The sequence below is a fragment of the Coffea arabica genome, chromosome 10c (genome assembly GCF_036785885.1).
Source record: "Coffea arabica cultivar ET-39 chromosome 10c, Coffea Arabica ET-39 HiFi, whole genome shotgun sequence".
NCBI classification, from domain to species: domain Eukaryota; kingdom Viridiplantae; phylum Streptophyta; class Magnoliopsida; order Gentianales; family Rubiaceae; genus Coffea; species Coffea arabica.
Window position 1 is genome coordinate 14968579 of NC_092329.1, and position 72089 is coordinate 15040667.

At 36.4% G+C, this 72089-nt stretch overlaps 3 protein-coding genes across 3 annotated transcripts; all 3 read right to left on the bottom strand.

The window, feature by feature from the left end:
- Positions 1-24034: 24034 nt before the first annotated feature.
- On the bottom strand, positions 24035-24517 carry LOC113713941 (protein FAR1-RELATED SEQUENCE 5-like). The gene has a single exon (XM_027237744.2). It carries the CDS (start codon positions 24515-24517, stop codon positions 24035-24037), a length of 483 nt encoding a protein of 160 aa, XP_027093545.2.
- Positions 24518-33560: 9043 nt separating this feature from the next.
- Positions 33561-35878, bottom strand: LOC113713942 (putative late blight resistance protein homolog R1A-10). Its single transcript, XM_027237746.1, has 3 exons — positions 35074-35878; positions 34830-34974; positions 33561-34677 (listed from the first exon to the last, which is right to left on the bottom strand). The coding sequence occupies exons 1-3, from the start codon at positions 35876-35878 to the stop codon at positions 33561-33563; spliced, it is 2067 nt and encodes a 688-aa protein (XP_027093547.1).
- An 11950-nt stretch (positions 35879-47828) lies between these two features.
- LOC113713943 (uncharacterized) lies at positions 47829-50804 on the bottom strand. Its single transcript, XM_027237747.2, has one exon. It carries the CDS (start codon positions 50802-50804, stop codon positions 47829-47831), a length of 2976 nt encoding a protein of 991 aa, XP_027093548.2.
- Positions 50805-72089: the final 21285 nt, after the last annotated feature.

Here is a 72089-nt window from a genome sequence, read left to right on the forward strand (position 1 = left end):
TCACATTTGTTCGCAACATAGGCCTATAAGTCATCCCAACAAAAGAGGCCAGCCGAATACGTTTGGAATACCACTAAAAACCGTCACTGGCCTAGTTACGCTACTGCCAAAACAAGCCATAACAATCCTCCACTAGGAAAGTATTGTTCACCCATACACACTCAAACTGCTGTAACTATTTTATATACATAAATGTCCCTTCCTTCCCCTACATTGATGTAAAAGTTGAGCAAAACGTAGGTTTTCATATTGGTGGTTCCGGAATTCCCACACGGAGAAGATGATCAAAACTTGGCATGCCGTGCAGCACCACAGCCCGCATTTCTCTGTTGCATTCGGACAGGAACAAGTTAATAGCAATCTTGAACCGCTCGTGGGTGGACATGAACTGCAGTCAGTAAAAATAGCCATTTAATATTTGTTATTGCAGGTGAGTTGAAAGTTAAATTAGGTGCGGTTGTTGTTGTACCCAACCTCAAGATTCAACCCAGGGCGAAGCTCGTTGATGCGCTCCATGAACTTCATCACGTAAAGTCCGCAATCAAACCTACAATGAAGGTAGTTCTGGGTTAGGCAGGTTGGCCCCCGCGACCATATGAAAAATAAGGTTCAGGAGCTAACGTATTTGGCTAGCACAGGCACTACGATGGCCTTTCAATTAGAAATTTGCATATGTTGTGCTTGTACCCTGCTCCAATACCGAACAGTAGAGCTGCGTGAATTCTACGCAGCTGCATGGAGTAAAGCAAGCACAAGCGATTATGTAAGAGCTTGTACTGCCTTATAAGTGAATACAAAAACACACAAAATTTGTTTGGGTGACGGGGGCCAAAGTGTTAAATGGTAGTTGTGATGATGTCAGACAGCAACAAGTTATCCATATTGGCGAGCTTTACCAGTAAACAGCCACATTGTAATGGGAAACTATAATATTTTGCAACAGTGCACTGAAGTTGTGGTCAGAAACTCACCACCAATATTGTTATTGCCTCATGGCTAGCATTCTGTTGGTCATAAGGCAAGCTATCATAGATTACTACTTTCTCCTCAGTGAAGTCTATGACAAACAGGAACCGGTACTCACAACGATGGTTCATTGGGACACAAATATGCATACATACAAGACAATAAATAAAATGTGTTATCGTAACAATATTACCAGCAAACAAGTACCCACTCATAACGAAGTTACAATCATGCTACCATCCAACATAAACAGAAGAAATGGGGAATAATTTGTACTGCATACCTTGCTGCAGGAATAAACAGGGCCTCCAAAAGATGCCTCAGTGATGTAGTCAGTATACAAGGTCTCTGCAGCCACATTGGTCGATAACACGAGGTGCTATTTACATTGACAAAATCTTTGTGAATCAGCAATACGAATCAAATACACATCTAATTGGTATCCAGTTTTCTATGGACACCTAAGCCATATAAAAAATTTGCTAGACATTGATGTTATGGCCGAACTTAATCAGTTGAGTAATGCCTGGCGGTTGAATGTGCAAATGACGATGACACGTGCTGAGTACACAAACATTAACTCTGACAACTTCAACACGACCTTCAGCTACAATGTACCGACCTCCAAAACATGTGCACGTATAGGTTAAACAATTGACACTTTACTCTAAATCAGAAAAGCGTTATATATAGTTTGTGAAAGTATAGAAGCACTATATGGCAAAATACTAAATCATACAAATGGTAAAACTGTAATTTACCATATTTGGTATCATGTAATACAGGTTGGATTGGTCTATCCAAATTAGGACACCTTCTATTTGAAGCTAAACCTAAACAAAATGGAAGTCTACATCATAATCATACTTATACACATACTTAAATAGCAAAAGTAAATTAATCTCCCTTTTGTTGTGAATTTTATCACCTTTTTGCTCTCAAACGTATGATTATGTTTGTTGTTATAGAAACTTTTCAGTACGATGGGCGAAGTATACAGAAGTGTTATCTTTTTCAGACAAATTAAAAAAAAAAAAGATAGCCTTTTGGTCACCTGTAGATGACAAATCATTGGGGACAAGTTTTCATATAGTACCCACAACCAACCTTGTCATGAAAATTGTGTTGAACTTCATAATATACTATCGCCGACATACAACTATTGACCAGGTGCAGGGGATATTTTGGAAGTTGGAATTTTCACGCTTACTAATGTAAATCCTTTCATATTCACTCAAACTCTGACAATAACCACAGTAACGTACATATTTTGTATCAATCATTTCAATTGACAACAAAATGTTATAGGAGAATAGCATGCAGAACCAGTTATGTTATCAGTTATGGAGACTAATTAATTGTTACATGCTCAACCCCTGTTGGAGCTTCAATTCGATGTTCATATAAACACAATATGTATAGCATATATTGTACAAACAGAACCCAAAAAAATGGAATGAGTACCTAAACAACCACAGGGAGAAACCATGTGGCTGCCGTGGCAAATGGGTTCAGTCGCCTAAATGTAGAGGTTAGCCATGCTGCAAAACAGTTGATGACCTGCTGCAAACCATAAATGAATTTATTCATATGCATGTAACTGTCTGGAAAAAAAATTTTAGTGTCCATAAACGTTAAATTATACTACTAACACATTATACCTCAGAACTAATCCAAATTCCATGACAAACAGTCATTAGATGCTCTTGACATGCAATCTAACCCAACATGAGGAGCAAAGTTTCACTACATGTTTCAAAATCAACAGGTCAGCATGTGTAAATATCCAAGCAGCGGTACATACATTAACATTAGTACCTTTGCATATGGCGATTGTGGAAGATGAAGTCGACAACCTGGGCAAATGTGTACAGTGGTAAGTATCCGCAATCGAAACCGTTGTTTTCCTGCAATTGGAGCAGCATAGGATGGCATTTGGGATACAAAATAACAAACAGGTTAGCGTCACCTTTATCCCATAGAGAAGGATACAAATTTGATTTAGTAATGCTTACTCCAGCCTTGAAAATATTGTTCAACTCTCATGGTTGTTGGTGCGACGGTGGAGTCACTCCACGAAATTTAGCCTATAAATTACTTAACATTACCACAACTTACAACAAGTGTAACTCGCACGAGTGCATGAACATCATCGTTAATGCTTACACCAACGGGCATAGGGGTTTAGGAAATTGTATACACCACACCAAGCACAAACACAGACAAAATGACAATAACCTTATGACGACGCCGCGATGAAGTCTATAGCTTGCCTTTCAGCTTGCAAGTTACAGACCTTTTCAAACCTTTAGCCTTCTTGATTCCAACAGGACGAAGATTCTTGGACCCTATCGACGACATTTGCGAGTTCTCTCTAGACAAAATGGGGAGAACGCGATTTGAATCAATTGGGGCAGGAGGTAAGGGTCAGAGTGCTCTCAGGCATCCTAGTTTCGTACCGTTGTTGCTGTTCTTATTAATATCCTTCACAGGAGATATTATATCATTTGATTGGCCACTGTCAGAGTCATGAACATTCAAAGGGTTTAGCCTATGTTCAGACTCCTGCACATCCGCATATTGAGGTTGGTAACCACCACCGGACGACGAAAGCTGAACAACGGAACTGGCCTTCAGCTTCGCCATGTTGGCAGCACGATTGGCACAGTTGTGACTTGCATCACCAACCTTGGGGGGAAGGAGCTGGCCATCATCTCTGTGTCGGGATATATATATAGTGTCCCCCTCAGCTGCAGAAGCCCTTTCATCCCCTCTGTTAGGCAGTGCTTCCCTGATCAACTCCAACGTCCGAGCCATAGAGGTTATTGTTTCCCTTACAGCTATTAGGTGATGTTTCATCTCTTGGTTGTTGTTCTCCAGAACATTAAGCGTACACTCAATCGAGGGGTGAGGTTGAAGGGAAGGTGAACATTGTTGGAGTTCCATGTGTATCTTTAAGGTAATTTTCACCTGTCATGGAAGGATTTAATCAAGCAACACTAACTCTACAAAAAAAAAGGTTAGTGGCCTACTAAAGCTGCACTTTACAAAGTGATAACAAAACCCAACGATACGTAGGCTATGCTTATAGGGCAATTCATGTGTCCGTCAAACACACCAGCAGACTTCAACCTCGCCATGCCTAAATCTATGTCGTCCTACCTCCACTGGCCAATCCAAGGGATTTTAGGCATCCCTTTGAACTGCAACAAATCATCTCCAAAACCAAACTGCTCAAAGTACATCACCTACAAATAATCAAGCCATCAGTTGTAATCATTACTTGAGTCAAACTTGTGGTGCAGTGTAGTTAAGTGGGGCGATTTAAGGGACATCGAGCTCACCAGAAGAAGCGCCACATAGCCAGACATCTCTCTAAGTGCTAAGGCTTGTGCTGCCTTTATCCCGAATACAAGTTTATCCAATACAAGTTTGCTCCAATCGTACTCTGCTAAAGGTTCTGGCCCCGCAACAAAGGACACAACCTCCCTATAAAAACCACCACTTTCCCCCGGGCACAGCAGGTTGTACATCAAAAGTAACATGAATTTAACCCTAAATTCTGTCCCCGAAGTTTGTAGATTTTGAAGGCTTCACTGCACTTCGTTGTACAAAATACATCCGTCTTTCAGGGGAATGTTGAGCTCATCTTCAAGTGCAGAACTAATGTGGGTGCACAGTAAGTAGTTGGATAAGTCCCTGCCGTCTTGGGGAATTCCAAAACATGCCACAACATCTACTGTGGTGACTGGCACACACTGGCCACTCACAGTGACACACGCGGTTTCGGTGTTGAAACTGCTAACAAGCCATGACAACATTTCTAGGTCCAACTTGAAAGGCACCAGTGTAAGAATCCCACTAAATGCACTCCCGTTTACAACCTCTCTTTGGTCCATTGTTAGCAAATCTATGATTTCCTTCACATTCATCAAATTCGTTGAACTGGTGAACCTACACCCCTGCACTCCACCATAGTTGGGGGAAGTTACTTTTTGCAATGTAGCGGAGGAATGGTTAAAGCAACCATTAATTGCTATTCGTACACTGATGATTTTAAACCTAAACTACGTACCTGCAGTAAAAATGCTAAACTACCTTCGGTTTGTGAACATAGAGTGTTATGCTGGTTACATATTCCTGGCATCGGACTACATCTCAACAAGTACGTAAGATCTGTTGTCCCCGCACCGCCACCCTCCATATTCCTTACAATCGTCTACCCTTCTGTGTATGGAACTGCGGTTGTGGATGAACTGGAGCAGAGAGATAACAAGAGCTTCCAGTTCATACGTCCATCTTCGCCGTTCCTGCGTATAACGGATGCACCGGCAGACAACATCCATGAGATGCAAGCAGCAATTGGAAAAATATGATGCAATGCCCATAGCGCCTCTAAATGCACAAGCATTTCACAAATCTATACAGTAACCCCCAATACATGAACCCTACCAACTAACATCCATCTATGGCGAGTAAGTAATGTGGACTTAAGCCTGTAAGACAAACCTTTCAGTGAAGTTTATGGTCTATCACTCCAACTATTCGTTTCCACCCATATATATATACATATATACCTGTAGCCTTAGGTTGGCGTGGAATGTATGCAACATTAAAATGTTGCTTTTCAATACCTACTAGCCCAATAACAATTTACAATTGCTGGGTGGGCCACAACTGGGCCTGTGTTTCCAACAAACTGCAAACTGTCTACCTCCTAACTTTCCACCCTATTAAAATTTAGCATGTTTGTTTCTCAGCAGACACAAACTAATAAAAACCCCTCCTAAAGAGCAGTAAATAGTTTCACCTGCAAGTTCAATGCATGTCGTTATTGTTCTCAATGACATAGTATAGGTCACACAGTAAATTCCCTGCTATTTTGGTTTTCAACATTCACAACGGTAAGCATAGCATATTCCCAAACAAATTGGTTCATCAACCGATAATATTAACTCTCCTTCAAAATATTTCAATACTTACATCATTGCAAAGGCCAATCTACCAGTGAGTCGTGCACGTCGAGTAGGAGCGGCAGCACAAATCTGCGGCAGAATTCCCACAGATTCGGTGATTAAATGAAGATAATGGTGTAAATGCACTGCCCCCTGCAAGGCCTCCCCTACGGACGCAACTTTTTCTTACTTTGCTGTGCCTTTTTCTTCTTGAAGTCATAGAGGTCCTCAATCAAATGCTTTTTGTCATATGCGAAGTGGGCCGTACGCATTACTGCTCCGTTTGGCGCCATTCTGTGAGGACTCGCAAATTTCTTATATTTTTCTCAAAAATGTCTTTTTATTTAGAAATTATTCCTTTATTATAGCCCTACTACCCAATCATTCTCCAATAAGTGCAAATGAACCTAGAAAGTAGGGTTTCACTCTTCGTTTTCAAAATTGGAGCAAATTAGGGTTTTCGCGATTTTCGCCGGATGATTTTTCGGTACGGAGCAAGGATCAAATTTGGTGATTAAAAGTGACTTTTAAGTGAGAAATAATATGTGATTAGGAGCAATGATATAAGGTTAGTGAATAGGAAGTAAAAACCCTAGTACGGGTGTTTTAAAGAAAAACGGTGTGAACCGACGTGTACCGCACACTACCGATTGAACACACCACTGGACCACCACTTTCTTACCACATGAGCTCATTGATATTTGAGCAAAATATCCCTTCATTTCCAGCTGCCTTTGACCGAAATTTGTGGCCAAAAATGTAAGGGAGAGAGAGAAAAATTTGCATGGCTTTGGTGGCGCCAAGCGTCACCACCTCATGGCTCCTTAATTAATTTTTTTTTCTTGCCTTTTAATCCTTCACTTCAGCCATCTTTCTTCTTCATTTTTTTTGGTCTTGGCCAAGCAAGAGAGAGAGAAAGGGAGAGCAAGAGAAAACAAATTCCTTCTTGATTTACACCAACCAAGTGCTAAAATCGAATTCTAAACCGATTGATTGTAAGTTTGGAAGCTTGGGAAGCTAAGGGAACCAAAAACTTCAAGAAATAGTGGAGGATCACTCTTGCAATCCTTCTTTTTGAGGTATAAAATCTGATCTATGGCTTTGATTCTTTTATTCTTGTTTAAGATGTTAAATAGTTCATGTTTTGGGTTTGATTACAAGTGATGCAAGTTGTTGTGGTGATTTTTGGATGAAATATGTAAGTTAGAGTTTGATTAATTTCTGCCTAAACTTGTTGTATAGTTAGTATATGTTGTATATAAGGTTATATAGGGGGTTTAGGTAGCAAGTGTAGCAAGAAATTAAGAAAACTATCATTGAAACCAAAAGATTTCAGATTTCTGGAAATTTTCATCCTATTCTGCCCGTTTTTATTGCCCTATGTTAGAGGCCGAATTGGCCTTAGCTTAAAACATGAAAGTTGTAGGGAATGACATTCTAGAGGTATCTGAAAAATTTCAGCTCAATCGGAGCAACGTAGCCCGTGAAAAGACCAAAATACCCTCACTATTTTAGGAAATTTCCAGTGTTCCGTTTTCGTCAGTTCATCCAGTTTATCATGTTTGTTCACTAGGATCCATGCTGATTTAGCTTTTTCCCAAAACATGAAAGTTTTATTACTCTGTTTAAGCTTTCCAACGCATACAAGAACACCCTAAATGGACCGTGGTAGCCGGAGATATGACCATTCCAGTGCAGTGTGGTTAGATAGCCGACTAGTTGGATTTTGGTTCTATAAATTGAGGATTTGACTAGGTTTCATTGGAAACTGGACTAAGTGATCTTCATGAACATTGTAGCCCTGTGTCTGAGCTTCGAAACAACATAAGTTATGCCTCAATCCGATAAGCGTAGCCTCGGATGTGTTATTTCCGCAACCACGCGTCAAATCTGTCTTTTGCTAGATTGTATTTCCGCACTTGTTATTACTTTGATTCTTGTTCTTATGATGTTACGAGCCTATGGAATGGCTATTGACTTGAATTTATGATATGTATGACTTTGGGATTGGCTGAGGAAAAATAATGAAGCCAAAATGGCTGGAAAATTAGGTAAACACAAAGGGCGTGCTGCCCAAATTTTCGCTCGAGGGCTAGATTTCTATTTGGCCAATACCATGACCGGTTTTCCATTTTAAAAAAATGATTTTTCATCCTTGAGTTCAAACAACCCTCTTCTTACTTGAGAGTCATCTTTACACGTTTTACTCCTAATTAGTCGGGTTTCTTTGTTTCCCTTAAATGTTTTGCTCGATAAACTGTAATATGTTCTCTTGTTCAACCTTAGGTTTGATTGGTGACTAAGGGTAATATCCAGAAGGATATTTTGCACGTTATTTTGCATAACTAGGTGAGTGTTCCTTGTTTGTTATATTCTCCCTGACTTCATGACTTGTTGTTGTTGTTTGATAATGTGTTAAGTGCTTTCAAGGATTTCTAAAACGAGTTTTCTAGGCGAGCGTGTACTTTATCGCGCTCGACCTTAATGAAACGTGAAATTTCCAATGATTTAATGATGGAAACATTAGTTGCGCATGATGTAAGCCTTTTGGCTGAATTGGGCCCTACCCTTTGTTACCGATCGACTCGAGCCAGAAGCGGACTCGGTCGGGCGATATGGTGACCCTGGGTAAATTTCGTATACTCGAGTATTACCTTGTAGTCCGGCTACGTCCGGATGGGTGGAGTCCGGTCAATGTCCGGAAAGGGATGAATGAACGAACAAAGGCACGAGGGTTTTATTTCTCAAAAAGGAAATTTTCAAATAATTGGAGGAATAAGGGGAAATGTCAGGGGAACGAACGAAAGAACGAATAGGTCCATGTGAGCCTGTATCCTTTTAATGAATGTAACTATTGCTTTCCATTGTAAATGTTTCTTGAATTATTAAGACTCCATGTTTAATGTATTGAATTGATTGTTGATTATCTGTTCGGAACCTCACTGAGCTTTTAGCTCACCCCTTTAGTTTTGTTTTCCTTAACAGGGGACGGCGAGCAGGATGAGAGCATAGACTAGGCTAGTCTAGGTATTTTGTTTCTTTTGTAATGGTTCTCGCCCTAGTGCTTGGCACGGGTTGGTTGTATGGTGAAGTGAGAACCTTTGTACATTTGATGGCTGTACTTCCTTTTGAGATAACAATATATATAAGTTCCGCTTTAAGTTTGGATTGCTGCCCTATTTATTCTTGTGATTTATTCTGGATTTGATTAAGGAACGACTGAGTCCCGGCGAGAGCCGGGTAGGCGGTCCGCTAAACCCTTTGGTTCGCCTTCGGGGAAGGTAGGGCCGTCACAGGTGGTATCAGAGTTTAGGCTTTAGATTCCTGTAGTGTATCCTAGGCTTGAAGTTTAGGATGCCGGACTGTGGGATTTGATTTGATTCGATTTGACTTGAGAGTTAAGCGATTGAGGGATAAAACCTATAGCTGCCTCGCGTGGTCTCGGCGCGGAGTGACCCTGGACTAAGTGGTGAATAAGTATGAGGGACTAAGTGAAGCTATGAATTGCGAATGTTATAGGCCTTAAATCTTTCTCATGGTATCTGAGGATCATAGATTGGTATGTCAGGTAGGAATTCCGATTGTAGATAGTTTACTCTTGGGACTGCAGCTCGAGATGTGGATTATCTTATTTCGGATTCTTGTGCCTGAGTATTCCAGAGTTGAGGCGCTGCTAAGAACTTGAGACTTGCATTTTGGGAACATGAACAGGCTTTGTCTGACTAGAATGAGCACAAGACGTTAGTAAGTGATGTGAAGGACTGGACGGGCTGATACTGGGACGACTTCGCCTTTTCCTTTTGATTTACCTGTATATTGTTACTACATGACGTTAGTATACATGTGTGTACATGGTTATCTGTCCAACTTGATATGTATTGTGTATTTGCTTATCCGTCTTCTTGATATGGCATGTTATGTGCGTATATGTTTATTGGTGTATTTGGAATGCTAGAATTTGTTACTGTAGTCAATTTACTGTGTTTATTTACTAAATTACCTTTTTGGGGAAAAGAAAAGAAAAGAGAGAGGGAAAACATATATATGGACGGGAGACGTAGTCGTGGACGTGGAACTAGTCGTGGCCATAGAGCTAGGCAAGCTCAAGAACCGAGAGAAGAAAGAGAAATAGTGGCCGAGCAAGAACAGGGACCGAGGGTTGAGCCTGGAGATCCAATGGCAACGGCGATGCAACAAATGACAAATATCCTGGCACGACTGGTAGATCAACAGGGTCAAATGCCAGTGAATCAACCCCGAAATCCTGAGATCGGAGAGGATAAAGCTCTTGAGAGATTCCAAAAGTTTCTACCTCCGAAATTTCAAGGAGGGTCTGATCCGGATATAGCTGAGCAGTGGTTGGAGGCAATGATTAATATCTTCGCGGCTTTGAATTACACGGAGCAAAGACAAGAAAATTTTGCTGTATTTCAATTCGAAGGACCAGCCCGCGCGTGGTGGAATGTAATTAAAGCCAAGTGGGAAAGAGAACAGACGGTATGGACATGGGCGAACTTTGTAAGGGAATTTAACGAAAAGTATCTCCCACCTTTAGTCCAAGAAAGGAGAGAGGACGAATTTATTGGGTTGCGTCAGGAAACCCTAAGTGTGGCCGAATATGAGACCAAATTTACTAGACTGTCTAAATTCGCTTCCGAATTGGTGGTTACGGAGCGACGGAGAATAAGACGATTTATACAAGGACTAAATTTGGAAATCCAGGAGGCATTAGCGGCAGTTCAAGTTAATACGTTTACAGAGGCTCTTGAGAAGGCCCAAAGAATTGAGGATGTGAAAGCCCAAGTAAAAGCCTGTCAAACGCGAAAAAGAGATACATCCAACAGCACACCTGAGGAATCCAGAGAAAAGACAATGCTCTCCAAAGTGCAAAAAGTGAACCATTCACCTCGCCCACCTTGGACATTAAGAGTATTAGATGAAAGGTCTATGAAAGGAAGTCAGATCGGATCAAAAGACATTTCTCGAGAAGATCCAACAGTAGCTCCTCGATTGGCCTGTGGATACTGTGGAAAGGTAAATCACACTGAGAATGATTGCTGGCGGAAAAGGGAAAAATGTTTGATTTGTGGGAGTAGCAATCATCAACTTAGCAATTGCCCGAAGAAACAGCCACGAGAGGGTAGTACTCAACAAGTGGAAGGAACCAAACTGAAACAACCTCATGAAAGAGGAAATCGAACAAAAGTATCGACACAAGTTTATGCCGTAGATCAGCAACAAGTTCTGGGGTCCTCCGAGGCGACGGAAGGTATGAATTTCGAGGTCGAAATTCTTTTAAGGGGGAGAGAGTGTGAGGACTCGCAAATTTCTTATATTTTTCTCAAAAATACCTTTTTATTTAGAAATTATTCCTTTATTATAGCCCTACTACCCAATCATTCTCCAATAAGTGCAAATGAACCTAGAAAGTAGGGTTTCACTCTTCGTTTTCAAAATTGGAGCAAATTAGGGTTTTCGCGATTTTCGCCGGATGATTTTTTGGTACGGAGCAAGGATCAAATTTGGTGATTAAAAGTGACTTTTAAGTGAGAAATAATATGTGATTAGGAGCAATGATATAAGGTTAGTGAATAGGAAGTAAAAACCCTAGTACAGGTGTTTTAAAGAAAAATGGTGTGAACCGACGTGTACCGCACACTACCGATTGAACACACCACTGGACCACCACTTTCTTACCACATGAGCTCATTGATATTTGAGCAAAATATCCCTTCATTTCCAGCTGCCTTTGACCGAAATTTGTGGCCAAAAATGTAAGGGAGAGAGAGAAAAATTTGCATGGCTTTGGTGGCGCCAAGTGTCACCACCTCATGGCTCCTTAATTAATTTTTTTTCTTGCCTTTTAATCCTTCACTTCAACCATCTTTCTTCTTCATTTTTTCTGGTCTTGGCCAAGCAAGAGAGAGAGAAAGGGAGAGCAAGAGAAAACAAATTCCTTCTTGATTTACACCAACCAAGTGCTAAAATCGAATTCTAAACCGATTGATTGTAAGTTTGGAAGCTTGGGAAGCTAAGGGAACCAAAAACTTCAAGAAATAGTGGAGGATCACTCTTGCAATCCTTCTTTTTGAGGTATAAAATCTTATCTATGGCTTTGATCCTTTTATTCTTGTTTAAGATGTTAAATAGTTCATGTTTTGGGTTTGATTACAAGTGATGCAAGTTGTTGTGGTGATTTTTGGATGAAATATGTAAGTTAGAGTTTGATTAATTTCTGCCTAAACTTGTTGTATAGTTAGTATATGTTGTATATAAGGTTATATAGGGGGTTTAGGTAGCAAGTGTAGCAAGAAATTAAGAAAACTATCATTGAAACCAAAAGATTTCAGATTTCTGGAAATTTTCATCCTATTCTGCCCGTTTTTATTGCCCTATGTTAGAGGCTGAATTGGCCTTAGCTTAAAACATGAAAGTTGTAGGGAATGACATTCTAGAGGTATCTGAAAAATTTCAGCTCAATCGGAGCAACGTAGCCCGTGAAAAGACCAAAATACCCTCACTATTTTAGGAAATTTCCAGTGTTCTGTTTTCGTCAGTTCATCCAGTTTATCATGTTTGTTCACTAGGATCCATGCTGATTTAGCTTTTTCCCAAAACATGAAAGTTTTAGTACTCTGTTTAGGCTTTCCAACGCATACAAGAACACCCTAAATGGACCGTGGTAGCCGGAGATATGACCATTCCAGTGCAGTGCGGTTAGATAGCCGACTAGTTGGATTTTGGTTCTATAAATTGAGGATTTGACTAGGTTTCATTGGAAACTGGACTAAGTGATCTTCATGAACATTGTAGCCCTGTGTCTTAGTTTCGAAACAACATAAGTTACGCCTCAATCCGATAAGCGTAGCCTCGGATGTGTTATTTCCGCAACCACGCGTCAAATCTGTCTTTTGCTAGATTGTATTTCCGCACTTGTTATTACTTTGATTCTTGTTCTTATGATGTTATGAGCCTATGGAATGGCTATTGACTTAAATTTATGATATGTATGACTTTGGGATTGGCTGAGGAAAAATAATGAAGCCAAAATGGCTGAAAAATTAGGTAAACACAAAGGGCGTGCTGCCCAAATTTTCGCTCGAGGGCTAGATTTCTATTTGGCCAATACCATGACCGGTTTTCCATTTGAAAACATGATTTTTCATCCTTGAGTTCAAACAACCCTCTTCTTACTCGAGAGTCATCTTTACACGTTTTACTCCTAATTAGTCGGGTTTCTTTGTTTCCCTTAAATGTTTTGCTCGATAAACTGTAATATGTTCTCTTGTTCAACCTTAGGTTTGATTGGTGACTAAGGGTAATATCCAGAAGGATATTTTGCACGTTATTTTGCATAACTAGGTGAGTGTTCCTTGTTTGTTATATTCTCCCTGACTTCATGACTTGTTGTTGTTGTTTGATAATGTGTTAAGTGCTTTCAAGGATTTCTAAAACGAGTTTTCTAGGCGAGCGTGTACTTTATCGCGCTCGACCTTAATGAAACGTGAAATTTTCAATGATTTAATGATGGAAACATTAGTTGCGCATGATGTAAGCCTTTTGGCTGAATTGGGCCCTGCCCTTTGTTACCGATCGACTCGAGCCAGAAGCGGATTCGGTCGGGCGATATGGTGACCCTGGGTGAATTTGGTATACTCGAGTATTACCTTGTAGTCCGACTACGTCCGGATGGGTGGAGTCCGGTCAACGTCCGGATGGGTGGAGTCTGGTCAATGTCCGGAAAGGGATGAATGAACGAACAAAGGCACGAGGGTTTTATTTCTCAAAAAGGAAATTTTCAAATAATTGGAGGAATAAGGGGAAATGTCAGGGGAATGAACGAAAGAACGAATAGCTCCATGTGAGCCTGTATCCTTTTAATGAATGTAACTATTGCTTTCCATTGTAAATGTTTCTTGAATTATTAAGACTCCATGTTTAATGTATTGAATTGATTGTTGATTATCTGTTCGGAACCTCACTGAGCTTTTAGCTCACCCCTTTAGTTTTGTTTTCCTTAACAGGGGACGGCGAGCAGGATGAGAGCATAGACTAGCCTAGTCTAGGTATTTTGTTTCTTTTGTAATGGTTCTCGCCCTAGTGCTTGGCACGGGCTGGTTGTATGGTGAAGTGAGAACCTTTGTACATTTGATGGCTGTACTTCCTTTTGAGATAGCAATATATATAAGTTCCGCTTTAAGTTTGGATTGCTGCCCTATTTATTCTTGTGATTTATTCTGGATTTGATTAAGGAACGACTGAGTCCCGGCGAGAGCCGGGTAGGCGGTCCGCTAAACCCTTTGGTTCGCCTTCGGGGAAGGTAGAGCCGTCACACATTCACTGTGCATATTTTTTCCCTCCAATTACTCTCCACGTTTCCCTCCATTCATTGTGCACCTCCAAAATTTCTGGCCTTTTCAGAGTAACTTCCCAAAGAGGGGCGCCCATTTTTTAGTCTCTTCCCAAAAGGGTTACAAAAGGGCGTCTATTCCATTTAAAGTGAAATTCAAAAAGTGTTACATTACTATTGTTATGAAAGCAAAACTAGTAGGTTTTGTATGTAACATAAATTAAATACGTCAAAGTAATAAAAGAAACTACCCACTTTTTACTAACTCTTTACGGGTTTATTCTATTATATGAATAGAGTACTAGCTATTTATACTCATTTTACTCTGAATCATATAATTTATGTTAAATACATATATGTTTGTAAGTAAAATTTAAAAATTGATATACGAATTTTTTTATGAAATGAAATCTAGTGGGTTTTGTATATAACATAAATTAAATACGTGAAAGTAAACAAAAAAAGAAACCAAATTCCCCATAACATATCAGTTCTTTATGGGTTTCCTCTACCACATGCACAAAGTAATAGCCATTTATGAGCATTATATTCTGAATCATTTAATTTATATTAAATAGACACATGGTTGTAAGTAAAATTCAAAAAGCATTACAGTCATATTTTCACAAAAAAGAAAGTTCAGAACTTCTGGTCCTCATTAGGAAAAAATGCGACTTCAGAACCACTGGCAGATGCTCTGAGGATGACATGTTCAAAGTAATTTAACCACCTACCAGTGGTTCTGAAGTCTCATTTTCGCCTAATGACGAGCAGAAGTTCTGAAGTTTCCCTTTCATAAAAATATGAGTGTAATACTTTTTAAATTTTACTTATAGCCATTTGTCTATTTAATATAAATTAAATGATTTAGAGTATAATGCTCATAAATGCCTATTACTTTGTTTGTGTAGTAGAGGAAACCCATAAAGAGCTGATATGTTATAGGAAATTTGGTTTCTTTTTTTGTTTACTTTCACGTATTTAATTTAGGGATAATTTCAAAAACCACCCTTGAGGTTTTTGAAAATTTCACTCGGCTCCCCTCAGGTTTAAAAATTGCACTTACCTCTCTTGACATAGTAAAATACCAATAATGCCCTTCACTTCATAGACAATTTTAAATTTAAGGCAATAAATTAACAAAACTAAAAAAAAAACTATTTTTCTGTCTCTTATCTATTTTCACTTTTCTCTTCTCTAATTAATATAACCTCTTTTTGTTATCTTCAATTTTGTGAATATTAGCACATTAAAATAACAAAATCAACACAGAAAGCAAATTCTGTGTCAAATTAAAAGGAAATAAAGAGACTCGCATTGATACAAAAATAAATAATGCAATTGATGAAATTGGAAGAACTAAAGATGTAGAATTTCTCATATTTTTTTGTTGTCAAGAAAATCTTTTATAAAATGTCAATAATTAGATAAGCATTTCTTTCATTGGATTAGAAATTTTTTTATTATGATTTTTCATGGAGGTACAATTTATTCTCTACTTTTGAGATATTAATATTTTTAAAACCATAGGAGAGTTACAATGGCGGTTCTAGGTCGGACTTGGTTGTACTGAAAAGGTATTTGACCATTGAAATTTAATTTGGGGTACAATTGGTTGTCATTGGGGCTTGTGTGTGTGTCCCTTTTTTTTTTTTTTTTTTGCTTGCCAAGCATTAATACTGTATATATATGCAATTTGAAAATTTTGTAGATGGCTATTTGGTTTTAAAACTTATGATTGAATGATTGTTAGAAATTAGACTTGTTGATTTATGCAAAGTGTGAAATTAAATGATTGAGTATGCTATAATCTTCTTTATTAGTTTTGTACAAAGAGGCAATTTAGGATTTTTGTGAGAAAATCTATTTTGTTTGGCCTACATTGTTACTAAACATGAAAAGTAGAGGTGATATATGTAATTTTTAAAACCTGAAGGGAGCTCTTTGTAATTGTTAAAAACCTCAACGGAGGTTTGTGAAATTATCCCTTTAATTTATGTTAAATACAAAACCCACTAGTTTTCCTTTCATAAAAATATTAGTATATCACTTTTAAAATTTTACATACAAACATTTATGTATTTAACATAAATTATATGACTCAGACTAAAATGCCTATAAATAGCTAGTACTTTATTCATATAATAGTACAAACCCATAAAGATTTAGTAAAAAGTGGGTAGTTTCTTTTTTTACTTTCACGTATTAAATTTATGTTCAATACAAAACCTACTAGTTTCCCTTTCGTAATAATAGTACTATAACACTTTTTCCAATTCACTTATAAACATTTATGTATTTAATATAAATTAAATGATTCAAAATAGAATGCTCATTAATAGCTAGTATTTTATTCATATCAAGTACTAGCCATTCGTAAAGAACTGGTATGTTATGGACAATTTCTGTTTTACCTGTTTCAAATACTTCCCCTTTATATTAAATACAAAACATACAACTTTTCCTTTCGTAAAAATATGGATTTACCAGCTTTGAATTTTATTTCCAAGTATTTATGTATTTAACATAAATTAAATTATTCAAAATAAAATGCTCATATAAGCTTGGTACTTGATTCATGGAATACAGAAAAGCCATAAAGAGTTGGTACTTTATGGCAAATTTCTTTTACAAAATTTTTTTATCAAATTAATGTAACACTTTTTGAATTTTACTTAATAACACATTCCTTGGATGCGTTTTTCACCCTTTGAGAAGACACTCAAAAATCGCCACACTTTGGGAAGTTAGTTTGAAAACTCCCTCTTTTTTTTAGAATTTACTCCCTTCCCTTCCCAGCAATTAATATAGCATTGTTTCCGCAATGCTATGTTAATAACAATAAATACCCATGACGTAAATACACTTAGCAATCATAAAAATTATTACAGTTATATAGTTACTGTAGAAGTTGGTCACAAACAACGTGCAACCTACATTCCATCCAATCTATCGATAGTAGGCCAAAATAAACTAATTAGTGAAAAGACGATCTCGGAAAATTTTTAAATTCACAGTCACAATACGTGAGTTCGTCATAAATACAAAAAAGCTGGTTCCATAATTTTTTCCCCGAAAGCATATCATTTACACTCTCCTTAATTTCATGTTCACACTATTAGCTTGTTCATTTTTGTAAATGTAATCCAATTGCAACTAAAATATATTCAATATTTTTAATATTTATAAAAATATATAATATATAATATACATTATATAATTATAACGTCTTACAGTAATGAATATTTCTATATAGTTATATTAATATACTATATTTTACAATTTTCTTTTATCATATATAATATGAAATTTGATTAGTTACAAACTTAGAATATTGATATTATTGGGTATGTGTAACATATAATGTTGACGGGTGTAGGTAATTTAATCACTACTATGAATTGTACTATTAAGTATACATGCTTATAAATAAAATTTATGAATTAGTTATACTAAATTTAGTAATACATTTATATTAATACATTAAGTGATACAGTTATACTAGTACTACAAATCCCATATGGTTTTATATATTATATAATACACGTAGCTAATAAATGCTATTTTATTAGAATTTAACTTTTGTATAATTAAGAAATGTTTATCTCTTAACTAATCGTATAACCGCTCCTACAATCCCTATAATCATGCTCACGTTTTCCCCACATTTCCCTCACATTTTCCCCACTAACCCATAAAATTAAAACTCCTAAATTTTACCTAACACATAATAACCACCCATGTAAAATGATATCTACAAATTCCAATTAATGTCTGACATTTACTGCTAACTTTACTGATACTAATAACTAACTGTTATTACTAACATTCACGTCTCGCACTTACCACATTACTTATTCTTAAATTAACTAATTGTTAATATAAGAAATTCGCAACTACGAATGTCACATATTCAAAATTTAGGAGGATGTTTAAATTACAATTTTCACAATTCAACGTATCTTATTGTCATAATATACTTTACTCTCATAATCATTCCCAAAACTGATTATCACTAATCCAATTTACCATTTCATTTGTCATCCTATAAATTAAATACAGTGAAAAAAATATGAATCATACTTTCACCATGGATAAATCTCAGTTAATAGCATTTCCATCAGTGACAAAGCCAAGATTTTTGTTCTAGAGGGGCTAAAATTTTTGCTAACATAATTATTTTCCTATGTTATGTTTAAAATAATTTTCATCTATTTAAATATATGGCATCTACAAATATCAATTATTAATTTTAATTATAAAGGGATGTCAAAACTAAATAACTTTTTTAATAAAAAATTAATTCAAAGGTGGTTAATTCACACACACACACACACACACATATATACATATATGTTTTGTCATAATATAAACTAAAATTGTAAAAACTTAGGAAGGCTAACTTCGTTTTATACAAATATTTACACAATATGAAATATAATTTTCAACACTTGGGGGAGAGAGGAGCTTTGCCTCCATTAGTCCCTATTGGTTCCGTCATTGATTTCAATGCCGTCTTAATTCCAAATCTTCACCATTACAAAGGACGAAACAACTAATCACAAAAAGGATTTTATACTATAGTGATCCCACTCAAATATTTTAAGAAGGTTCAACAAGTTCACTTCTAAGAAATACAGGTCTTACTGATTACTTTTTGTACTATCACGAAATTATTTGTATGGGATATGTTCAAAATAATTTTCATCTATTTAAATATATGACATTTTAAAAAATCAAATATTAATTTTAATTATAAGGAGATGTAAAAAATTAATAACTTTTTCAGATTAAATTAATTCAAAAGTAGTTAATTCACACACACGCATACATATATGCATATATATATATATGTATATTCTTATAATATAAACTAGAATCATACAAATTACGACAGTTAACTTCACTTTACACAATATGTATTAAAATTTTTAAAACTTGGGGGAGGGGGGAGCTATGGCCCCATTAGCCCCTATTGGATCCATCATTGATTTCAATACCATCTTAAATCCAAACCTGCAACATTACAAAGCAAAATATAATTGATCAGAAAACGAATTTTACATTATGGTGCTTCCACTGAAATATTTTAAAATGGTTCAGTAAGTTCACTTCTAAAAAATACAGGTATCACTGAACATTTTTTTATAGTATCAACTACACAAAAAATCCATATTTCTATTCATATATCATTCATTTTATAATATAAATTTTATTATTATTTTTTCAGATCCATCTTCTGCAGAAACGCAATTCTTAAATAATCTATAAATTTTGTCATACTTTCAACTATTTTTATAAAAATCTTGTATTTTAATTATACTGGTATACTTTGTTTTGACATTATTTCCAAATTATGTTCGTATAATTTTTTAATTTATTTCAATAACGTAAGCACCGTGTGTAGCACGGATTTTCACACTACTGTTATATGTGCGCGGGAAAAGAGTAAATTCCTAAAAAGAGGGATTATGCACAGTTAGCGAAGGAAAGCATAGACATTAATCGGGGGTGGAATATGGCAGGAAACCCAACACTGAAGCATGGAGCCCACTACGTACATGTCAACAGCGACCATACACCAACAGCATATGCCATCAATGTTCGTTGCTTCCTTCTCCACACGCGTTCTGACTGCAACATAACAGTCCATTTGCTCCTCATTAGCCAAATACATGTGTCAATCACTGAGGAGGTTCCTACGGTACGAATGGCCAAAGGGGTATGCACCATAAAGTTTTCGTCAGTCACTACCTTATTTGCGGATACGGGACAGGAGCGGTCGTCAGGCTGACCGCTCCTGAACGGTCTCCTCCTAAGACCCACATGTGAGGCGAGAAATATTCCACGTCAGGAAGCCTTCAGTTGAGGAGAAACGGAATAAACAAAAAGAAAAAGAGTTGACGGACCGTTTCATGAAGCGCTGGTCCGTTACCGCCCAAATGAATCCTCAAAACGAAAAGTTAAGTCACACTCCCTCCAAAATAATTGCCCATATTCATTAACGCAAAATTCTACAAAACAGAGCAAGAAAGAAACGCAAAAGGAAAAGAACATTGCAGAATTATACAAGGAATAGCAAGAAGTAGTAGAAATAGAGTGGCTGCGAAGGAAAATCACGGCGAGGAGAAGCAATAAGTAGTGGCAGAAGGAGAGAGTTTAGGATTGGCACTCAAATATCAAAAAACTTGAGAAGGTGAACGGCAATTGTGGAGTACAAGGTTGGGAGATCCGAAGAAGAGATAAAGCAGAAGAAACACAGGTAAGAAAACATCAATGGTATCAGATAAATTGTGGATCAATTTGACTTGTAGTTATCTTTTGCTATATACATCATTGTGAACAAATGGGCTGATTATACTTGTTGTAGTTTTGGTTGAAGAAATTGTTTAATACAGTGGAAAATAGCTAATACACTGGAACCTTCGGTTGCACATAATAGATATTATAATTACCAACACGGGGAAAGAAAGGTATTGAAAATTTTGCACACCAAGTGCTTGCAAAATTGCGTGCATGGGTTAGGGATTGTTATGGTTATTGTGCATGAAGTTGGTGTAGGTTTTATTACATAACAGTGGCTGAGTGGAGATTAAATAAGATATGGATTTCTAAGATGGTACATACTGTTGAGAGAGACATACAAAGTGAAGTGATTGGGAGTGCAACCACCTTTCAAAGGCAAATGTCACAACCTGTCGAAGAAAGTCAATCTACGGTGCAACCGTCTTTGATTGGGAGTGCATCGATGTCACAGATGCATGACTCAGAAACACCACATAGATTGCGGTCATATGGTCGAAAGAGGAAAGGTTGGTACTGCTGTATTATTCATAATGTTGTAATTCAAGTAACATGACTGTAAAAGGTAGACACATATGTTAACTGTGTTTATACCATAATGATGATACCTATATAGAATATAATTTCATTTCTTAGTCATGATAAAAAACTTGTAGGGGGGGATGTCATAACACACCAATTTGCCTGCTGTATAAAGTACAAACTAGACAAACTTCATTTAAATCGATAATAATCACATGTGATTTCATTTAAAACTGTTTGAATAATAGCAGTTACAGTGTGTATGAAGATAGTTACAAATTAGTGCTCATTTTTTTACAGTGTGTTTGAAGAGTGTTACAAAATAGTTATTGGAAAGTTACAATGTTTGAAAATTAATACAAAACTGTTTAAAGACTGTTAGTTGTAGTGTGTTTGAAATTATGTTATAAAATAGTTATTGAAAAGTTACACTGTATTTGAAGAGTGTTACAAAACTGTTTGAAGACTGTTAGTTATAGTGCATTTGAAGAGTATTACAAAATAGTTATTGGAAAGTTACGATGTGTTTGAAGAGTGTTACAAAATAGTTATTGTAGTGTTACAGTATTTGAAAATTAATACAAAACTATTATTATAGCTGTTAGTTACAGTGTGTTTAAAGAATGTTACAAAATAGTTATTGGTAAGTTACAGTGTATTTGAAGACAATTACAAAATAGTTAATGGAATGTTAAAGTGTGTTCGAAAATTAATATAGTGGTATTTGAAAACTGTTAGTTACAATGTGTTTGAAAACTATTACAAATTGATTTACAATTTGTTATACAACGATAGATATGAAATCATATGCAATGCATGTTCTTCGCTTTTTAGGAGGCCTTGACGTTGAGATAAAGTAAGTCTACACGTGCAACAAATAAGAGCACCGTTCTGCGATCAGCCGAGTACATTCTACCAGCACATGTGACAGTAAGCCTGTATGATAAAAATGTAGCTGCATATGAGATTGTAACATCGGAGCCTTGTAACATAATCACCTTGCTACTTCCAAATATTATGTTTATTAAGTTTAACGAGATTGTATGGTTACCTTAATACACGAACTTCATATTTCATAGTGGAACAACAACAACTCACTATGATGGTCAACACCAAAGTGCATATCTAGTTACAATTCGTGCGTTCTTACTTACAGCTTTGTTCGTTCTTAGTTACAACAATGAAAATTAATTAAGTGTTTGAGACAACCCTAACTGCAAATTACTAGAGCATTTAATAAAATGTCTAAGAAATTTAATGTGTCGGGGGGGAGGGAAGGAAATTATTATTTGTGCTAAGAGCAATTGCACAAACAAGAGAAAAGGAAAGGTTCATCGGACGTTAACTAATTATACTATCACTCGTTGTAACATCGTGGAATATCATTAGTTGTAAAATTACTAGTTGTAATATCACTAGTTTTAACTAGAGAAGACAAAAAGCTGCCGATTGCTAATTTATTAGTTGTAATGAATTGTAACATACACCTAACTCGTTGTAACTCAATCTGTACATCTCGTTATGATTATTTGTTGTATTTTAAATATTAGTTACCCCACTTTCAAATTAGTTGTTTCAACGAAATATCATGTTCTTTTGCGAAACGGTTACTTGGCATGTGGTCGTGTGGAACCAATCCGAAACGCCAATTATAACTTCATTTCCGTACTAAAGGAGTAATACCCATTGAAGTGCCTGTAATACTATCTATAATATTCATCGTTAATACAATTGTAAACCACATGTCTAAGTTTTAACATAGACGAACATAACAAGGTGCTTGTACAAGCACTCAATTGTTTGGAACAATCAATTATTTTGTATTCATAAAAATTATAGATATATATCATTCATCAACCTGCAACTGAGAGGAATTGACGTCAACAGTTAGTCGCAATCCCTGGGTGTTATTTCTTTCTTATAATGCGTAACGATGGCAAATCAGCCAATACAGTTAATGAAACATACGGTTAATGATATACGCTGTCGAAGTATCCAATTAACAAAACACCATAAATATGTGGGGTAATGATAAAAGCTTGTCACTTGGGGTGATGGTGAAAATACATGATATGCATCATTATCGCAGTGTTCTAAAATTGCTGCACGCTCCGCATACATTATATAATATAACTATTCAACTGTCAACAACACATTAGCAATGCCTATATTGCTCAGTTACAAAGCTAAATTGGACTAGACATTATAACAAAAATGATATTTCAGACCATTAAGATATCTCTGACGGAGTTATGGTTAGAAAATATAGAAAATTTGGGGTGCATCCATTCTATAGGGATACTTCCATGAGGCTCCTGATTAGCCAATCTGTGGACTTTCGGATAATACAAAATAATATGTCATTAAAGCATTATATGTTAACTACAAAATATGCATGCTTCGACAGCGTTCGGGTGCCCACCATTACAATTAAAGAAAAAATAGCTCTACGACACGAAAAAAGAATCAAATTTTATCTACTAAATGTATATATACCGTTGAACTTTCCTTGATTTCGGGAGCAACAACGTTTGGAGGGTCATTCACTGACTGGGTCATTGAATGCTTCTACGAGTTTTGTATGGACCAAATAATTGTATAAAACAGACAAAAAGAGTATATCAGGAGGGATGTCAGCTGTAACAAAATCATCACACAATGTAACATCATCATAACTAATTGTGCTATAAGAAACATCTAATAAAAGTTAAAGTCATGCCCATTTTATACTAACCGAAACTGAGTCAGTTGATGAACGGCATCCCATAAACATATGTTCATAAAATGAAATCGATGTCGGCTCCGATTCTGAAACCTGTATTATTGACACGACAATAATGTTATTTTATAGTGAATGGTACTTATGGATTAGTTAACTGTATAACGATAACATTGTTGTAGCATAAATATTTACCATCCCGTGTATATCCCACATTACTCATCCAAAATTTGTCTCATTTCCCATAAGCTCATGGCTCTGTTTCAATGAAAATCCAGCATCCTTGCTTATTTCACGTTGGAATCCTTGAACCTCACTCACTTTTCTTTGTGATGGCATCATGTGCGAACATTGAGTAATGTGCAACTCAAGGTTATGTTCTAAGACAAGGTCATGCACACGGTACTTCATTGTCCCTCTAAGTAATACGATAATCATTTTAGCTCCACACCCCGTTTTCGTCGGTGCTCGTATCCTCTTTGGCATCGCATCACCTTCGTATTTGCGCTTCACACCTTTCTTGCAGCAACTATATCTCCTAGACGTGATCACGCCATCTTTGTCTTTATTCAGATAGTCTTTGCGTACACTAAAACTCATTTTAAAGGCATATTTGTTGTAAAACTTGTACGCATCCTCTTCACTGTTGAATTCCATTCCTAACTCAGGGATTTTATTTTCTGTCAATTTGCTGCAATCCATTACTTCTGCTTCTATCAATTATGCATTAAACACCATAATTTGCAACATTTCATGAATTGTATATACATAAACGACAAGATGAATGTATATTACCATTCAGAATGTGTCATGAATCACATATTACTCATATACCAAATCCTATTATTATGCTTATCAATACGATTAATGAATCGCATCACCTTACTTTTACTCTAAGACAACAGCATTATCTATGTATTAATAGAACTCTATGTACACTAAGTTATACGGATTGTAATGTATTGGTCACACGATGTAAGTCTATTTTAACTGTATGTACATCCACTCTGCTGATTATATTTAGGTTCTACATTCTTTAGTTCACTGGACCTTATGTCATTCATTAATGACAACCGCCTAAGCCAACTGGGCATTTTCTACTATTTCTACGTTTTAAGGACCAAACAAGTATTTTCTACTCATTGCAATATATTTCTTACATCATGTAATTAACTTACAACACCAGGTACATCCTTTTATTATTCACATATATGTCTTTTCCTCTACTTCACCTCACTCAACCCTACGCCTCCATTTTCTACACATTGCATGTCAGGAGAAGGGCAAACTAAGATTGTATGATGAGCATGGACCAACTACATATTACTCATTTAACACACTATATTCAGTCACGTTACCTTGGTCTTAACTATATGCTTTATGTTTCACCGAATTCAGAGAGCGCAGTTGCTTCTGCTATTAAGTTGCACGACAAAATCTGGCTTCATGAGATGATGAATTTCCTCTGTTCGCTTCTACCTTGCCGCCTGCCTTGCACACATTCAAAAAAGATACAACACTCTCATACCCAGCTTCAAAATGCATACAACACTCTCACTACATTGTTTGCTTTCTTCCTTATTCACTCAACATCATACCCCAGCTCTCTCCACCCACTTTTCTGTCAATTGCTACTTTCAGCAAGATGTTTCCTCTCTTCCCTCAGCTTTGTTTTGTGCGACTCTCTACTTTTCTGTTTGCTTTCTTCCTTTTTCACTCAACACTATACCCCGGCTCGCTCCACCCACTTTTCTGTCAATTTACTGCCTTCAACAGGATGCCTCCTCTCTTCCCTTAGTTTTGTTTTGTGCGGCTCTCCACTTTTCTGTTTACTTTCTTCCTTATTCACTCAACACCATACCCCAGTTCTCTCCACCCACTTTTCTGTCAATTGCTACTTTTAGCAGGATGCCTCCTCTCTTCCCTTAGTTTTATTTTGTGCGGCTGATTCAAATTTTCAACTTGATTTTCAAAATTGAAACTCTTCCGTTTGGTCCGTCATGTTCCCGTTTTGGCTAAACATTTTTTTGTTTGGAACGGCATCGTTTTTGGGGCCTGTTGAAGGCTTCCTGACGTGGAATATTTCTCGCCTCACATTTGGGTCTTGTGAGGAGACCGCTCAGGAGCGGTCGGCTCTTGCCCCGTATCCCTTATTTGCAAGGGTTGTCTTTCCTAGTCCAATCATTCCATGAATTGACACTTCTTTTAGCGGCTTTGACTCACTATGTTGCTCTACCTCCGTGAAGCTCAGCTCCTCTTTATTGTCTTTGGCTTCAACTAGTTTTGCCCCGCTCTGTTTCCCTGCCACGGAGGCGCTCACCCCCCCTTTCTTGGTTTTGTCTTGAGATAGTTTTTCCCCGCCGAGAAGTTCAATACTTTCTCAGCTTCAGCTTCAAACCCAATTATTCTGTCTGCCCGTTGATTATTGCCTCGAGGCTATCGGGCATGAACATAAAATAATTGCAGACACAATTAAAAATTAAAATCAAATGACAAGGTTAAATCAGCATAAATTAAGGAGTGCTAGTGCTACAGTGTAACTGTTGAATAATGTGCTAAATCAATTAGCTTGATTAATGAGGTAGTTGGAAAGCTTTCTAGATAGTTGCAATATTCTCTAGAATGATGGAAATTAAGATAGTTGGTGGGATGGTTGGAACATTTCTCTATGCATCTAGAATGATTATTTACAAGTATAAATTGACCTTGTAAACTCCAAACCAATATAAGAGAGTAAAAGAAATAAAAGAAAGAAACAATTAAAGCCACCCTTGTCTCCAAATATTCCTCTCAATTCTTGGCCTAATATCCAACAGATTGGTATCAGAGTTAAGGTTTCATTGCCTTAGCTCATACCCCAAAACTAGAAAATTTTGAGAGATTTCTAACTACAAGATGGCCAATCATACTAGTGATGGTCTTCCAATTCCCATATTCTCCGGTGAGCACTATGATCATTGGTTCGTAAAAATGAGAACAATTTTTAGATCACAAGATTTGTGAGAATATGTAGAGAATGGCTATAGAGAACCAGAAAGTGAAGAAGGTCTCACCAATCAAGAATTAAAGGCACTTAAAGAGCATAGGAAGAAGGATGCAAAGGCTCTTTCACACATCCAGCAAGGTGTGAGTTCAGATATTTTTTCAAGAATTATGGGAGCTGATCATGCCAAGGAAGCATGGGAGATTCTACAAAAGGAGTTTCAAGGAAATCTTAAGGTAAAGAATGTTACTCTTCAAACTCTTAGAAGAGATCTTGAAAATTTGAAGATGGGTGATGATGAAAGTATTCAAAATTACTACACAAAAATCACCACAATTGTAAATGAAATGAAAACCTTTGGTGAAGAAATTAGTGATAGCAGAATTGTTGAAAAAATTCTTGTTAGTTTGCCTCCAAAATTTGATCCAATGGTATCCATAATTGAGGAGACAAAAGATATTTCTTCAATGAGTGTTCAAGAGTTGATGGGATCGTTGAAAGCTCATGAGAGAAGATTGGCTAGACATGCTGAAAAATCTGTTGAAAGCGCATTCCAATCAAAGCTGAAGTCACCCCCAAAACCAATGAACGAGAGCCATCTTGCAACTACCAAAGAGGTGGAGACTCACAAAGAGGAGGTAGATATGGCCGTGGAAGAGGCAGAGGCAAAAATTCAAGAGGAAGAGGAAGAAATAACCTTCAAAGAGGCCTTAATGCTGAACATTCACAACCTTGCAGCTATTGTGGTAAGATCAACCATCTTGAGAAAGACTGTTGGCATAAAGACAAACCAAAGTGCTACTATTGCAAGAGGTTTGGTCATATTGAGAAGGATTGCAGATTCAAGACCAATCACCAAGCACAATTTTCGGAAGACAAGCAAGGAGAAGGAAACTTATTCTACGCTTGTCACACTGCCACTGAAGTCAAGAACAATATGTGGTACCTTGATAGCAGTTGTAGCAATCATATGACAAGAGATAGATTCATTTTTATTGACTTGGATGAATCTATAAAGACTAAAGTGAAGATGGGCAATGGAGTCATAGTTCAAGCACAAGGATTGGGAACAATTGGTGTCCAAACCAAGCAAGGTATGAAGTTCATTTGTGATGTTTTGTTTGTTCCTGATTTAGACCAAAATTTATTGAGTCTTGGACAGCTTCTTGAGCATAAATATGCACTTAACTTTGATGATCTTGAGTGCTGAATCTATGACAAAAAGAATGGTAGACAGCTTGTGATGAAAATCCAAATGCAAGCAAATCGAAGCTTTCCAATCAAATTCAATTATAGTGAAAATCAAGCCTTGAAAGTAAATGTCAATGAAGATTCATGGTTGTGGCACAAGAGGTATGGCCATTTGAATTTTCATATACTCAAAGTGCTTCAACAAAGAGGGATGGCATATGGTTTACCAAGAATTGAGGAGAAACATGAAGTTTGTGAAGGTTGTGCACTTGGCAAACAACACCGGCAACCATTTCCTAAAGAAGCTGCATGGCGAGCCAAGAAGATCTTGGAGCTGATTCATACGGATATTTGTGGGCCCATGAAGACAACTTCTCATGGAGGTAACAAGTTTTTCATCCTTTTCATTGATGATTTTTCAAGAATGACTTGGGTCTATTTCATGAAAGAAAAATCCGAGGTGCTTTCAATTTTCAAGAAGTTTAAAAGTCTTGTTGAGAAACAAAGTGGCTGTTACATCAAGAAGTTGAGGAGTGATCGTGGTAAGGAGTACACGTCAAATGCAGTCCAAAAATTTTGTGAAGATGAAGGTTTGGAGAGGCAGCTAACCGTTGGCTATACACCACAACAAAATGGAGTCTCGGAAAGAAAGAACCAAACTGTGATGGAGATGGCAAAATCCATGTTACATGACAAAGGGTTGCCAAAGGCATTTTGGGCTGAAGCCGTTTATACAGCTGTGTATTTGCTCAATAGAAGTCCTACAAAGGCCGTGTGGAATCAAACTCCAATTGAAGCATGAAGTGGAAGGAAACCATCAGTGAAACACTTGAAGGTTTTTGGGAGCATTTGCTATGCTCAAATTCCAAAAGAAAAGAGGTACAAGCTTGATGAAGTAAGTGAAAAATGTATTTTTGTTGGTTATAGCTCTAAGTCTATAGGTTATAGATTGTTTAATTTGAAGACTAACAAAATCATTATTGGTCGAGATATTGTATTTGATGAAAATGCTGCTTGGAATTGGGATGAGAAAAAGATTGTGAAGCAGGGTGTTTGCCATCATAAAGAAGAAGAAAATTCAACAAATGAAGAAGAAAATGGTGATAATTCAACACCAACAAGCAGTCCACCATCATCTCCAAATTCAAGTTCGAGTTGGAGTTCTCCAAACACAACTCCAATGAAAATGAGGAGTTTAAGTGATGTTTATGCAAGATGCAACTTTTGCATTCTTCAACTAGAAAGTTTTGAAGAAGCATATGCAGAAAAGGATTGGAGAAAGGCAATGGAAGATGAAATTTATGCAATTGAGAAAAATGAGACTTGGAAGCTAGTTGAAAAGCCTCGAGACAAGGAGGTCATTGGTGTCAAGTGGATTTACAAAGTTAAGATGAATCCAGATGGTTCAATCCAAAAGAAGAAGGCAAGACTTGTTGCTAAGGGTTATTCACAACAGCCCGGAATTGACTACAATGAAACATTTGCACCGGTTGCAAGATTTGATACAATTAGAGCTCTCATTGCCATAGCAGCCCAAAAAGGTTGGAATCTCTACCAACTTGATGTTAAATCTGCCTTTTTGAATGGAGAATTGAAGGAAGAGGTGTATGTTCAACAACCTCAAGGTTTTGTCAAAGAAGGACAAGAAGACAAAGTGTATAAGTTGAAGAAAGCATTATATGGATTGAAACAAGCTCCAAGGGCTTGGTATAGTCAAATTGACTCTTACTTCACGGAGCAAGAATTCAAGAAGAGTAAAAGTAAGCCAACCTTATATGTGAAAACTCAAGGTAACTCAAACATTCTCATTGTTGCTTTATACGTTGATGATTTGCTTTACACTAGTAACAATGAGAAGATGATTGCTGATTTTAAGAAAGACATGATGAAAAGATATGAAATGAATGATATGGGACTGCTACATCATTTTCTTGGTATGGAGATTTATCAACATGGTGATGGAGCTTTTATTTGTCAAAAGAAATATGCTGAAAATATTCTTGTGAAATTTGGCATGGCTGATTGTAAACCTATGGCTACACCACTTGTTGTAAGTGAAAAGCTTGTCAAGGAAGATGGTGAAAAGAAAGTTTATTCCATTTTGTATAGAAGTTTGGTGGGAAATTTGCTTTATCTCATAGCTACAAGGCCAGATATCATGTTTGCTTCAAGTTTATTATCAAGGTTTATGCACAATCCTAGTCAATTACATCTTGGAGCAGCCAAGAGAGTGTTAAGATACATCAAAGGGACACTCGATTATGGCATCAAATTCAGCAAAAGCACTACTTTAAATCTGCATGGTTATTGTGATAGTGATTGGGGTGGATGCCTTGATGATATGAAGAGCACCTCAGGCTATTGTTTTTCGCTTGGTTCTGGAGTATTTTCTTGGGCATCAAAGAAGCAACAAAGCGTGGCACAATCATCAGCAGAAGCTGAATATGTATCCGCAAGTTTGGCAACATCACAAACCATTTGGCTTAGGAGAATTCTTGAAGATATTGGTGAGAAGCAAAAGGAAGCTACTGTGATGTTCTGTGACAACAAATCAGCAATTGACATTGCCAAAAATCCAGTTTATCATAGCAGAACTCGCCATATTGCAATCAAGCACCATTTTATTCGAGATGCAATTGAAGATGGTGAAGTTGAACTAAAATTTTGCAAGAGTGAAGACCAAGTTGCAGACATCTTTACCAAGGCACTTCCAAAAGACAAGTTCAACTACTTTCGAGAGATGCTTGGAGTTCAAGGACAGCACATTAAGGGGGGAATATGTTGAATAATGTGCTAAATCAATTAGCTTGATTAATAAGGTAGTTGGAAAGCTTTCTAGATAGTTGCAATATTCTCTGGAATGATGGAAATTAAGAGAGTTGGTGGGATGGTTGGAACATTTCTCTATGCATCTAGAATGATTATTTACAAGTATAAATTGACCTTGTAAACTCCAAACCAATATAAGAGAGTAAAAGAAATAAAAGAAAGAAACAATTGAAACCACCCTTGTCTCCAAATATTCCTCTCAATTCTTGGCCTAATATCCAATAGTAACCTTGAAATTTTGAATAAGCTAAATTTTTCACTGATTGTTTGACCCAATTAACAAGTTGGGCGTTGAATTTAAATCGTTGAAATTATGCGACTAAATCTCAAATTTTGAGCTTCAGTGAAACCGCTATCTTCAATTTAGCTGATATAGCTACTTGTTCTCACATGGGCATCATATACTGCTCAAGCAAACGTTTTTGTGTTGAAAATTTGGTGTTTATGATTTTGGGTACTGGTTTGTTGCAAACAAACAAACATTATGGGCTCCAATTACTATGGTTTCAACGTTTTGAAATGTGCAATTGAATTAGCAAATTAAACAATTGCTACGTCCGAACTGAATAAGAACATGAATTAGACCACAGATTGAAAACTTCAAAAGCAGCTAAACTTCCAATTCCCTGAACTAAAAGAATTTAAACATTTTAGTCATCAGGTCTTTGAAATGCCATCAAGCTAGAATCTTTTATATATTCGCTATGCATAATTTTGAAGAGCAGAAAAGGAAGAAATCACCCAGAAAATGTTGGTTTTTTTTAATCTTATATATCTTTTTTTTTGGATCAATTTATCTCTTTTTATTATGTCTTCACTGAGGGTTTAGGCAGTTGATGGGTCCTTCTTCTCATTTTTATGTTTATTTATTGTGTACATAATTATTATTTACAGACGTAAATGACCCTGGACTTACTGAAATCAAAGGATTTGACCACAAAAATTAGATTGAATGGCTAACAATTTACAAATTAAAAAAGTTGAGTACGTTACCTGAAACTCTTAGTTGAGTGATCAATATTTTCTTTTGCAATAGTTTAGTGATTTCCTAAGGGACTAACTCTTTCCTATCTAGACGGGCAATGTTGAAAAACTCGATGTGTTAAATCTCTATTTGAGAAGTTCAGTGGCAAAGAAAATCATATTTGAGAAGTTAATTAATCAGTTTTAGTTTAGTGTGTGTTTATATCTAAGCAAACATAGCAACAAATTATCAAAGCTTAATTATGATACCGTGCAATATTACAGCTTCGTGTATTTTTTATACTTTTTTTTTGTTGCTTTCTTAAAATTTTTTAAATGTGCATATGTATGTGTTTGTAATGGTTGTCATGAATAATCACGGAATTTCACACCACTGTTATGAAGTTGTACAAATTAATAATTAAGTGTCTTACATTTTATTCAAATAACATTACACTATTTAGGAACGGTTATGTTGGTACAAATAGTCAAGCATGTCTGTTCCCACCCCTCAGCCCCCATGTACATGATGCATAAACTTTTCAAAAGTTTAATTTTAGGAAATTGACTTGTTTTTCAGTTTTAGAAAGTTCATTCTTTTGTGTGAGAGTACTTTCCAGTTGTTTCCAGTACTTGGAGTAATGGCCAAGTTCTTTGCAATTTGTATGAGTTTACAAATTAGTTGAGATATTTTCTATTATTGTTTGGGTGTTGGCCAATTAATGTACTCCATAAATAGAAGAGTTGGCATTCTACTAACGCACACAAGACAAGGGGGAAAGAGATTTCTCGACAGCTTAGAGAGGCTATATAAGGATTTGCTTCGAGATTCAAAGTTGTATTTTAGTGTGATTTTTTTTTTCTCGTATTATAAAGAAAGTTTTCCATCCGTCGTTGAGAAGTATACCATGATTTTCAGTTACTCCTTAAACTTTAGTTACTTAAAACTAAAACTAGACTCTTTGTTTAAAGAAAGTGGCAGTTATTTTGTTAGTTTTGTATGTTCTATTAACAACTGCATTATAGTAGGACGGGTTTAATATTTTATAGAGCAAGTGTTCAAAACTTTAGTTCAAAGACCAAAGTGACACTTAAAATATAACCCAAGGTTGCAAAATGGAATTAACTTTAAGATTCAATACTAAAGAGAAAGGAATGAAGGAATACTATCCTCTTTTTATTGTTTATAAATTACATTTGCCAATAGACATCTAGTTTTGTCTATTACCAATTTCATAATAAGCAATAACAATTTGAAGATTTCTCTTTGAGTCCGGTCCCTATGAGCATAAGTAGTCCCCAAACATTAGCATTTGCAATTTGCACTTCTTTTTTGGTCTTTACTCCTTAATCATGAAGCACAATTATAGCAACTACATTTTTGGTTCACTGGTGTTTGTGATGTTTATCTACTTCTCAGTAGTTAAGTAGGAATTGAACAATGTGAGATTGTGGCAATCTGGTTTTTCTCTCGAAAACATTATAGTTTAAATAAGCAAATAATCATTTGCTATTGATAACTTAGGTCAAAGGCTTCCACAGAAAAAGAAAAACAATATTATTTGTGTCAGATGAAGTCTTCATCCATTGCTTTTCTTTTTTGTTTTTCCTTTCCTACTTCCACTTCTATCTTTATTGCTGTGGATACTATAACAAAGAGGTGGTCTGCTTTCATACTCATTTCCAATGAATTTACAATGATAACATGATTTCACCTCGTTTAACATGTCAGATAAGGTACAATACAAAGTAGAAAAAGAAAAAAAAAACTATGCTATTCTACCTCAAGAAGCTGTAAATATGCAGGCCTTGATCTCCTTCATGCTCCAGGCCCTGATTTCCTTCGTAATTTTGTTGTCTAAAAATCTGCAGGTCCTGATTTCCTTCATACTTTTGTTGTCTCTCAATCTCGTATACTAAAAATTCAACAGACATCGGACAATAGCGAATCTCAATCATTTGAAGAGGTGAATTAGACCCCAAACAGTTCGGCATTTCTTTCAAATACCAACAGTCCTCCAACTTTAATCTCTGAAGACCTGGAAAATGATCACCCGACCCTGTCCACCTGGAAATAGTCATGGAAGATAACTTTAAGAATCTGAGCTTCGGAAATTCAACTTCTTCTGCTACGTCCCATCTTTTCTCCCTTGTTGTTTCCTCCTCAGGTTGTTCCCCTTCTTCTACCACTTCCGGAATTTCCTCCTCATGGTCACCGTCTGTCATATTTTCATGAGGGAGCTCTGCTTCTCTGTCGGATATGTCCTCCTCATCATTCGATAATTTGAGAACCACAAGATTGGTTAGTTTCTCAATTGCAGAAATCATACTCCAGGGAAAGTACGAGAGGCTTAACTTCTCGAGATTCGGTGGAAGGTGAAACTGAATAGGATTTGAATGATCAATGAATTTAAAAGACAGACTGAGTGATTTTAGCCGAGTCAGAAAGCCCATTGACTCAACCCTGCTGCAATGCGTACCCAAATCCTCTGAATCTTCTGGTTCACGGAGCTTGCACTTTAGTCTACGGATGTTAGGGAGCTTTGTTAACAGCTTTTCCACGCCTTGCTCGTAAACGAGCGCTAGATTGGAAAAGGTGCTCAAATTACATAGAACCCACGGGTTGTCAAGATTGTCTTTGGCCAGACTCATGTCACCACAACAATTGCTCACGCCCAGATGCCTCAAATTCATCATACTCCAAATATTCTCTGGCAACATAATAACATCATCACCCCAATTCCTTTTAACAAGAAAAGTTTCCAAATTGGTGAGGTTGGGTATTGACGATGGGACGGATTGCATCTTACCCCAAATTGCCAAGTACCTTAACTCAACAAGCACCTCTATTTCAGTGGGAAAATGTTCACTAGGAGAACTTCCCCCAAATCCAACACTGTAAGAAGTTTGCAGATTTTAAATATGAACAAGTTATCACAGTATTTTTTTGGGTACCTATCACCATGGGAAAAGAACATCAGACAACGGATCTGAGGACAAAATAGCCTTGACTTCTCAAAATGCTCTTGCTTAGAGTATATGCAAAACCTGCTTGTGTTGTATGACTCACTAAAAGTAAAAAGTCCTTCATAACCGTGTAACAACTGCAACTGCAAAAAATTCTCTGCCTCAGCTATTTTTGGGTCAGTCTCTTCCTTACCTCCTTTTGGGTAAGCCTTTTCCTTAGCTTTTGCTGCACAAAACTCACGTATCAAATCATGAACGCGACAAGTTTTAACCCCACCAATGGATCTTCATCTGGCAACCATAATTAAGTTTCTGTCAATTAGACCTTTCATGCAGCGCTCTGCTACTTCCTCTGATTCCTCTTGCTCAACTTGTTGCACAAATCCTTCGGCGATCCATAGCCACATTAACCTTTTAGTTGGAATTTCTTGACCTCGTACAAATGGTCCAAAATAAAGAAAGCATTTCTTCAAGCAATCAGGTATACGCCTGTAGCTGAGTTCTAACATATTGATGCACTGCTCTGTGCCGCTAACTACACTTGTACTTAGCCTTGCTGCAAATTCCTGCCAACCATCCTGTTCTATAGTTTGCAGAATCCCAGCTGTGATGACAACTGAGAGAGGTAGCCCACCACAGCTTTTAGCTATCTGCATCCCAACTCTTCGCAGTTTAGGAGGAAAATCATCGTTGGGAAAGAGTGTTTTCTTTAGTAACTCCCGGCTCTCATTATCGTTGAATGGCCGAAGGCAGTGAGGTTCACTGTAGCATTTAGCATCTGAAGCCACCCCATGCATTCTGCTTGTTATAATAATTCTGCTTCCATTTTCATCATCTGGGAATGATACTTTCAAGGTATTCCATGCCTTTATGTCCCATACGTCATCCAAGATGATGAGGTACTTATTTTTCAATAGGGATTGTTTGAGCTCTAAAGCCAAAGCACCTTCTTCCTTCTCAGAGTACAGCTTAGAATTCTCAGGATGAATACAACCCAGAATTTCACGTAACAAACCTTCATTCTGATATTCCTGAGAAACGTTGCACCATGCCCGAAAATTGAAGTTGTTTCTCAGAGCAGGATGCTCGTACACTCGTTTGGCTAAAGTTGTCTTGCCTAGTCCTGCCATGCCCACAATGGATACAATGTCCAATTTCTTCTGGGCTATATTTGTAACTTGACCAATTATTTCATCTATCACCTCATGGAAACCTACCAAACCATCTTTCAGATGTGCGTTGCTTTCTTGTAGCGAGACATAGTTAGAAATATTTGCAAGTTTCTGGGCTTCAGGCCATACATCACATCAATCACGAGGGCCTCAATTTTCAAAAGGAATATTTCTTCTAAGATCCTATCAAGGGACGAAGGTGAAAGATCGGAGGAATTAATTACAAAAATTACCTTGTGGACTTCCTTTAAAACACGCATCTTAAAAGCTGTGAGCGTTTCATGCTTCTTGAAAACAGATCCCAAGAATTTTAACTCTTTTTGGACTTCCTGAATTTGATCCTTTGAATAAACAATTAAATCAAGCTCCACAAGTTCTTTTAGATTGTTTCTGTGAAACTTGATAAAGCCAAGCCCATTGGTCCCTAAAGACTCAAGAGTTGATGCTACTATCTTAATAAGCTTAATCTTCTGGAGCAAAATAGGAAATGCAAGATCCAGCTCCTGGGGCAGGGTTTCTTCTATTCTGTTTGCAAAAAGTGAAAAAATCAGAATTCCTGCCTCATGGATGACAGCTCCTGAAAGATCCTTCATCTTTTGGTGTAGTCCCTTGAACTTTTGTTGCTGCTTTTGAAAATGGTTCTGAAAAATCTGAGTCCATCATAGAGTATTTGCATCTGATCTTGTTTGGAAACCAGGAAGCTGGTGCCACTGTTTAGAACCTCCCAAAGCATACCTGAGAGGGAATCAGCAAAGTCCCCAAATATACATATATCATTCTCAAGCTTTGGAGTTCTAAATGATCCTGGCAATTTTGAAGCTCTTAAGCCCTGGAGACAAGTCTCAGAAAATTGGGCTTCAAGAAGCTTCATTTCTTGCCGCAGATTAGAAATCATGGAGTGGTGAACATCATGCCAATCTTCCCCGAATGAACTGTCAAACCAACACCTGAATGAGAGATTCGCTGCCTGGACAACCACAACTTGAAAGCGAGCCATGGGCCCTTTCCAGGGATCAAGATCAACACCTTGCCATGTTGCAAAGAGAATCAAATCCTTCAAGAATTTTAACTTCTCTTGGAGGGGTTCAAATTCTACCTTAAGCAAACCTCGATTATAAGCTTCAATGTTGAGAATATCCACCAGATTCTCTAGCAGGGAGTTAATGAAATTAAAAAATTCATCATCTATCACAGGAGAATGATTGGATTCTGATGAGAGATCCAATAAAGTCCTGTACATTTCGCTGATTTCTGTGCAGGAAATCCTCTGTTTTTCACCAAAATAACAGCTTACTTCAAGCAAGAGTTCTTGCTCCGGTAGAATGTTTAGCGCCTGAGCAAGATTGACACCAGAAGTTTCAAAGTTAAACAATAAATCTTCAAGCTGCTTCCATCCGTCAATACTCCATTTTCTTGCACACAGAGGAAATGTTCTCACAAGTTTTAAATCCAGCTTCGCAATTTTCAGACTCTTATCAAATAGATCCTTCAACTGTGAATCTATATTCGACAAATTATCTATCGTATCAACCCAACGTTTGATGTTATCTAAGACAGAATCAATGCGAGTGGAAGCCATCTCGATGTTCAGGTCTCTGTCTAGTCCCAGTCTCCAAAGAACAACTTCGCTTGATCAAGAAGTGTCCAAAAACTGTATTGTAAACCTGCAGGATGCAAAATGGAGAGTTTGTCAATGTTTCCATGAGTTAAAAGCTACATGTGTTGACACTTAATCTGTTTGTATTTAGGCTTATTTGCAACGTATTATTTACGTTAATCATAAACGTGTTTTGTAATTTTTTATTTTTTCAATCACTTTTTTTATTTCACATATATCACATCATCAAAAATATTACAGTAATTACTTCAAACAATATTTCAAATAATCTCCTCTCCAAACACACCAACTATTTCCTGCAAATTCTCCAATTGACAACAATCAAAACAAATTTGCTGTAAACATTTAAGAAAATAAAACAATGTTTTGGAAATGAACCATCGCCACTGAAAAATTCAAACATTAATGGCTGGGATGTGAACTGTGCAGCTGTTCACATTTATATCCTATAAAAATAATTGAGACGGCTAGACGTCAAAAGCCATACTCCATATTAGTGATGGGACGAATTTTATAAAGTGTTGAATTTGTAAAGTTTTTAAACAATTAAACAACAATGAAGCAACCATTTTGAATTAAAAAATATTATTTGCCTGCCAGCCTGAGCTCAAATAGAGCATTTTTTCTTTTGATGGAAATCAAACCCAAACAAGTGAAGCATGTAATTAACTAAACGTTAGAATAAAAATCAAGCCAATTTGTTGCAAGGAGACAGACAAACACAGGTTATCAAATACCATAAAACATTATCCACTTGAATGGCTAGCACTAATAATTGACGTTGTTGCATATGCAAATTATAATATTTCGAAAGCAGAAATTTTAAGTAAAAATTTAAAATTATCAGACAGAGAAATGCTATAGATAGACAGGTGGAATTTCTTGATTTTTTTTTTCGGTTGTCCACATGATCACACTAATATTTTAGGTAATGAAAGTATTACCCCTCTGCAACTGTAGTCTTACTTTCACGTTTTTGTTGTCCCCAGATCTGAGTAACAATGGAAAACTCAAAATACTTTCAAAACTGGATTCCTTTTATACCTTCATCCGTGTCTGGATCGTAGCATAACCCTCAACTATCACCATTTTAAATTTGCTCCATAAGCTGTCATAATTAGTACTTTAGTACCCAATAATCTCAAATTTGTGTCACGTTGCTCAAATTAATTAACAATCAAACAAATTTTTGTAGCTATTATCGAATGAAATACTTTACCGCCTAAAAGGATGAGTGCATAAACAAATTTACTTTAGGAATGTCAAGTCTTTTCATTTCAAAATAGCTAAGAAAATTTATTTATTAAGGTAATATATTCTAAAGTAATGTAGTTTGTCATAGATCAATAGGATAATTTTAGAAAACTCCCTTGAAATTTTTGATAGTTGCAGAGAGCTGCCCTCAATTTTATTAAATTATGCCTACTTCTCTTGCTTTTACTATTCATGTAACAATATAGGCCCAAAAAGCAATATTTTTTTTCCCAAAGATCCTAAACTACCCTTTTTGTAAAAAAAAATTTTGTTTTGCCAATCACCTTCTTCCACATTTTCGCCGAACTCACTATACTAGCAAACCAGTCTAATAAACACTCTAATTCCAAATTTCAAACCCAAGTAATTCCATCATCATAGTCATAAAATTGCTTCTCTCAAAGCATACATCCGACCCTGAAGGTTCGTTCCATCCTTCAAAAATATTCTCATCATATGGTTCCATGGAATGGTCAAAGCTCACAATCAATTACTCTTATATTTGCATAATCTTTAGAATAGGATGTCATGGTTTGATTTCATATAAGTGGCTCCATTCCTACTTCATGAACAACATATTATGGCCTTGAAGAAAATTCCCAGGGAAGTTTTAGGCATGGACAAGATTAATCAAGTTTAAAAAAAGGATAGGCAACATTATGAGCATAGAGATCTTCAAAAAATTCATTTTGCTAAAAACCAAAATTCTATTTATAACTGGTCATACCCCAATGCCCAATGCCCACGCCATCTCAAAACAAAATAATCTAGCCTGCTAAAATTCTATTTATAATTAATCACACTTCAGGCATCAAACCCATTGCCCACACCATCTCAAAACAAAATAATTTAGTCTACCATCAAATTCCCAAACATGTTAACATCTTAAATATGGAGAAGAAGCTCTACCTCCATAATGAAACCACAACCAACAAATGCTAAGCATTAAATATTAACATCTTACAAAAGTTTTCTGGATGGATGATAGAGAAATTAGCAAATTCACCAACTTCAACCGCTTTCATATTTTAGCCAATGATTGCACTACCTGTTCCACTATTATTGTGAGTCTCTTCATTTCCTTTTAGTTTGACTATGAATTCATATTTTACTTTAACCTCTGTTAACTGGACTTGTGATTTGGCAATTCCAAAGGGAAGACAGGAATAATTGGAATATATAGTAGAGTTTGGAGAGATCACTTGTAGTATAATTGGCAATAGTTGTAAGCAGTTGTTGGTGGGAATTTGAGAGTGAGTTATAGGAAAAAGGGGTTGATGGATGAGAACGAATAAGCGAAAAAGAATCATCGTTGTTGGCTGTGAATTGTGAGCAGGAGAATCGGACAAGTAGGGTTTTTTTAAAATAATTTCATTACACTGTGAAGTATCTATTAAGTGAAGGTCATTATAATCATTTTAATTTGTAAAACCCGAGGGGAATTGAGTAAAATTGTCATAAAGTTCAAGAGAGGTTTGTGAAATAATCCCTTGACTAATAGAGCACAATCTGATTAGCCCTTCTTCTATTTATGAAAATTTCCATCAAGTTGATGTATATAAATATAGTACGGCCCTTATTAAAAAAAAAAAGAAGTAGGGCCCACATGTAGGCAGCCTGTCAACAAGTCAAGTTTTGCCAAGATTCATTATAGTTTTTGTGGGTCTGAATCTAAAAATCTTGTAAAAATACTAGTAGTAAAAATAAAGATAAGAATAGTTAAAACCTGGCCAAGATGAGTTCAATCTTGTAACTGGGTTTCACGGTTTTTGGGGATCCCTCATCTACCGTAAAGGATTCCTAGGCAACCGATCTAACCGGTGTCTAATCTTCCTATCAAATTAAAAAAAAAAACTTATAAGTTACAAAATTATTTTTTCCTAATGAAGAAAAAGAGAAAAAGGATGGGAAAGGACCTAAAATGGAGTGAGAAATGATCGGCCGTTTATGCACCAACTAAATGGACTCTAGATCTACTGAACACTTCAAATTTTGAATTAAAACGAAAAAAAAAATTCTCATTTTGAGATGAAAATTTCGAGTCTTTACCTACACTGCTCCTAGTATATGGAAACAAGAGAAATGAATTGCGAGGAAGGCAGGCTTGACGTTCTAATGTGGAGCACCTTCCTGCAAGTTGTAAAAACCAGGTGTTAGTTCAATTTCAATTCTCATAATTTGATGACCAATATTCAGTTGATCTAAGGTAAACAAGACAGAAGAGAAACATTAGCTTTCTTAACACGTACATAAACAAATAAATCAATCAGCCTAATTTTAAGCTTCCGCTTGGAAAAATTATGGAATAAACAATCTTGATACCAGAAGGTATTGCATGTTCTACATACATTACGTTACGACATGGTATAACAATATCAATCATTAATCAAGTAATTTGTTTATTGTTTATCAAACAAAATATGATACGCCATCACTATGTAGTGATGTGAATTTGGTGGCATATTATTGATGTTAATACAGTACGTGGCAATGCTAACTATTGCATGTAGAGTATTTAAGATTTTTTCCTCGAGTATTGACACACAAAATTTTAGATGTGATTAGACAGCAATTAAAAACTGAGGGAAAAAAAGGATCATTACATTGCTTTCTTGGGGATGATCTCGCCGGGGACTGGGAGTGGGCGCAGTCAGTTCCGGCGATAGTGAAACCGATGAGCAACCACCTCTTCGCTTCAGATTTTCTTCTTCGCCTCCTTTTCTATTCTCTTTCTTCTTCTTTTTTTCCTCCTTTTCTTTATAATTTTCTCTTTTTTTGTCTTAATTTTTTTTGGTGGGATTCTGGTTGACGATTGTGAAGGGGTTTAAGAAGGATTGTTCCGGCGGAAGATGGTGGTTGACGGTTGTGGAGGGGTTTATTAAGGATTGTTACAATGGAAGATGGAATTGGGCGGATATAATGGAGTCTGGATGATGGCCTGGATATGCTACTGCCTACTGCAGCTGCTTGCTGCTTTTTGCTTTTGTGTGATTAATGACTGCTTAGCTTTTTAAAAGGAGTTTGACTATAGGATAATATCAAAAACCTCCCCTGAGGTTTCTCTCAATGTCACTTAGCACCTCTAAAGTTTTAAAAATATTACTTAACTTCCTTACTTTGATATTTGTGTAACAGAATTTTTGAAAATCCTAAGCTACCCTTTTGCTCATTTTGCTACATAAAAAATACTCCTAAACCACTTTGTTTACTTCAAGAAAAATTACAACCTAATAAATGAACGCTTGTAATACCACCACATAACAAAACTATAGTCCATAAAAATATAAACTTGAAAAATACAAAAGATATTTGTAAAGAAATATACTCACACCAATTCAACTCTATATGGTCACAATCGATTTCTAATGAACCCTTTTTTGTCCTAACCTCTTTTTAACTCGTGGTATAAACTTTTAAGTTGTACTAAATAATTATAAAAAATTTTCAAATAAACAATGAAATCATAATCACAAAAGAAAAAATAACTAAAATTTAATTTACTATATTTATAAATAAAAAATTGCATAACCATCCAAAAAATGAATAAAAGAAAATGTTAGAGAAAGGGAAAAGAGAAAAAAAGTGAATTTTGTTTGTTTTTCTTTAATTTTTTTAATTTCATTTATTTGACATGGCAATTATGTATTTAGTAAGAGATAATATAGTCATTTTACAATTATAAGGAGATGTGAGTAATATATTAAAAACCTTACTAAGTGACATCAAGATAAACTTCAAGATGTATCTGATAGGATACCTTGACTATATTGGCTCCTTGAACGAAGCGGATCGAAGCCACGGTGATGAGAGTTAGTGAACTGAATAAAACAAAATATCAGAAGTTTTATAACGTTTTAAATTGGATACAGAAATTTATAGTGATCATGCCACTTTTCTGTCCCAAAACAACTAAACAATCTGTAAAACAATTTTTAAAAAAAAAAAAATCCAGTGGGATACTAATAAGAAAGATGGTCGATCTGTTTATTTTTATGGAAGAATATTAAATTCATGCCTTTGAAGGGATTGACATAATAAACCAAAAATATAGCGATTGAATTAGTAATCAAAACCCATGGGCAAAAAATTTCAACGGCTATTAAACTATTGATCGGGTTAAGTTTTGGCCATCAAACGATTTTTCATCGCAAGTTGGCAACTAAATTAACTAATCAATATACCCATGACCATTGCGCCCATTGATGCTCTTAATCTATAAAATAAGCAGAACACGTGGCATAGTTTTGCTTTTAATCGTATAAGTGCGGGACAAAACTGCCCCTGTACTTTGCCAGGTGATCTGCTTATTTTATAGATTAAAAGTATCAATTGACGCAATGGTCGCAGGTATACTGATTAATTAGCTTAATGGTCAATTTATAATGAAAAATTGTTTAATAGTCAAAATTTGATTCGACCAATAGTTCAATGGCGGCTCAAATTTTTTACCCCAAAACCCGTCAGGTCTTGAAGTCAACAATGCGTTACCGAAGAAAATGATTGTCCCCTTTGTTGGTAAGAATAATACCATCAGTTAGTAGGATAGAGCACAAAAAAAAGTTAGTAGGATAGAGTACAAAAATTTCTTGTTAAGGTCATCACTTTGCTTGAGTGTGAAAAGGAGTCCTGGCTGCTGCAAAATGTAATAGAGTCGCTCTATTTTTTCTCTCTTCCACTTGCATTAATTAATTTTAGCCTTAAGCAAATATTGCGTTTAGAACACACCTGCTGTGCTCTTATAGCTTTATTCTTTCCTTTATATGTAATTAATTATAGAATTAATCTTATATACACTGATAATGTATATATTGTCCTTTTTTTATGAATGATAACTGTATAAATTTGAATTTAAAATCCAATTTTTTTCACATGTATCATAGATCCAACAATGATAGTATATATATTGTTAGTGTATATAATATTTACTGTTAATTTTATAGCTTTGTTTTTTCTTTTATATTTGCTTTTTTCTTATAACTTGCATTAATTCTTGTTTGGATTGCTATTTTTTTTTCCAAAAAAATTATGTTTTTAGCAAACATATTTTTCAATTACCTTTTTATTTATCATAGATCAAATTGCTATATCACATTTTTCTTTAAAAACTCCAAAAAATTGCAATACAAATGAAATTCTCTCTTGGGATGTTTAGCAGGCAATTTCTTTTTTCATAAGATCTTCCGGTGAGAGCCTTTTTCTCTCTTAGAATTTCTCGTGAGAGTTTGCTTTGATATTAAGGTCTCCTAATAAGATTTTTTTTGTCATTTTAGGTACTTTCTCCTTGTTAGATCTAAGTCTTTTCATATCTGTTTGTCAGATTTGAAATTTCTTCAATTTATTCTGTCAATCTTCAGCTTGATATTTGAGAGGCAATTAACTAGTAGATTTGAAAATGAGCTGATTTTGCCCAAAAAAAAAAAAAAAAAAACTAGTAGATTTGATGATGCGCAGATTGCATTTGGGCTACAATTGATTTTTATATGAATTCGGAATATATTTTAGAGTTTCCGAATCTAATCTTTGTCAATTTTTCATACACGTTGTAATCTTTTTTCACACTTCCGATCTGTTTGTTAATTTGTAGTCCAGTCAAATTTATGGAGTTATTTTAGTAAGTAGTTATTTAAATTTCTATAATTGCAACAATATCAATTAAACTACAAAAGAATGAAGTAAAATTCTGTATAATTTAATGCCCAAGAAACTGAGCATCCTGTAACCTTCTTCGTTCTTGCCATGATATTCAATGTCTGGGGCATTCCAAGACCTTTTGTATAACCTTCTTCATGGTCATAACCTTCTTCGTTCTAACTCTTTGTATATTTGTAGTTCCCATTAAAGACGTCTGAGACAACTGTTTGGCTTGATTCTAGTGTATCCAAACATTACTTGCAATTGCATGAAATTTGTGAGCACGAAACTTCTGCTAATGCCTCTCGTGGTGGGAGTGGGGTTTGTTACGAATCTTATCGCTTTGGCCTTTGAGGGACCTAAGCTTTACTGTAAATTTGTTCTGCAGCAGTCAATTCCATTCGACTGGTGGCCTAGTCTTATCACTAAACCAAATTCAATGCAAGTGCTACCTTGGTCTGTCCATCAGACCAATATGTGTCTGTGTAAAATACTAGTAAATAGAAAACCAGACCAATCTATTGTATTTTGCAGCGGCCATGGATTGGATTCTTTTCACACTGCTAAACAGCGGGCATGTTGTGGCGTAATATTTTTTATTCTGGCATTACCAAATTACTGGATTATTAAATAATGGTAATATCCAAGGAGGGCATAACCATCAAGAGTGGAAACCGTTAATGTATGAAATTGGGTTGAAGATTTGGTACAACTAAATATTTGCTATAAGTACACCAATTTATTCACTGTTACTGGTAAGTGTTTATTTTGCATATTTCCAGTGTGTTTATTGCTAAGGTTTTTGGTGCTTTTTAATTATTTTTAGAGCTAAATAAATAGGTTTTTAGTAAATTTTGCATTTTGTAGTTAAATGAGAAAAATTGCATTTCTATGGATTAAAGCAGTGAAAACTTTAATTTTTTTTATAGATTTTAATGGTTAAATCATCAAAATGGAGTGAATTGAGGAGATATTTGGATGATTTTTTATTTGAAATGATTTCAAATGAACATAAAGTGCAAAAGATTCGAAGTGTGAAGCGCAATTATGAAGCATGGAAGTAAAGATTGGCTGCTCTGATACCTTCTGGTTTCTCGACTATAACATGAGGTACAAGCATCAATTGAAATGATTCCTGAACCATTTTAAATCTAAGACGTAGAGTTACAATTCTTATAAAAATATCGAAATTCAGTTCATACATTTTCATAGTCGAAAAGCCAAAATACAGTCATGCATTTATGTTGCCAAAATATGAAATAAAGTTTTGACCAGTAGAGTATATTTTGGACATTTTCAGCCTCCAGAGCTCCCAATAACATGATTTTTGATGCATTAGAAAGCTAGCTCAAAGGATTACAATTTTCATGTTTCTTGCAAGAGCTATTTCAGCTTCCATTATTGACAAATTTTGCAGTTCAAATTGATGCAAAAGCAAAGCAAAATTAAGGATTGATCAAGAAGTGCAAAACCTGCAATTGTATGGATACGCGACATGGATACCTGATAAGGCATAATTTGTAGTATATTTATTTGTACAAGTTGCTAGTTAATCATGATATTAGAGTTTTATTTTGAATAGAGAACTACTCATTATTGTTCTTATATTGTTTTAATAGGTGGGAAGCTCAATTGGAGAGAAAATGAACCAATTTTAGCAAGGAGAATCGAGCAAAGGAGCAATGAAGGAATCAAAACGAAAAGCAAACGATTGCCGCCTAGATACAAAGGGTCCTTGGGTGGATCCCATGTCTGGCGTCGGACATTGAAAGGGACTTCATGCCTACTTCCCAGGATTTTGACAGCTCGTAAGCATCGAAACAAGTTAGGGGCGGGCTTCGGGCCGAACTTCATCAGGAAACAACCTAATTTTGGGATACAATTTTGAGAGACTACAAATAGGAGTATTCTAGATCATTTTTAGGTTAGAAAACAGTAAACGAAACTTTAGTTTATCCTTTTTACATATTTTTCTTAAAAGATCAAGAAGAAGAGATAGAAGAATGAAGGAGCAACCAATACAGGGATTGAAACTGGACAAACTGAGAAGTTTTCTTTACTTTTTTCTCCAATATTGTTGTTGTTTCTTGAATTTTTTATTTCAATTATGAAAATGTTGAATTAATTCTATTCTAGAGTTAGGGTTTTGTGAAGGAGATTTAATTATTTCTCTTGGTTAAATTCTTAAATTTTGCCTTGATTTAATTACATGTTTGCAATAGGCCACCATAAACATGCTCTTAGGGTTTGTATTGATCTGAGAAGGAATATACAACCATGAATTAGATAGGTAAACATACTTAACCTAATCACAAAAGTAGATTAAAATGTGTATAACGTAATTATATCACCTAGGATCTTAGAGGATTTAATAGAATACATATAATTTTGAGAGAGATGTGAGATTTAATTAGGCACAATTTAAATGTATAGAAAGAATTTAGATGTATCGAGAGATAATTTAAAGTAACTTTATGTGGCACATTCTTGACATGTTAAGAAATTAACTGGATAATTAATTCTAACTCTAGAACAAAATCTGAAATCCTAGTCTTTCCCAATTATTTTCTCACTTTTATTTATTAGATTTGATTATCTATTTTCTAATGTCTTAGTTTTATTTGTTAGAAGTTCTAAAATAAGAGTCACTCTCTAAAAGTGAACACAATATTTTATTAGTTTTTCAACTTTACCATTTGAAAAAGTAGTTGCTCTGCATTCCTCGTACCATTAAATTTTGAATTTAAAGATAACATTATAAAATCACCCAAATCCACCTTATTCAAATACAATGATTCAATATTCTATTAAAAAGTTAATTTTCCAAAAAACGGCTCTGATTATGGGGTGGGGGGAGTACTCAATTTTGATCCTAGATTGAAGTAACTTCATCAATCAACGGGGCTATAACTGACTTGGCCTCTGAAAGTCATTTTCTATTATTATTATTATCATTATTTTGCTACAAATTAAGTACGAGATCAAGACTGGATCCAGCTCTAACAATAATGGATATAGAGCTGGAATTCCATTTTTGTTGGTAATACAAAAGTTTGGATAGATTTAGTTTTAATTATTATCACGAGTCCGGGCATACTTTCAGAACCATAGATCACTTATAAAATTTCTTTTAAATCGCTCACTAATATAGTCCACCTTAATGACAGGATTTAAATAAACTGCTTTTTGTGAGAAAGGAGCTTGTTTTTACTGACTGAGCCAAATTTTGTTGGCTAGAATTGCTATTATTAGCTTCAGGTAGTTCACATGGAGCATAACAATAATGGTGATGAATCTTATCGGAGATTTTTTTTTTTTCCGAAACGATAAGTGATTTTATAGATGAGCAAAACCTTTACAATTTCAAGTAAAGACTTGAGGGAACTACACAGTCAGTGCTAACTATCACTGATGAATCCAGAATTCCTGGTCAACAAAAAAATCTAGCGCATGAGCGCTAATCCTATGAGTAATATGGTTAATATCCCTGTTAACTAGGCAAAAGGAACACATACGAAACAGGTACTTAAGGTTATGTATATCCTCCAGCAGTGTGACCACTCGCATATCCGAAGATTTTGGCTGCTGGATAAGATGGAGTGTCTGCTTATCCTGGACCTGAACTTCTAACCGCTCCAAACTCTGTACAGCAGCTTTACAAATCAGTAGCTTAATTGCAGTAAGTTCATCAATTAGCTTATGGCCAGAACATCTTTCCCGTAGAGCCCATCCTCTCATCAGTTGTTGGTTATCCAAAGAGACAGTTGCTCCAATCCCCATTTGGGGGCTGTCTTTGCTCTTTTCGATAGCAAATCTTAATCTCAGAATGCCTGCTGTTTGTTCTTGTTGCTGGGGGGGTTGCGGCTGGTCTCCTGTTTCTTCTGTACTCCTCTTTAAAGCAGTGAGATTAGCTTCACCATATTCCAACCATTCCTCATGAGCTTTCTGCACTATTCGTATTGGGGGATGCTGCTTACCTTCAAATTCCGTCGCATTTCTGCTCTTCCAAATCTGCCAAAGAATGTTAGCCGTGAGAGAAATGTGTTCATCTCCCTCACTTCTGGACCTCGCCTCCATCACCGCGGTCCACCACGAACCAAAACAGCCTTGCAGATTTGTAATTCCCTCCCATTGGATAGTTGCCATTCTCCACACCAGTTTAACATGGTTACAGTTGAGTAATGCATGTTCAACTGTTTCGCATTCTTCTCCGCATACTCTACAAATAGGATCACCTTGTTGTGTTCTACTGTGAATGAGGTGTCTTACAGGTAATGCTTGGTTGAGACATTTCCATAAGAAAAGCTTCACTTTATGCTTAATATTCAGTTTCCACAGGTACTTCCAAATTTTCTGACTTTGGATACTCCAGCTAGTACTAGCTGGCCCCCTGAGCTCCTGCTCGAAAGCCTTCGGCTCTTCAGTTAGTACCCTGTAGGCTGATCGCACTGAATAAAGCCCATTTGAATTATGAATCCAAAAGTTGTTGTCCTCTCTGTCTACTAAGCTTATGGGGATGCTTAGTATTCCTTCAACATCCGTGGAGGTGAAATTCCTAAAGAGAAGGTTCTTGTTCCATCTTTTCTGGACGATCAAGTCTGCCACCTTAACCAAATTAACTCCTTGTGGCTGCTGTGTTGTCACTCTTCCATTTGGTGTCATAGGAATCCAGTTGTCCTCCCAAATGTTAGTACTCAGACCATTACCAATCCTTTTTCGAGTTCCTTCTTCAACCAGCTGCCTAGCTCGCATCAGTCCTTTCCAAATCCATGAAGCATTCCCTGCAACTTTACACTTGAAAATTGATTGCTTTGGGTGATACCTGGACTTTAGAACTCTACTGACCAGCAAATTTGGTTGAGTGAGCAACCTCCAAATCTGCTTTCCCAATAAGGCTAGATTGAAAGCCTCCAAATCCTTGAAGCCTAAGCCACCTGCCTTCTTGTCCCTCGATATCTTGTTCCAAGCTTTCCAGTGAATCTTGTTCTTCCCATTCTCCTCACCCCACCAATAGTTGGCCATTGTGGAATTAATCTCCTTGCACAACTTTTTAGGTAACTTGAAGCAAGACATTGTGTATGTTGGCAGAGCCAATGCCACAGACTTGAGCATAATCTCCTTACCTGCTGCACTCAAAAGTTTATTTTTCCACTTTTTTAGTCTTTGTTGAATACTGGATTTAATGTATCCAAACAGCTGCTGTTTAGATCTTGTGACCACCATTGGAAGACCCAAGTATTTGCCTTGGCTTACAACCTGGAGATTTCCTAGAGCTTGGCTGACTTCCTCCTTCGTTTCCTGCTGCATATTGTTGCTGAAGATGACTGAGGATTTTTCCAGGTTAATCAACTGGCCCGTTCCTCTTTCATAAACGTTCAGTAACCTTTTGAGCTCAGCTGCATTCTGGGAATCTGCTTTACAAAATATCAAAGAGTCATCTGCAAAAAATAAATGGGTTAGTCTTGGTCCCCTCCTGCTGATTCCCATGCCTTCAATTCTTTTCTCAGACGCTGCCTTTTGGAGGAGATTGGAAAAACCTTCCGAGCATAGGAGGAATAAGTAGGGTGACAGTGGATCACCCTGCCTAATGCCCCTTTGTGGCACCACATACTCCTTGACTTCGCCATTAACCAGGAACGAGTAAGAAGCAGTAGAAATACACTCCATGATCCAGCTTCTCCATTTGTCATTGAACCCCATTTTCCGCATTACAGCATCCAGGAACCCCCATTCCACCCTGTCATAAGCTTTAGACATATCTAATTTCACAGCCATAAATCCTTCTTTCCCTTGCCGTTTGTTTTTGAGGAAGTGTAAAAACTCATGTGAAATCATAATATTGTCTAGGATTTGCCTACCAGGAACAAAAGCTGACTGAGTTTTACTGATACAGGCATGGAGAACCTGCTTCAACCTATTAGCTAGAATCTTTGCTATGATTTTATAAACTGTCGTGCACAAGCTAATAGGTCTATAGTGCTTAAGGGATGTGGGAATCAAAATTTTAGGAATGAGAGAAATGGCTGTATGATTTACAGACTTAAGCAAATGACTAGTGTGGAAGAAAGTTTGGACAGCTCCTACCAAATCCTTTTTAACTATGTTCCAAAACTTTTGGAAAAAAATGGGAGGCATTCCATCTACACCCGGAGCTTTATCAGGATTCATAGAAAAGAGGGCTGATCTAATCTCCCCTTCGTCCACAGGTTTTGTTAGGTTAGCATTCATACTACCTGAGATTGTGTGTGGAATACCATTTAACACTTCCTCCATTTCATTTGCATCTGAAGTCTTGAAGAGTTCTCTATAATAGCTAGCTATCTCTACACTGAGCTCATCTTCATTCTTAGTCCATGTGAGTGAGTGTGAAAACGACTTCATAATGAGGAAAACGGAAATGGTAATTACTTTTTCTTTTTCACTTTGTGGGGCAGGTAAAAGGAAAAAACAAAAAGGCAGTAGTTGGAAATGATTAAAGGCATGTTTTACAGACAAGTACAAATGGTAAATAGAAAACCAGAGGAATCTGTTGCACGTTGCAAAGGCTACCGTCAAGATTCATGCAATGTTTTAAAACCTAGACCGTCAATTGAATCGGTGAAGTGAAAGGGTCGAGATTCAACCGGTCGGATCGATTCAATTTCGGTTTAATAAATTTTTAAAAAAATAATTTATATAAATATATATATGCACAAAATAAGACATGCAATAGACTAATTTAAAACTTTATATGATGAAAAGTTTACTATTTTTGAATAACTTGGATTTTCAAAAATAAAAATTTTAAATTATAAGTTAAAACAAATAAATTTCATTTCAATTTCAATTATATCTATCAAAATAATCTTAAATCTAACCCAAAAATGTCACAATATTTTGAAATTATACAAAATTCAAGTCTATGAGAATTTGACATTGTAAACTTAAATTTTAATTTACGTCTTTGGGATTTAGAGATTGCAATTTAAAAAAGAAAGTTTAGAGTTCGAAAGAAGTCAAGAGAATCGAAAATAGAAATATAAACTTGATAAGAAACAAAAAATAAGATAAAAGTGAGTGGTTGTAGCATTAAATAATTTGGGTTAAAGAAAAATAATTCTTTTTTAACTTTTTTCAATTTAATGGACAAAAACAAAATTAAAAAAATAGAAGAAAACATCAATAAATTAAAACTAAAGATTTTTTATTAAAAAGGGAGTGACAAAAAAAAGAGGAGAGAGAGAGTGTGTGTGTGTGTGTGGAAGATTAAAAAGAAAGAGTTATGAAAGAATGGGATTTTGTAAGAAAAATGGAAAAAAGAAATATGGATATTTGTTTTATATATATATATATATATATATATATATATATATATATATAAGTTATCAAAAAAAAAAAAGATGTAATGGTGCAATGGTTACTACATTGGTCTTGTATTACAAAAGTTTTGAATTTGAATCTTGATAGAAGCATTTTGCAAAACTTAAAAAAAAAAAAAGAGGGGAAACTTGAAATCCAGTTCGATCCGGTTCAGTGATTTTCACGGTTTTGACCGGGTTTGACCGGTTTTCTGACAAAGTCAACACCAACATAGAACCGGACCGGTGCTATGGCCAGTTCGCGGTTCAACCGATAGAACCGGTCGGTCCGATCCAATTTTCAAAACACTGGATTCATGTGGAGCATTGTTGCCGAGGATACTCTGTCGGTGACAGAAAGGACAATAATTTTTAAACCAAATTAATGGGCTGCCCTACAAGTAGTCAGGTGAACAAATGATAACAATTCGAAATTGACTAGTTCCTAACAAATTTACAATGTTTTAAAATCCGGACCATCAATTGAATTGGTGAAATGAAAGGATCGAGATTCAACTGATCGGACCGGTTCGACCTCGGTTCAATGAATTTTTTAAAAAATAATTTATATAAATATATATATGCACAAAATAAGACATGCAATGGACTAATTTAAAATTTTATATGATGAAAAGTTTACTATTTTTGAATAACTTGAATTTTCAAAAATAAATTTTTTAAATTGTAAGTTGAAACAAATAAATTTCATCTCAATTTCAATTATATCTACCAAAAAAATCTTAAATCCAACCCAAAAATATCACAATATTTTGAAATTATACAAAATTCACGTTTATGAGAATTTAGACATTGTAAACTTAAATTTTAATTTACGTTTTTGAGATTTAGAGATTGCAATTTATAAAAGAAAGTTTGGAGTTTGAAGGAAGACAAGATAATCGAAAATAGAAATGCAAACATGATAAGAAACAAAAAAAAGATTAAAGTGAGTGGTTGTGGCATTAAATAATTTGGGTTAAAGAAAAATAAATTTTTTTTAACTTTTTTCAATTTAATGGACAAAAACAAAATTAAAAGATAGAAAAAAATATCAATAAATTAAAACTAAAGAAGTTTGATTAAAAAGGGAGTGACAAAAGAAAGATGAGAGAGAGAGAGAGAAAGAGAGCGAGAGAGAGAGAGAGAGAGTTGAAAATTAAAAAGAAAAAGTCACGAGAGAATGAGATTTTGAAAAAAAAATGAAAAAAAGAAATATGGCTGTTTTTTTTATATAAATGAGTTATCAAAACAAGCTATTAAGATGTGATGGTGTAACGGTTACTACATTGGTCTTCTATTACAAAGGTCTTGAGTAGAGCTGTTAGTCGAGTTGAGTATTTGAATGCCGAGCTCGACTCGTGAATAACTCGAACCAGGCTTGAACTCGCTCGACAGCGCAGACGAACCATGATGTGTGCTCGAACTCGACTTGAAAAAATGAAAATGTGACTTGAGCTCGACTTGTTACTCACAAATGAGCCAAGCTTGGACGAACTCGAACTCGAAATATCTATCTGGCAATGAGATGAGCAAAAAGTTTCAAAGCTTCTTTTGATGAGAAAAGCTTCCCATGAGTAAAACTGCCTGTCTGCCCCAGGGAGACGTACACCGGGCAATCTTGTGATTTTTAGGTGAGATAATATTGAACGGAAATGTGATCTGAATTTTGACCAGCTAGCTGTGAGACATAGCATTTGTTCCTTATCAACCCAAAGGCTGTTAAAAAAGTTCGCAACTTCTGCGGCCTCATCACCCTCTTGCTCAATCTTTTGAGTTTTGAATACCGCTTTCACGAGTAGTATAGCATTATCCATTGTGCACAATAGGTCGTCTTTCGGGGAAAATGAATCTGCCATAGTTCGGTGCTACAATAGTTTCAAGTATTATTTGAGCATAGCATGTCAAAATCCCTTCTTGCCATCTAAAGCTAAAGGTAAAGGTACCCAACTTTCCTAAAGGTAAAGGTAAAGGTTGTGACGGCCCCACATTCCCCTAAGGCGAACCAAAGGGTCAGCGGACCGTCTGTCCAACTCTCACCAGGACTACAGATCAAATCATTTATAAACTTTACCAAACAGTCCAAAGAACTTTGGGAAAATGAATCATCGGAAAGCGCGAAAAACCGTAGCCACGTCAAAATCCGACCAAATTTTTTCTTCCTTGTTCAAGCTTCACACTCGCTCGATTTCCCCAATGGATACAAGAAAATTCACATAACCATAGAAACGTACAATCTCAAATGAATACACTTGAAACATTTGATTACACACTTATATACATATATACATCAGAGTTTTCAACAAGTTAACCTGAAATACAAGCCATAGTAACCACACGTATACAAAATACAATTAGGGTTTTGGTTACAAAGGAACATGATCAAAAAAATGTCTACACTAGCTCGACTCTTTCTTCAAAAATCATAACTTTCAAAATATTGAACCCTGTAAGGAAAACAAATATAACGGGAACGGGGTGAGCTTACGTTCAATGAGGTACCACAAGTACAAGTAGTCAAGAATCATGGCATTTCCCTTTTAAGGAACATATACACATCATATAAGGAAATGAACAAACACCTCAGATAGAAAGGATATAGGTGGTTCTCAAGAGCCAAATTCCCGTTGCAGTAGTTGATCCCAACTCGTTGACACTCCGTCAACGTTCGAGGAGACAAACATGACCGTAGACCCCACTTGACATCAAATTCCGTCCACCAAACATACTCCTTGCCAGGCTCGAACATTACACATAGAACAGAGGTGGTAATACTCGAGTATACCGGAAATCCAGAGTCTCCAATACCCAAAGATTTTCCAAAAACAGACTACCGTGGCTCGTTATCTAATCGACCAGACCTTTGCCGGCTCGACTCGAGTAACTAGCCACAAGATTTAAACTCAGAGATCACAAAAGGATCATTGGATACAAGCCTCCAAATGACGTCAGAATAAACACAGATAACATATTCAAATTCACACAGTAAATAATCACACAGGCAAGAGAACGAGTGTGATAAAGTACACCCTCGTCTCATTCAGAATAAACAGAGTTCATAGTCATTCAAGTCACAGATTTCAAGTACAATTAAACCAGTTAAGCAACAATTCAGGGGAGTGGTACACTCACTAGTTCAAGCAAAGATAACTTCAAAAGTTTTCTCCCAAAGGATGGCTTTGATCACCGTCACGTCCTAACAACAACTAAGATAAAACAATTATGGTTTCCCCCATCCACAAATCCAGGAAACGAAATGCACAAATGAGCCTCGACTGTAAGTCGTGTGCTTAATCAAGTTAACTACTAGGGCAAAGAGATAACAATGTGGCGTTGGAGTAAAAGCTAGCAATTGGTTTTAAAAACATGAACAACCCTAAAACCTTTCGTTCAAGTCGCGAGTACATCCAATTAACCCTCGAGTGAAAATTTGGGCAGCACGTCCTTTGTATTTACCTATTTTTCAGCCATTTATGACTTCATTATTTTTCTCAATTTAGCCCCAAAATCACACACAAATAATCTTGCTACAATAGCCTTTCACTAGGCTCAATGTCATTTAATTACAAAATAATGCTAGCAATGCGACCAGAACTAATGTTCAAGACAAATAACAAAATAACAGGTTTGACATCTCTTGGCGTTTCAGTCACAACTGAAGCTACACTTATCAAATTGGTGTATACTTCATACGTTTTGAATCTAAGATAGAAAGCTACATTTCCTATGAAGACATCAACACCCAATTTGTTCATTTACAAGGTCAAAATATGCAATCTCAGAGAAAATAGAACATTGTCTACAAAACAGTATATTTGGCAGTCAAGAGTATTTTTATCACTTCACATGCTACCGTACTCCGATTAAGCTGAAATTTTGTAGACAGCTATCTAACAATATTTCCTACAACTTTCATGTTTTGACCTAATTCTGATTCGGCCTCTAACATGGACGAATTAAACAGGTCAAAACATGGCAGTTTCAACCTTAAAATTGAAAATTTTCTTTAGGCAAGTCCATCTAGCACATAATACACTAATTTATCACATAACAAAACATCAAACCATGGCCAATCATTAATCATCACATGAGAGCAGAAAATTCACCATAAAAACTAAAATTTATCATAACACTACTTCAACTCATGAAATTTCTCACAAAACTACATATTTAACAACTCTAATCCACCAATTTACAATTATTAAGAGCAAAGAGGGATTTCTAGACAAGTTACCTTGGAACCTTAAGAAAGATGATAGCTTAGGGTTTCTTCTTCCAAAATCACTCCACCAAAAGTTCTAAATCTTCTTAGTGAGTAACTTTTTTGGAGTAGTTTGCAATTTTAACGGTTGGAATTCAAGATGTGAGGAAGAAATTGAAGATGCAAGATGAAGTTTTCTCTCTTTTTTCCTCTTCCTAATTTCAGCCAAGAATACAAGAAAGTGAAGGAAATTTTGGTCAAATTTTGAGTTTTAGTAAAGGTAAGAAACTTGGGTCAAAATTGGGTAGATTTCCGACAAGTGTCACCGTAGGATCAAAGCTTAATTTTTTTTCCTTTTTCTTTGGTCAAACATTGTGGCTGGTTTAAGAGATATTTTAGGGTTAATTATCTGAAATAAAAGCAAAGATATTAAGGTAATAAAGTAATGTTCAAGTGGTGTACTCACTCGGTAACAAATGGTATATGTCGGTTCACACCATTTTTCATTATCTCGAGCGTACTAGGGTTTTCACCTATAATTTACTAATTTATTATTATTACTTTTAATCACATATTTTTTCTTATTTAAAACTCACTCTTAACTACCAAATTTAGTACACACACCTCCACAATTAATCACACTACCAAAATACGTGAAAACCCTAATTTACCGTAACTATAAAGCTAAGGGTAAAACTCTTAAATCTCTTATTTATTACAACTATTGAAGGAGTAAATGAGTAGTAAAACTATCATAAGGTAATTGAGTCAAAATAAAAGGGAATTTTAGTCAAATTTTTGTATTTAGTAGAAGTAAGAAAGTCTTGGTCAAAATCCACAATCTATTGGTTTCGCGACAAATGGCGCACTAGGATTTGTTTTCATCCTTTTGACTACTAATGGTTAATTTACCTAGTTAACCTCTAATTATCCTCGAGTAGCTTGAAAAAATAATATTCCCTAATACAACGTCATCTAGTCGTCAAAATTTTATCGCATTAATGGGTTCCACATCCAATATACACTACTAACGTCACATAGACTAACTTGTACCGGAAAAATGTCTTAACAACTTAATTTCCTTATACAAATCTCTCAAAAATTAATATAATAAAGAAAGGTATAGAAATTGTATGCAAGAAACTAAAATAATGACTAGAAATAAAGAAATTTTCGGGTTCCCATACTCTCTCTCCCTTAAAGAAATTTCATCCTCGAAATTTTCTTATCACCAGGATCTATCCAAATCTTAGTTAAATGGTGAAATACAGGAATTGTACCTTCTACGTGCTCAAACGAGTTAGGGAACTGATGTTGTTCTAGGGAATACACCCGAGCCGGTACTTTCGATCTAATCCTTTCCTTTTTCGACTGTCCAAGGTTAGTTTTGGTTGGTTGCTGGGTTCCTTTCCTTTCTCGCAATCGAATTGGGCAGTCAGCAATCCAATGATCGGCGCTCCCATAGCGCAGGTATTTTTTCTCTTTCTTCCAACAACTATTTTTCGTGTGATTTGGCCCCCGCCAAAATTTGCAGGAACCACGAGATGTAGAAGACGAGCTTCCTCGTGAGGCACCACTCTGTTCTCGCCCAACCTGACCACCTCTGGCCTTGGCTCCCTGGGAAGTTTTACTCCTCCAGTTCCCCTTCCAGACTTGGGAGGGGTACTTTCATCTTTTTGTCCCGAAATACTTCCAGGCCATCCCCATTTCTTCGTTTGGAAGGTTCTAACTTGAAATCTTGTATTTTCAACTCGTAGGACTTTCTCTACAGCATCACTAAATGTATTGATTTGGGATATGGCTAAATCCTTTTGAATCTCAACGTTCAACCCCTGAATAAATCTCTGTATTCTCCTCTGCTCGGTCACAATAAGTTTGGGAGGGAACTTGGACAACCTAGTAAAGTGGCTCTCGTATTCTGCCATGGTTTGAGCTCCTTGATGAAATCTAATGAACTCATCCTTCTTTTTCTCTTGAACTAGAAGAGAAAAATACTTGGCTTTGAACTCTCTCATGAAATTGACCCAAGTCCTTGGTGTTTGCTCTCTCTCCCACTTCATTCTGATCACATTCCACCAAGAACGGGTTGCTCCCTCTAACTGGAAGACAACAAATGTTACCTGTCTCTCTTCAGTATAATACAGAGCAGCGAAAATATCAATCATGTTCTCCAACCACTTCTCGGCCACATTTGGGTCTAGTCCTCCAATAAATTGTGGTGGAGAGAACTTTTGAAATCGTTCGAGGGTCCTATCCTCACCCTCTACATAGTTTCCAAGGTTTTCAGGTTGAGGAATAGAGTTTTGCCCCTGATGCTCTGCTACATGGGCCAACAGATCGGTCATACACTGAATAGCGGCGGCTACCTGAACATTAGGGTCAATCCCCAGTCCAGGATTCTGTTCAGGTACCGGTTCACGGTTATCCTCTTCATTCACGGGTTGCCTAGATCCGCACCCATGGTCTCATCCACTACGAGTACCCTCCATTTGATTTAACTAATCTAAGGTCGAAGTACAAAAATAATATGAAAGAGAGATAAATGCATGGACAAGTTACAATACACACAAGTCAAAAAATCAAATAGTTAACACAGTTTTAACATATATATCACACAGTAATAGTCAAATACAAACAAAAGTAATCCCATGGAAGTAGGGGGTCATTCAAAAGTACAATATACAAATTAGGCCAGAAATATAAAAGCATCTGAGCTTTCCTAACTGCCTCTCACATGGAATCAAACTTGATTTACAGGAGGTCTAACCTAGCTCCCAATAGAATTAACGAACTCTCCCTCATGGATAGAACTAAGTGCGTCTCCCTCTCTAGGAGCTCCATCCGTAACCAACAAGAATAACGCAGTTTATATCATAGATTGGGTTAATCATAGTTAATGATACCTTAACATGTTACACGAAGTTCCGTAGAATCAAAGTTCTAACTCGCCCAAGTTATTTCTAACCCAGGCTTTCATCTTTAGTATTCGGGATACAAGAATCTAAAATAAAATAATTCACAACTTGAGTTTGCCAGTCCCCAAGAGTAAATCATCTACAGTTGAGATTCCTATCTGACATGCATATCTATTATCTCTAAGTACCACGAGAAAGGTTTGAAACCAATAACATTTCACGATCCATAGCTTATGCTCAAAAGAGCACTTAGTCCTTTACACTTATTCACCACTTGGACCAATCTCACTTCGCGCAGAGATCACAGGAAGCAGCTATGATACCATCTGTGACGGCCTCACCTTCCCCTAAGGCGAACCAAAGGGTCGGCGGACCGCATGCTCAGCTCTCACCAAGACTACAGATCAAATCATTCATAAACTTTACCAAACAGTCCAAAGAATTTTGCAAAATGAATCATCGGAAAGCGTGAAGGACCACAACCACGTCAAAATCCGACCAAATTTTTTCTTCCTCATTCAAGCTTCACACTCGCTCAATTTTCCCAATGGATACAAGAAAGTTCACATAACCATAGAAACGTACAATTTCAAATGAATACGCTTGAAACACTTGATTACATACTTATATACATATATACATCAGAATTTTCAACAAATTAACTTGAAATACAAGCCATAGTAACCATACGTATACAAAATGCAATTAGGATTTCGGTTACAAAGGAGCATGATCAAAAGAATATCTACACTAGTTCGACTCTTTCTTCAAAAATCATAACTTTCAAAATATTGAACCCTATAAGGAAAACAAAGATAACGGGAACAGGGTGAGTTTACGCTCAATGAGGTACCACAAGTACAAGTAGTCAAGAATCATGGCATTTCATTTTTAAGGCACATATACATATCATATAAGGAAATGAACAAACACCTCAGATAGAAAGGATACAGGTGGTTCTCAAGAGCCAAATTCCCGTTGCAGTACTTGATCCCAACTCGTTGACGCTTCGTCAAATTTCGAGGAAACAAACATGGCCGTAGGCCCCACTTGATATCAAATTTTGTCCACTAAACATACCCCTTGCCAGGCCCAAACACCACACACAGAATAGAGGTGGTAATACTCGAGTATACCGGAAATTCAGAGTCTCCAATATCCAAAGATTTTCCAAAAACAGACTAATGACTCATTATTTAATCAATCAGGCTCTTGCTGGCTCAACTCGAGTAACTAGTCATAGGATTTGAGCTTAGAGGTCATAAAAAGGTCATTAGATACAAGCCTCCAAACGACGTCAAAACAGACACAAATAACAGATCAAATTCACATAGTAAACAATTACACAGGCAAAAGAACGAGTGTGATAAAGTACACTCTCGTCTCATTCAGAATAAACAGAGTTCATAGTCATTCAAGTCAGATTTCAAGTACAATTAAATCAGTTAAGCAACAATTCAGGGGAGTGGTACACTCACCAGTTCAAGCAAAGATAACTTCAAAAGTTTTCTCCTAAAGGATGGCTTTAATCACCGTCACGTCCTAACAACAATTAAGGTAAAACAATTATGGTTTCCCCCATCCACAAACCTAGGAAACGAAATGAACAAATGAGGCTCGACTACAAGTCGTGTGCTTAGTCAAGTTAACTACTAGGGCAAAGAGATAACAATGTGGCGTTGGAGTAAAAAGGTAGCAGTTGGTCTTAAAAATATGAATAACCCTAAAATCTTTCACTCAAGTTGTGAGTACATCCAACTAGCTCTCGAGTGAAAATTTGGGTAGCACGTCCTTTGTATTTACCTATTTGCCAGCAATTTATGGTTTCATTATTTTTCTCAATTCAACCCCAAAATCACACACAAATAATCTTGCCACAATAGCCTTTCACTAGGCGCAATGTCATTCAATTACAAAATAATGCTAGCAATGCGACCAGAACTAATGTTCAAGACAAATAACAAAATAATAGGTTTGAAATCTCTTGGCGTTTCGGTCACAACCGAAGCTACGCTTATCGGATTAGGGTATACTTTATACCGTTTTGAAACTAAGACAGAGAACTACATTTCCTATGAAGACATTAACACTCAATTTGTTTATCTTCAAGGTCAAAATATGCAATTTCAGAGAAAACAGAACACTGTCCACAAAAGGGTACATTTGGCAGTCAAGGGTATTTTTGTCATTTCACATACTACCATGCTCCGATTGAGCTGCATTTTGTAGGCAGCTAGTTAACACCATTTCCTATGACTTTTATATTTTGATCTAATCCTGATTCAGCCTCTAACATAGACGAATTAAACAGATCAAAACAGGGCAGTTTCAACCTTAAAGTTGAAAATTTTCTTTAGGTAAGTCCATCTAGCACATAATACACTAATTTATGACATAACAAAACTATCAAACCATGGCCAATCATTAATCATCCCATGAGAGCAGAAAATTCACCATAAAAACTGAAATTTATCATAACACTACTTCAACCCATAAAATTTCTCACAAAACTACATATTTAACAACTCTAATCCACTAATTTACAATTATTAAGAGCAAAGAGGGATTTCTAGACAAGTTACCTTGGAACCTTAAGAAAGATGGTAGCTTAGGATTTTTTCTTCCAAAATTACTCCACCAAAAGCTCTAAACCTTCTTAATGAGTAACTTTTATGGAGTAGTTTGCAATTTTAACGATTGGAACTCAAGATTTGAGGAAGAAATTGAAGATGCAAGATGAAGTTTTCTCTCTTTTTTCCTCTCCTTAATTTCAGCCAAGAATACAACAAAGTGAAGGAAATTTTGGTCAAATTTTGAGTTTTAGTAAAGGTAAGAAACTTGAGTCAAAATTGGGTAGATTTCCGACAAGTGTCGCCGTAGGATCAAAGCTTAATTGTTCTGTTTTTTTTCCTTTTTTTTTGGTCAAATATTGTGGCTGGTTTAAGAGATATTTTAGGGTTAATTAGCTAAAATAAAAGCAAGGATATTAAGGTAATAAAGTAGTGTTTAAGTGGTGTACTCACTTGTAACAAACGGTATACGTCGGTTCACACCGTTTTTCCTTATCTCGCGTGTATTAGGGTTTTCACTTGTAATTCACTAACTTATTATTATTACTTCTAATCACATATTTTTCTTATCTAAAACTCACTCTTAACTACCAAATTTAGTACACATACCTCCATAATTAATCACACTACCAAAATACGCGAAAACCCTAATTTACCCGAACTATAAAACTAAGGGTAAAACTTTTAAATCTCTTATTCATTACAACTATTGAGGGAGTAAGTGAGTAGTAAAACTATCATAAGGTAATTGAGTCAAAATAAAAGAAAATTTTAGTCAAATTTTTGTATTTAGTAGAAGTAAGAAAGTCTTGGTCAAAATCCACCATCCATTGTTTCACGACAAATGGTGCACTAGGGTTTATTCTCATTCTTTTGGCTACCAATGGTTAATTTATCTAGCTAACTCTAATTATCCCCGAGCACCTTGAAAAAATAATATTCCCTAATACACCGTCACTTAGTCATCAAAATTTTATCGCACTAACGGGTCTCACGTTCAATATACACTACTAACGTCACAAAGACTAACTTGTACCGAAAAATGTCTTAACAACTTAATTCCCTTATAAAAATCTCTCAAAAATTAATATAATAAAGAAAAGTATAGAAATTGTATGCAAGAAACTAAAATAATGATTAGAAATAAAGAAATTTTCGGGTTCTCACAAAGGTACCCAACTTTCAAGAACTGAGTAACCCATTCAAAATGTGATTTCCAGAAAATAGGAATAGAAATCACAAAACATTCATGTGACGGCCCCACTTCTCCCTAAGGCGAACCAGAGGGTTGGCGGGTCACTTGCCTAGCTCTCGCCATGACTCACGCAAGGAAACTGACTAAACCCTATCCACGTATAACTTAAATCAAAACAAAATTCGTCACCCGAACAAGCCAAACCTTTAAACGACCAGAATACTAAAAACACATTAACTTCAGAGATAACATTGCCATTGGACATCTGAACGTTCACTCTTAAGTATACCTCCAACCAGTTTAACACATAACTACATTTATACATTACAAACCATAAAGTAAAATCCTAAAATTCAAGTACATTCATACAAGCTGAAGCAAAACTTAGGGTTTGCAGTTTTCCAGCTTCAAGTGACAACCCTAAACGAAAGATACATAGTCCGTTTCAAAACAACATTCATAAAAGGTAAAGGCGGACTTTAGGTCTCTCGAATGTCAAAACCTGTTCAGGAAAACAAATAACGTAGGGTCAGCTAAAACTCAGTGGTGCCCCAAACATGCAATCATATAAAACAAATAGCAAAATAATAACTCCAAACTTAAATTCAACAAGTAGGAAAGCGTTTAACAGCACAGAGTAGGATACAGGGCTCTCAGGAGCCATTTTCCACGAACTTGATCAAAATTAATCGCAGTTGACCTTCCGTCAACTCTCACTATCTAAAGTCCATGTAGATTCATTGTTTTTTTCTTCACACGCTCCAACCAACTTACTCCCACCGGACCCGTTCTTCTCACGAGTGGGTTTGGTATTACTCGAGTATACCTTTTATAGCCTAGTCGAGGGATTCACCCAACGACGTCACACAAGTGGTTACCAAGTCAGGATAAGAGGCCCTCCCACCCTAAGGTGTGGTACATTCCCCTGCCTGGTGGATTAGTTGACGAGTCCACGCTCCAGTCAACAATTGCAAGGTTTTGGTACTTGAGTTAGGATAAGAGGCCCTCCCACCCTCAGGTGTGGTACATTCCCCCACTCAGTACTTAACTAATGCAAGCAAGATTTCGAGAAAACATTTCAAGTAAATCACCACTCGAAAGGGCTAGTGCGGTAAAGTACACACTGCTCACTTCGATGGATCAGGAAAACCACATTCTAATTATCACATAACAGTCAGGAAAGCACTTTAACAAGTTAATCATAGAACAAGCACGGACACTCACCAAAAGTGAAGCTTCAAAAGTCAAGCTGGGAATCGAAATCCACGTCCTCGCTAAACCCTAAAAGACAAAGTTTTAAAGCTATAAGTTTTATTATACAAGTTTTTGAGTTATATATGAAAGATTATCTGGTATATAACTAGTTTATTTTCTCGAAATAACTCAACAATTCTCTTAGAATTAAAACTAGTAAAAGTGATATAATATTTCGTATGGTTTCTTTAAAGATACTTTTCTTTCTAGAGGTGCAACTAGGACTAATACACTTCAAATAAGTTTTCTTGCCGAGCAAGTTTTCTACGCTTTTCATTTAAATTTATTAAAATCCCGTGTTTTTGACAATTTTCCTCTAAAACAACTAGCCAGGGACAATTTTTACGAAAAATTTAGAATTTGGAAGTTAATGCAATTATTTCCTAAAAATAATAAAACTAGTTTAAGCAAAGAAAAGAATTAACTAGTTAGCAAGGTTTTAAAAGTCCCGACACTCGAATTTTAGCATTATCGTACTATACTCAATTTCTATAACTTGATACTAGGACAAAATATTTCAACAAAGCTTGGTTAACAAGTGCTCGAATTCAAAGGACCAAAACGGACTTCACGATTCCAATTTGCCAATATAGAAAAATCACAATTCAAACATCAATTTCACTAGGGCTTCATCAATCATTAGCCCTAGGTCTCAACAAGTTCAATTCCAATCAAAATTAACAAAGGAAGTCCAAGGCATCCAAACAATTCCAAACCACAATTCATGGACTTTCCAAGTGCATTTCGGCCAAGCTACTTAAACAATTTCACCAAAATTTAACTCTTGTAAAAATTACTCAAATGACCAAGAGTTTCATCAAACATTAGCTCTTGGCAACAAAGAATCACTCCTTACAACAAATCAACCAGAAAAGTCACGGTGAGTGTCACGGCCAGCTTAACTCACAAGCTACTCTAGAAATTCAGATTTTTCCCTTGATTCGACAACCAAGAAAAATTCCAGCAATATCAATTCAAGATGTCCATCAAATCTCCATCTTTTACTTGCTTGAAACACTAAACACACAGCTCATAATCTGTCCAACCTAAACCAAAACAAATAACACACAATTCCAGAAAATAATCTCACCAAAAGCCTCAAGTAATTCGGCCAGCAACCATATACAATTTCCAGCAATATAACAGTTTAACTTATAGTGCTTTGTCCGTAATTTTCTTCAGTTTTTACTTCAACTTAACTTGCAAAATCTGTTTATCAAGTTGCAAAACAGTATTAACCAGCACACATGGAAGTTTTCCTGTTAAATTCGAAAGAGAAACCAATTAGAAGTTTAACTCTTCCTCTCGGCCAAGTAAAATTTCTGGCAGCAATCAATTTTTCTTTTAAACTTCTCCTTTAACTACTTCATTTCTCCCACGGATCCTGCATGCACGCTGAGACTACATTGTTATCCAAGGTATTAAGTTCAACTTAGGAATTTGGACCCTAAAATCTATCAAGGAACCTGGGAAAATTCTTTGTTTCCTTCCTCGGCTAGCTAGACAGAACTACCAACTCAACTTTGCCAAATTTCACTCTAGCTATCACTTTGCTCTAATTACTCAGGTGAGACAAGGAAACAACATGTATTTAAAGCTTCCAACAGAAAACTACTCCATGCGGACAGTTAATGCTACACATTCGGCCCTTTCTTTCAGGTAGAACTGGAAAAATTTCCAGCGAGCCTCTAGTCTTCTTACATCATTTAGATAATCACCAAACAGAATGTTTCATGGGTCAAGAGCTCATTTTTTTTTCTTGCTAAATCTTAACATGCAGCTTAGACATTCACTATACCGGATAAAGAAGAGAGTTTACAGCAGTTTACCTCCCTTTTCCTACAACCAAAATTGATATAAAGCTAAGAACAGGCAGCTCCTTCCTCCTTCAGTCCTCACGTTGCAAGGTTCTGGGTTTTCTTCTTTTTTTTTTCTTACACTCTTACTCACCGTTTGTGGCTGTACAGAAATCAAGAACACTCCCTCTCTCTCACTTTTTCGTACAGATTTAGAACTGAAGATGAATGAAATTTCGGTGGCTCTTGTTTCCTTTCTTTTATTCCTCTCAGCCGTTAATATCAAGGTAGTGGATCACAATGCATCTTCAGTCGGTGGGTTGATGATTCCTAAGCTCTTCCCTCAATCTATAGGGAGTCTGATGGCCGCATGGAGGATTTGCTAATATGAAGGGTTAGTTTAGTCATTTGATAGCAACTAATTTGCTTACTAAGGGTTGTAGTTTTATTAATTCACACGTTAACCCCCGACTTTTATTATATATATATATACACCATTCCAAAATTTTACCCCAAAAGAAATTTGATAGGCTACTAGTGTACTAGTCTCGCAAAATTAAATTATCGAGATTTTAACGTCCTAAGTGTAATTACAAAGGTTTTGATCTAAAAACAATTTCGTTTTAGTTCTAGGTTCCCGTTGACACTTAACGTTATTACACTTAAAATTAGCTATCAGTATCCAAAGAATTAAAATCAAAGTAATAAAATAACCTACATCAAGAAATATTATATTAACTTGGCAAAAATCAAATAATTTAATATTTTGGCACAATTGAATTATTTGAAACCTAAAAATTATTTTTACATGCTTATTGAAGAACAACTAACAATAAAATTTATTAAAAGACTAAAATGCAAATGCAACACGTATATATATGTATATGTATATATATATATATATATATATATTAAGGTTCTTACATCCTTCCCCCCTTAAATGAATTTTGTCCTCAAAATTCTCACCTTTTAAAGAAATAATTCTGGGTATTTTCTCTGCATATCCGCTTCTAGTTCTCAAGTTGCCTCCTCCATTCCATGATTTCTCCATAGAATCTTCACCAGATGAATTTTCTTATCTCTCAATTCTCTCACTTCTCTTTCCAAAATCCTAATTGGTCCTTCCTCATAAGTTAACGACTCATCCACCTTAATTCCTTCCAATTGCAACACATGGCTTGGGTCGGGGTGATATTTTTTGAGCATAGAAACATGAAATACATTGTGAATCTTGGCCATGCTCGAAGGCAACCTCAACTGATACGCCACCTTACCGATTCGTTTCAAAATTTCAAAAGGTCCAATATACTTCGGCTTTAGTTTCTTATCCTTTTTGGACACTACTCCGTCTTTCAAGGGTTTAGCTCTTAGAAAAATTTTGTCTCCTACTTCGAACTCCAAATCTTTTCTTCTTGTGTCAGCGTAGCTCTTTTATCGACTCTGGGCAGTTTGAAGCCTTTCCCTAATTATTTTCACTTTCTCATGAGTTTCTTCCATCCAAGGTATAACTGTTGGGTCTAAAATTTTCTTCTCTCCCATTTCATCCCAATGAATCGAAGATCGACACCTTCTTCCATACAATGCCTCATAAGATGCCATTTGAATTGAAGCGTGATAGCTGTTATTATAGGCAAATTCTACTAAGGTCATATATTGGCTCCATTTACCTCCAAAATCCAATATACACGACCTCAACATATCTTCCAAAGTCTGAATTGTCCTTTTTGACTGCCCGTCTGTTTGGGGATGGTAAGCAGTACTAAATTTTAAGTTGATCCCCAATGTCTCTTGAAATTTCTGCCAGAACCGTGAAACAAATCTTGGATCTCGATTAGACACAATGTTTATAGGAATACCATATAATCTCATGATCTCTTCTGTGTACAACTTGGCCAGTTTCTCCAAAGAAAAGCTCATGCTCACAGGTAGAAAATGTGCGGACTTGATAAACCTGTCAACTATCACCCACACCGCATCAAACCCTTTTTGACTTCGAGGCAATCCCGTTACAAAATCCATGGTTATGTATTCCCATTTCCATTCGGGAATTTCTAGTGGCTGTAATAGACCAGAGGGTTTCTGATGTTCAGCTTTTACTTGTTGGTATATTAGACATTTCTGTACAAATTTTTCCACGTCCTTTTTCAAACCGTCCCACCAGTATAATTCTTTCACATCGTGATACATTTTGTTCACTCCTGGGTGTATAGTGTGCCTCGATCGATGTGATTTTTCTAGAATTTTTTTCCTTAACCCTTCATCAACTGGAATCACAATTCGATCTCGAAACCTTAACATTCCTTCAGACCCTAATTTAAAGTCTAGAGTTTCTCCTTTTTGCAACTTCTCCAACTTGTTCTGGATTATAGGGTCCGTTTTCTGTGCCTCCTTAATACGCTCCAATAATAGTGACTTCAACGACAGGTTCCCAAATAAAATTTTCAATCTCTCCAAGCGAGGGTTCCAACTACTAACCTCTTCTAACATGTCCCATTCTTTTACCATTAACCCCGCTACTTGGGCCTTTCTACTTAGAGCGTCTACTACCACGTTGGCTTTTCCTGGGTGATAGTTGATAGAACAATCATAATCCTCTAAAAATTCTACCCATCGCCTCTGTCTCAAATTCAATTCCTTCTGGAAGAACAAGTACTTAAGGCTCTTGTGGTCCGTATAAACTTCAAAGGTCACACCATACAAGTAATACCTCCATTTCTTTAATGCAAAGACCACCGCAGCTAGTTCTAGGTCATGCGTTGGATAATTTTGTTCGTGAGGCTTCAATTTTCTAGAGGCATAGGCAATCACCTTACCCTTTTGCATGAGTATGCATCCTAGACCTTCCCTAGAGGCATCGGAGTATACGACATAATCTTCTACTCTGTCAGGCAATGCCAACACAGGAGCTGATGTTAAGCGCTTCTTTAACTCCTGGAAGCTTAACTCGCACTTTGGAGTCCAAATAAACTTATTATTTTTCTTTGTCAGCTCTGTCATAGGTCCAGCAATTTTCGAAAAGTCCTTGATGAACCGCCTGTAATAACCTGCTAAACCCAAGAAACTTCTAACTTCAGTTGGAGTTTCTGGTTGTTTCCACATTGTGATCGCCTCAACTTTTGCCGGATCCACAGCAATTCCATCTTTAGAAACGTTGTGCCCCAAAAAAGAAATTTCATTCAGTCAAAACTCACACTTGCTAAATTTAGCATACAATTTATGCTCTTTTAAGATCTGTAAAACTATCTCCAAATGTTTAGCATGTTCTTCTCGAGTCTTAGAATATACTAGGATATCATCAATGAAAACTACTACGAACTGATTCAAGTACTTTTTAAAGACTCTCTGTATTAAGTCCATGAAAGCAGTTGGTGCATTGGTTAATCCAAATGGCATGACTGCAAACTCAAAATGTCCATATCTTGTATTAAAAGCAGTCTTAGGTATGTCTTCCTTCTTAATTTTCAACTGATACTGCCCTTGCCTCAAATCCAACTTAGAGTAAACTACTGATCCTTGCAGCTGGTCGAATAAGCTGTCAATCAGTGGTAGAGGGTACTTATTTTTAATTGTACATTCATTTAATCCGCGATAATCAATATATAAGCTCAAACTTTCATCCTTTTTCTTAACAAATAAAACAGGTGCTCCCCATGGCGAATCACTTTCTCTAACAAAACCTCTCTCCAATAAATCCTGTAATTGAATTTTCAGTTCTTTTAGTTCTACAGGAGCCATTCGGTACGGAGTCTTGGAAATCGGGGCCGTTCCCGGCACTAGTTCAATCTTGAACTCCACTTCTCTCTCTGGAGGTAATGTTTTTAATTCTTCAGGAAATACATCTGAAAATTCCCTTACCACTGGTACACCTTCCAACTTTACTTGGTCATTGGGTGCGTTAATTAGGAAAGCTAAGAAATCTTGCGCTCCTTTATACAATATTTTCCTTGCCCGAACTCCTGAAATCATAGCAGGCGATGCTAACCTGCCCTTCACATCCAATTTCAGGGTTGCTTCCCCGGAAATCCAAAATTCTACCACTTTTACTCTACAATCAAGTTTAGCATGGTAATGAGATAGAAAATCCATTCCTATAATAACTTCATAATTTTTTATGTCCAAACTGACTAGATCTACTAGCATCCTACGCTCTCCAATCCAGAGTTCGCAATTCTTATAGGTCAGGCTAGTGATTACGCTCTTATTACCCATGGGTGTCCTAACTTCAAGATCAAAGGGTAATCTAACAGGTTTTACATCAATTCCGAACATAAAAGTTGGATTCACAAATGAATGAGTCGTGCCAGGATCAATTAGTACTCTAGCTAATCGGTGAAAGATTGGGAGAGTACCTTCCACGACCTCCGAGGAATCAGGTACAGGTTGGTCATCTATGGCGTACACCTTGGCAGGAACTTTCGGCCTACTTCCTCCAGAAGTGGTTTGTCTAGCACTCGAGGTACCACCTTCTTGTGTTTTTGGACAATCGACAATCTGGTGCTCGCTGCTTCCGCACCTCAAGCACTTTCCTTCTTTCCTCCAACATCCGTCCTCAGTATGACCAGTTTTCCTGCAATACCCACAAGTTACCTGAGGGGTTGTCACACGACCTCTTTGCGAGACATTCCTAGGTTGACCCCTTCCACTTGGTCCACATCTAACTCCAATATCTCTCCCCCCCGGCACCTCTTGCCCCAGCTCCTCTCGCTAGAGCGCTTCGTGGTGCTCCAGGACTATATACTCCACCCGTTCCTCGACCCACTTTGGCCGGTGGAGCATTTGCATAAGTCGGCTCCCGACTGCTGTTAGGTGCAAATCTTTTCTTGGCCTGGAAAGATTTTACTTGAGCTCTGGCAACTTCAACCCTTTGAGCTCTCTCTATAGCATCAGCAAATGTGTCTATCCGAATAGCAGCTAATCCCTCCTGGATCTCCACATTTAGTCCCTGCACAAACCTCTTTATACGCCTTTGCTCCGTGGCTACCAATTCAGGAGCATAACGGGACAATTTCGTGAATTGAATCTCATATTCGGCGACACTCACCGCCCCCTGCCTACACCTGATGAAGTCATCCTCTCTTTTTTCTTGAATGAGAGGGGGAAGAAACTTGGCGTTGAACTCCCTTGTGAAGTTCGCCCAGATTCTAGGAATATGGTTTCTGTCCCAATTGACCCTAAATATGTTCCACCAGGAACGAACAGTTCCCTCAAACTGAAACGCTGCGAAAGTCACTTGTCTCTTCTTCGGATAATTCAAAGCTGCAAAAATGTCAGAGATCCTCTCCCACCAACCTTCTGCTACCTCAGGTTCTGGTCCTCCATAAAACTTAGGAGGTCCAAACTTCAGGAATCTCTCTAATGCCCGATCCTCAGTATCGATTGGGCTCCCTTGGTGATGCACCGCTCCAAGGGTTTGGTGTTCAGTCATGCGCTCTAAGACATCAGTTATTCTATTGATCGCGGTGGACATTAGGTCTCCGGCCACGCTCCCTTGATCATGGTCTTAATTGACCTCAGGTTCCCTATCACTACCAATCTCGGGGTGTTGTCTAGTTGATCTCCCACGTTCTCTACCTCTAACTTGTCGATCCATAGCCTAGTTACGCCTATTGATATAAAAAAAATGGGACAATTAAGCGTGGATATTTTAATTATTTAATATTATTTATTTATTTATTTATTATTTATTATTATTATTTTTTTATTTTTAAAAGAAAACTCAACATGAACATTAAAGAAAAAGGAAAATAGCACACTTAACACATATATTCACATACCAAGGTTCTTACAAATAGCAGGTTAGGGTGCTTTCCAAAACTATGGCACACAAGTTTAACAAATATATACAAACAATCCCTTAAACCAAAAATAGGGATGTAGTGCCTCAAAAGTAGGCCATCTAGTTAGACAAAATGTTATGACCTAACTAGTGTCACTCTATCTAATCTTGGATACTTAGTTACAAACAGATCAAACCCAATCTAACCCTTAGCAGGGCTGCCAGGAGCAACGTCATCCTCAGGGTCCTCCTCCGGATCGTCCTCCGGATCCTCCCCAACACTTGCCTGAGCAGTACCCTGAATGATACCCATGACCTCGTCTATCATCATAGTGGCGTCAGCCCTAATACCCGCACTCCTATTTCGTACCTCCTCGGCTACTTGAGTCAATCGAGACCTCTGTCTCTTTAACTCCTCACGAGCAGCCTCTGACCTAACCCTCTCGGCTGCTAACCTCTGCTCTAAATCAGCTATGCGGTCAAGTTGAGTATCAACCATGATACTCAACTCCTCGACGTCCTGGGTCAAAGTGTGAATAGCGTCCCTCAGCTGGCGACGCTCGTCGTCTAAAGACAGTACTAACTCGTTAGGGTAAGCATATGTGACCCTACACTGACATCGGGG

Coding starts and splice junctions, on each gene's coding strand:
- LOC113713941 (XM_027237744.2), bottom strand. CDS start 24,517: ATGGATTGCAGCAAATTGACAGAAAATAAAATCCCTGAGTTAGGAATG.
- LOC113713942 (XM_027237746.1), bottom strand. CDS start 35,878: ATGGCAGGACTAGGCAAGACAACTTTAGCCAAACGAGTGTACGAGCAT. Junction 34,975..35,073: donor AGCAGAGCGCTGCATGAAAG/GTCTAATTGACA, acceptor AGTTTTGTGCAG/CAAAAGCTAAGGAAAAGGCT. Junction 34,678..34,829: donor GAGTCATACAACACAAGCAG/GTTTTGCATATA, acceptor AACTTCTTACAG/TGTTGGATTTGGGGGAAGTT.
- LOC113713943 (XM_027237747.2), bottom strand. CDS start 50,804: ATGAAGTCGTTTTCACACTCACTCACATGGACTAAGAATGAAGATGAG.